At 39.5% G+C, this 72,089-nt stretch overlaps 3 protein-coding genes and 1 pseudogene across 3 annotated transcripts; 2 read left to right on the top strand and 2 right to left on the bottom strand.

The window, feature by feature from the left end:
• Positions 1 to 30,062: 30,062 nt before the first annotated feature.
• On the top strand, positions 30,063 to 30,874 carry LOC137712305 (uncharacterized). The gene has a single exon (XM_068451408.2). The coding sequence runs from the start codon at positions 30,119 to 30,121 to the stop codon at positions 30,689 to 30,691; it is 573 nt and encodes a 190-aa protein (XP_068307509.2). The 5' UTR covers positions 30,063 to 30,118; the 3' UTR covers positions 30,692 to 30,874.
• A 1,191-nt stretch (positions 30,875 to 32,065) lies between these two features.
• LOC137714006 (WAT1-related protein At3g30340) lies at positions 32,066 to 34,197 on the bottom strand. Its single transcript, XM_068453364.2, has 6 exons — positions 33,858 to 34,197; positions 33,674 to 33,736; positions 33,474 to 33,590; positions 32,965 to 33,379; positions 32,587 to 32,738; positions 32,066 to 32,488 (listed from the first exon to the last, which is right to left on the bottom strand). Exons 1-6 carry the CDS (start codon positions 34,046 to 34,048, stop codon positions 32,320 to 32,322), a joined length of 1,107 nt encoding a protein of 368 aa, XP_068309465.2. The 5' UTR covers positions 34,049 to 34,197; the 3' UTR covers positions 32,066 to 32,319.
• A 16,918-nt stretch (positions 34,198 to 51,115) lies between these two features.
• LOC137712462 (uncharacterized) lies at positions 51,116 to 52,478 on the bottom strand. The gene has a single exon (XM_068451532.2). It carries the CDS (start codon positions 52,253 to 52,255, stop codon positions 51,392 to 51,394), a length of 864 nt encoding a protein of 287 aa, XP_068307633.2. The 5' UTR covers positions 52,256 to 52,478; the 3' UTR covers positions 51,116 to 51,391.
• Positions 52,479 to 65,489: 13,011 nt separating this feature from the next.
• Positions 65,490 to 69,608, top strand: LOC148691157 (uncharacterized; annotated as a pseudogene).
• Positions 69,609 to 72,089: the final 2,481 nt, after the last annotated feature.

The following is a 72,089-nucleotide window of genomic DNA, read 5'->3' as shown; positions in this document are numbered from 1 at the left end:
AGCTTACTCCTTTGGTCTGTTTCTTTGTTCAATCTTTCCAATTCGTATTGAAAAGGGTTGGAGGATAACTCAGCCTACGTTTGTCTCCACATGCTTCAATGTATCATTTTCCCTTGCCTTACTTGCTCCCCTTTGCAGAAGTGGTCCCTTCTCTGGAAGTGTATCAACCGTTGAAGATGACTACTCGAGAGCAACGCTAGGTAAGCAATCAGGAATGGATTCCAGGCAGTCGGTTCCAGAACAGAAGACTGACTCCAAGTGCCGGCTGATTGCTTCTTTCACTTTGCTATGCGAGTAATAACAAAGACAAAGGAAAAGACAGGGAAAGAGCATGATATGAGATACTTTTGCTTTTGACCTTGATGATATGAGATACCTTTGCTTTAAAGAAGCGGTGAATGAATCAGCACATGCTTCAATCTGCCGTTTCCTCCTGGGTCATATGTACTCCAGGCATCTGGTATCATCTTTGGGGAAGAAGAAAGAATTGAGTATTTTGAAAGGCTTTGCTGGGAGTGCGCCCTCAGAGGTGAGGGAGAGTTGGGCATTTTCTTCAGGTTTGCCCTGCCATAAAAGACGAAGGTCGACATATATAGAGATAATATCAAGTGGTGGTACTTTTTACCCTTGTCGACAAACGTTTTGATCTCGCAAATCCGGCTTTTTGAAATAGTGGCGCCTCTTCGATCTTTGAATACGCCTCTTCGATTTCTGAGCAGGCGCCCCTTCGATTTCTGAACGACGCCCCTTCGCTTTCTGAACGACACGTGGTAGTGCAGATGCGGCTCCTTTTGACAAAGCTGCACACGTCTTCTGAAAAGCAGAGAAAGCGTCGCCGAACTTTGCGCTTGTCGGCTAAAGATGTGTAGTTGCGATGATGGCCTCCACGTGTATTCAGCTTTGTCAGAAATCTTTTGACAAAGTTGAACGCGTCTTCTGAAAAGCCGAGAACGCGTCGCCTAAATTACGCCGGAAATTCCGGCTTCTTGAATCGGTGGACGCGTCGCCTTGGCTTTTATAGAGCTATCTATCACCACAACAAACACACTCTGAAGAATTCCCATTCTTGAAAATCGACTCCGGCCCTTTGAGAATTAACTCCATCCGCCCCTCTCTTTGAACACTTTTGAAAAATGGCAAACCCATCGAACCTTAGCTTGGAATTGAGCCTTAGCAGTGATACGGGCGCGCCGCGTCAAGGTAACGTATGGCGCCCTTCTTTCTTATCTTCTAACGGTCTTCTTACAGGTGAAGACTCCGTGATGCAGGACGCCACAACAGCTACAATAGTAGCTAGGAACCTCCTTACTCCAAAAGATAGTAGGCTGCTGTCAGGACGGTCCGATGAGTTGGCCGTTCAAGAATCCCTCGCACTTAGTGTTCAGTGTGCGAGTTCTGTGTCCAACATGGGCCAACGCCTGCTTGCCCGCTCCCGTCAGGTGGAATCTTTGATGGCAGAGGTGGAAAGTCTCAAGCAGGAGATCAAACTGCTTAAGTACGAGAATAGAAGTTTGCACGTGCTTGCCAACAACTATTCGACGGGTATGAAGAGGAAGCTTGATGAGCTACAAGAATCCAATGGTCGGATGCAAAGTGACCGTCAAACTGACCGTCAAAGGCTTGCGGCTTACTTCCAGAGGCACATTTTTCCGGGCTCATCCAGCGTTTGGCCAAGTATTGAGACCTCTTCTTTGATGCCTCCCGCTCCGATACCTTCCGCCCCGATGCCTTCCGCCTCGATGCCTTCTGCTCCGATGCCTTCCGCATCTATGCCTCCTGCTTCTAGAGTTTTGCCCAGTAGTGGGGCTTCAAGTAAACGCCCTTTGTGAAGCTCCATCATTCTGCCATGTTTTTTTTTTTTTTTTTTTTTTTTTTTTTCATAAATTTAGTATCTTTTTTTTTTTTTTTTTTTTTTTTTTTTTTTCATAAATAAAATCAAACAGCATGGAATTTATCTTTGAATGGGCGGTGATACTTGAAATGATCCGGTAATAGTTTAAATTCCAGATTGGGTGCCTGAATCATTAACCACATGTTAGTATAAAAGAAAATTGAAATTCGGGGAGGCGGCTTACCTGTGTGCTCCAAAATGAACTCCAGAATAAACACCCCTTCGAAAGTTATGACTTGTCCCGTGTCATAAAATCCAACTTCCTTGGGAATTGTGGTTTCAAATATGTCCTCTTTGATGCATTCTACATCTTCTCCAGCCACTACCTTCTCTTGAATCATTCTTCTTGGTGTACAAAGTCCTTTGAAGAATTCAACACCATCTAAAACTTGCTGTGTTGCACCAAGAATTTGAATAGCATTTTGCTCCTTTGGGAAGGCTTCCACGATGTCCTTTTTACTCTCTTCTTGGTTGGGAATCAAAAACCTGCTAGGAAAAGGGACATTGGGTGGAATAACATCAGAATAACATGGAATTGGGACGTCCTTACTGGTGGTGGGTGGTTTAGAGGGCTTAGGGATCTGCGGCAAGGGTTGTTCTACCCTTGCCGTGTGCATGTCTTCTTCCTCCTCCTCAATTAGCAGCTCTTCATCCACTTCTAGGCTATGTTTGGACATTTTTAGGTCAGCTCCAACCTCCATAGCACTTCCCAAAGTGATAGCATTATGGATTTCAAAATCTTCCTTCGAGTTTTCAATAGTTGAGTTGGAGAGTTCACTTTGCTCTTGAATTTGTTTCATGAACTCCATAATCTGCCCAAATTGCTCGTCCAATTTACCCAACTCCTTGGCTTGATTTTGTGACCCCTGCGCCAAAGAGGTTAGTAATTGAAAATTTTTATCATTATCCATGGACATACTTGAACTTGATTGGAATTGTTGTGGGGGAGGTTGTGGTGGCTGCATAGGTGTTGTATTGAACTCATCATATGGTTGCCAATATGCTTCTTGTTGAGCCTCCTTGGCTTGATTTTGTGACCCCTGCGCCAAAGAATTTATTTCATTAAGAATTTGATTATAATCTATTGGCAAACTTGAATTTAATTGAGCATATTGCATATGAAGTTGTGGTGGCTGCATAGGTCTTGAATAGAACTCCTCATATGGTTGCCAATATGCTTCACGTTGAACTTGTTGATCTTCCCACCATATAGAGTTTGAATGATCCCTCCAATCTCTTTGTGGACATTGATTGGCTTGAAATCCTTGCCTATATGAAGCACCAAATGTAGGGACACTCTGCACTGTGGTCCTTTCGGCATACGGCGACAATTTAGAAGTAAGATTTGCCAATTGAGCTTGAATGCTAGCAAAATCCATATCTTACTTCTCTAGTACCTAAAATCAAAGAAAGAGAACTAAATCAAATATCAAAAGTAACAACAAACAAAGAAAACAACATTAAGTTAGAAACTAAAACGAAAACAACTAAACCAAAAAAAAGAAAAGAACCAAGGGATTAGCAAAGTTGCTAATCCCCGGCAACGGCGCCAAAATTTGATGCGAGAATTATACGCGCATAAATTAAACCCTCTTTTTGACAATTGTAGTATAAGTATAAGTAGGGATCGTTCTGGACCGGGGATTAGGAGGGATTGTTAATCACTTGGATTTGACTAAAAAAACGTAAAATAAAGTTTAAAACACTATACTAGACTCAAAGAATGCAAAACTAAACTTTAAATCACTAAGACAAACCAAAGACTCAAAATGCTTTAAAACATAAACTAAATTGAACAATAAGGAAAAAGGGGGGAAGAGTTTTGATTTGACGAAAATTGAAATAACAAAACAAGTTAATAAACTAAGCAGAATGTAAATGTGAATATGGATGATGGAATAAATGGAATGAAGGCTAGCTAAGGGGTTCTTCTCCACACATGTTATACTTGCATACAAGATTGATTCTCAGTTGGTCTTTCGATAAATTATGAAACTCAATGCTCCAAGTTAATTAGGTCCGCTTAAATTGACTTTCAGATTTCCCTAAATTCATTGGATTGAATGGAATACGCATTACAACCAAATTATTCTTAATCAAAGTCCCTAACTATGGAATAGGAATAATAGAGACATTCAATAAAGATCATTAAGTTCAATGAAAATTAGAAGTGTTGACGAGGCATTCGTTACTATGGAATACGCATGAAACTTATGCCAAGAATTCGTTTAACGCGATTGTTTATAAGCAACCTCCACTACTTGTGAATATAAGTTCATAACGATTAGGTGAAACTCACTTATATTCTAGCGTCATATTCATGCATGAAAATTAAGCTTGCAATCTCAATGAACATACATAAATAAGTTATCAATCAAACAGTTAAACGAATTGAATCCACAACTTATGAAATTCCAACCAAAAGTAATCAATTCATATTGCAAATATAAACATAGTTTCGAATCACCCCCTAGCTAAAGGGGGATTAGTTCCTCATTACTTTGAAATCAAAGAAACACCTAAACATTCCAACAACTCAAACTTGAATTGTATGAACGTTTAGGCACTCTTCTCTTCCATTCCTCATACGTACAAAACAAAGAGAATTGAATTTAAACTTTGAAATCAAAGAAACACCTAAACATTCCAACAACTCAAACTTGAATTGTATGAACGTTTAGGCCCTCTTATCTTCCTCGTTGTTGTAGCACAAGGTCTAAGGTGAGGTTTGGGGAATTATGGAAATGGATGAGGAATGGTGGAAATGGAAAGATGGTTTGGATTCTAAGGAAGTGTTTGAGGGGTGTTGTGTTGTGAAATGGAATGAGATGTGAATTGAATGAATGAATGCAAGGATATTTATAGGAGTAGTGGAGGGAACATATGGCTATGTCATTTGTAGGTGAAGTAGGTGGATGTTGTAGGTGAAGTAGGTGGATGTTGTAGGTGAAGTGGGTGGATGTTGTAGGTGAAGTAGGTGGATGTTGTAGGTGAAGTGGATGTTGTAGGTGAAGTAGGTGGATGTTATGTTAAGTGATAAGTGATAAGTGATATGATATGTGGTTATGATATGATAAGTGGTTAAGTGGTGATGATAAGTGATAAGTGATTAAGTGATATGATATGTGGTGATGATAAGTGATAAGTGCATGTGGGTTAACTAATGAAGGAAATGCATGTGCAATGACAATGTGTTAGAATGGATGTGTGTTATGCATGGCATGATTGGGATTAGGAAAGGTTTAAATGTCCTAAAACTAAAGAGAACAAGGTTCCAACACTTTGGCTCCAATTAGGTCTTCAATTTCGTCCAACACTTTGGCTTCAAGCATAAGCTATCCGTCCTTAGCCCAAAAGTGCTCCAAAAGTCTCCAAAATGCATCTTTTTGCTCCTTTAGCCCTTTGGACCTACAAACACACGAAAATAGCTTAAAGTACTAAAATAACTAAAGAAACATAACGTAAATGTACGAGAACAAGCCATTTAAGTCGCATAAATATGCTCCTATCAGGTTCGAGCAAAGTAAGAATCTGGAAACACCAAGTTCGATCTATAGAGTTTTGGTTTAGTTTGAGGGTGAATGCTTTCGATTGTACGGACGAGGAAGAAAATTCGAGAAAGAGAGAGATGATGTAGGTTGCACATGTGTGTGTGTGTGTGTGTGGCCACGGGTTGGCCATATTAAAATGGCCTCAAGCCCTAATTGGGTTGTACGCTTTGGATTCATGCAATTAAACCCAACCCAATTCCTTTATTCATTTACAACATCTCCACTACGTACCTGACTTGGCCCTAATTTGCATCCACGTTCTCGTAACGTCGAATACCACTTACTCACGTCGATGGAAAAATGATTGAAGACTATATACATACATCCACGTCACAAGGCCCACAGGGTCAAAATAGTCATTTCAGCGCACTCGAGGATAAAATATATTATAATTCAGGATGGGTTGTCACAAATTACATGCACATAAAGTTTGTTATTTTTTACAGTAACCTCACAACTAGGTTAGTATAACATGCCCTATTTAAAAACTAAAAATAAAATAAAGTAAAAAAATAAAAAGTATTCCCACGTTAGAAGAATTGCTCATCATTATCCCAATTTTCATAACTGATATTTTTTTTTTTAAGAATTTTAAAAACTAATCCCACTTCATAATAAATAAAAAAACAAAATGAAATAAAATTATTCACACATAGTGTAGGTGGGCACCTGCGAGTAAACATATGAAGGAATTAGATTCTCATCCCTCATTTTTCTCTTTAATTGATTTAAACTTCATTTCCTTTTAATGTTAGAAACCTTTACCTTTGCATGTTTATGTTTGTGGCTAATTTTGTATCATATATTTTTATTTTTAATTTCTACATTTTTTTTTATTTTCAACCATTTTTTTTATTTCTTTTGTGCCAATATTTTACTCTTTTAAGTTTTAACTTATACCCATATTTTTCATTTTAATGTACGTATTATAATAAAATGCATCCTTTTTAATTTAAAAATAAAATAAAAATTTATTTTGAAAAAATAAATAAATAAAGTTTATTTTGAAAAAGAAATAAAAAAAATCTTATAAGATTTCACATAATTCAAATTTGAATACAAAAATTGAAAATTTTGAAAATCCTTATTTGATATTAATCTTTGCATGGTTTTAGGGAGGAATTATTAATTTTTGTTGTTAAATTTCTTAATTGGTAATGAATTTCACATTTTGTCCTTCAACAAAAGTATTCAAATTTTTAAGGTTTCAATCTAAAATTTTGATCAATCAGAAACCGGAACAAAAGTTTCTCTTCAAATGTACGAAGGAAAAACGTAAACAAACCAATACAAATAGGGAGAATCAGATGCTTACATTAAATTATGAGCAAACTTTGGCAGATTACATTTTACAACAATACATAAAGCAACAATGTCTATGCACTCTGGTATGTGTTCAATGTCCACCGATTACTCTTCCCTAACACTTAACATTTTAACCTTCTGACGATATCGTTTAAAAAAAAAAAAAAATTAATGAGTAAATTGTGTGCCCATTAGTCGTGGAGTGTAAAGCAGGTGTGAAAAATTCACTCAAGTTTTGACTCAATTCTATTATGACTCATGACACTAAAAAAAGGAAATTGCTTACGTGGAGTGCTGGTCAAAGTGTTCAATTTGAAAATAGACAATTTTTGGGTTTTATCTATAGTACACCATCATGTTTGGGCCAGAATCAACTTTTCTAGTTTAGTATGAACTATAGAAGACAAACCCCATTTAACCACTTACATATATAGCTAAACTTCATTCACTGAAATTGAATTTATGTAATGAACTGGCAGGCCTGAAACAGAGTTTATCAAGAACATCGTTGAAGATGTATCAGCACGAAGAGTAAATCTTTAGTGATCGTGGGTTTTGGGCTGGGTTTAGAGGGAGAGGGGGTAGAGAGAAAGTGAGGGTGAGGATGGTGGTGACAAGTGTAAAGGAGTTTCGATGATGATGATGCCCTGATCACAAAAGTCATAAATTACAAATGAGGATCTTCTCTGAATCCTTTGTGACGACTTCAATCGTGTCTGTTAATCGTACATTGTGCAATCAGTTTTCGTCAGGTACTGTTTATGTCACATCCCAGTCTCGACTCCGCTGTAGCACACCCAGGCCACGCCCTCACAGTTTTGTTTATGTAGCACGATATTGTCCGATTTGAACCCAGGCCACGCCCTCACGGTTTTGTTTATGGGAACTCACATGAGAACTTCCCAGTGGGTCACCCATCCTGGTATTGCTTTCGCCCGAACTCGCTTAACTTTGGAGTTCCGATGGAATCTGAAGCCAGTAAGTTCCCAAAAGGTCTCGTGCTATAGGGAGGTGGGCATGTACATATAAGGCACATCACCTCCTTTTCGTTAGTCGATATGGGATATCACAATTTATATTTAATATTAAATAAAAAATTTAAAATGATTTATGACCACATGATGTACGATGAACGGACATGATTCAAGGATCACTGGGGATCTAGAAAGGATCCTCATTCATAAGTTATAGGCAGATACGCGGTGGCAAGGATGATCGAAATAAAGAGTGGAGGCAACGAAGAAAAGAGGGTTTGAAGCGATAGAATGGAACATTTGTTATCAATGGTTTAGAATTAGGGTCCAAATCGATGGCTATGGTCAACAATTTCGGAAACAAGTTACATATATATTATAATCTACGACACCACGGAGAAAGCATAAGAAATAGCTCACAAAGCATGAGAAATACCTCGGATTACTGACGTTTGTTGGAAGAAATAGGGGCCAATGTTTTAACTACAGAAATGGCCGACTTTAGAAAGAGGCTCCAAAGCTGGAAAGGAAAACTTTTATGCGTTGCAGGCTGAGAGATTCTTGTTAAAGTCGTTGCTCAGGCTATCCCACTTTATGCCATGAGTTGTCTCCTTCTGTTGAAGTATTTCTAATATGAGTTGAATTCCTTAGTGGCCCGGTTTTGGTGGAATGGCTCTGATGATGAGTGCAAGATCCATTGGCTGGCCTAGGACAAACTTTGTCTACCCAAGTGCGACGAGGGTCTGGGATTCAGGAACCTTTTCTCGGAATGCTTGCCAAGCAAGGGCGGAAACTTCTGAATGATCCTGAATCTTTGGTGGCTCGGGTCTTCTATGCTAAATATTTCCCAGCGTCTTCCTTCATTAATTATGTGGTCAAACCTAATGCCTCGTATGTTTGGAGGAGCATTTGTGCTGACCGTGAGGTACTTTCCAGGGGAGCTCGATGGCAGGTTAGGTCCGATGCAAACATTAAAACATGGGAAGACAAGTGGATTCCCTTGCCGACATCATTTCGTATTTTCTCCCCTAAACCCCCTTACTACCTGGAAGTGGACATTATCCTTGTTATCCAGATTAACCATCGTATTCCTAAGGATAGACTTATGTGGCCCTTCGACAATAAGGGTCTCTTCTCGATGAAAAATGCTTATCATGTGGCATTTAACCTTGTCTTGAGTTCTTCGAGTAGAGCTTCTGCTTATGATCCATCTGACACATTTGCCACTATTTGGAAGAGGATTTGGGCCGCTAAGGTCCCACCTAAAGTACGCATGATGGCTTGGAGGCTCTGTAAGGATATCGTCCTGTCTAGGATGAACCTTACTAACCATCATATTACAACCGATATCGTGTGTTTGCTCTGTGGTGCAGACAGGAATCGGGGGGTCCTATTTTTCGCAACTGCCCTTATGTTTCCTGTGTGTGGATTTTTCCTCTATTGGAAGTCTGCTCCGCAGGCCCACTCTTGACAAGCATAATTTCGACTTGATTTTGATGCTCTCATGGGCTATTTGGAACTCTCGGAATGCCATACTTTGGTCTGGCAAGTGCGTTCACCTCAACGCTTTTGTTCCCTACACTATCTCATAGTGGTATAATTTCTTGCTTGTCTCAAGCGTTCCGTCTGTTGGGATTCAATTAACGCTTTCATCTCCGGCAAAGTGATCCAAGCCTGGGGTGGGGTTCTTTAAGCTTAATGAGGATGAGGCCTGGGACGCGAACCGTCTGGTGGAGTTGGTGCAGTTCTTCGCAACTCGAATGGTAAGTTTGTGATGGAACTTCAAGGGGTTTTCATAATGTAAGAGAGGGTCATATTCCTTCTCCTCTTTTCGTTAAGGCTTTAGCAATAAGAGAGGATCTAGCTTTGGTGTCTTCAAGGGATCTTCATAGTGTTCTAGCTAAGAGTGATTCCCTCCAGATCTCCCAAGTTCTTCGTTCTTCCTCGATGGACCTATCCTCAATTGGCCTTATCGTTGAAGACTCTAGAGCGAAGATCACTGGAGTTTGTTTTACCCATATCAAACGCCAAGCTAACGAGGCTGCACACCGTTTTGCTCATTTCAATTTTTCCTCTACCTTCCCCTGTTTGTGGTTTAAATAACCACTGAACTTGGTTGTAGATGTTTTGTTGGAAAACCTGTCTTTGAAGCAGTAATTTCTCTTTCTTTGTATTTATTTCCCTATCAACGAAATCTATCGCCTTGTTTTAAATTAAATTAAATTAAAAAAAAAAAACCATGATAAAATCAGGTAGAGTCAACCTAGATATACATTGCTCGAGTCCACTCATCAACTCATCTCAATCTAAAGACACGTTTGAGACGACTTCTAAAACGATGAAAAATACATTTTGACAACTACAAGCTATTAATTACGTTTGACATAAGAAATTTGAAAGTGTTTTGAGTCACATAAGCGGATTTTGGATAAGTTTGTTTCTTCAAGAAACACTTCCAAGTGCTTTTCCCATGAAGATTTATAGTTTTAATAAAGATTTTGACATTTCCACTTCAAGCAAAAGTGCTTCCTTAAAAAGTCAGCTGCAATTGCAGTTCTGGTGAAAAAACTTACACAAAATTGCTGAAAACCGTAGACTCCTTTTCTCAGGCTTAGGCCAGTTTGGTGCAGATTTTGGAGGGAGATTTTTTATTCAACTTGAAGTAACGTGAGTATAATGATGTTGCTTTCACCATGATCTCTTCCTCTAACTGTTAGACAAATAAGGAATATGGTTGGAGTCCTTGTGTAATTGTATATAATATTATTATTGGAAGAATAAGCTGTCCTACAGCCGTCAAGCCGTCCTATAGCCGTCCTACCTTGTCCTACCTACACACTAGCCGTCCTACAGCCGTCAAGCCGTCCTACAGCCGTCCTACCTTGTCCTACCTACACACTAGGACGGCTACCTTGTCCTCTACAGCCGTCCTACCTTGTCCTACCTACACACTAGGACGGCTACCTTGTCCTACCTACACATTTGTATCATGTATATATATCCTAGTAATCTTGTAGAGAAACATAATGAGAAAAAAAGTATTCTCTTCCATTTTTCCACATTCACGTATCAATAACAAATATATTTTTTAGCCTACATACCTTTTTCTACATGGTATACAGAGCAGGTTTATAACCCTAGCCCTAATTTTTTTTTTTCGGCAGCTTTCTCTGCCGTTCCCATGGCTGACTCTTCTTCTTCCGATGGTGTTTTTTCCCTTCATCATTCCGACCACCCGAATCTTGTCCTTGTATCCAAGAAGTTGAATGGTGATAACTACACATCCTGGGCCCGTGGCATGCAGCTTTCCTTGAGTGCCAAGAATAAACTTGGTTTCATCACTGGCGATATCCAAGAACCTTCTTCCTCCGACGACCCTGATGCTCACGCGGCTTGGCGTCGTTGCAATGACATGATTCTCTCTTGGCTTCTGCATTCCTTGGAACCTGACCTTCAAGAATCTGTGCTTTTTTCCACCTCTGTCCAAGCTGTATGGGATGATCTTCGCGAACGCTTTTCTCAGAGTAATGCTCCACGCATCTTCCAACTCAACCGGGAACTTGCTACAATTTCTCAAGGTTCTTCTTCTATCTCCGCCTATTTTACTCGCCTGAAAGCTCTCTGGGATGAGCTTGCTTCTTATAATGATGGCTGCACGTGCTCTTGCAACGCCAAGCATGACCGTCAACAACTCATGCAATTTTTAATGGGCCTCAACGAATCCTTTGCTGCTGTTCGTGACCAGATTCTTTTAATGAATCCCCTTCCCACTGTTCGTCAGGCCTGTTCCTCGGTGTCTCAAGCTGAAAAACAACGCTCCCTGGGCGTCCTCCGCTCTGTCAATCAACCTACTGCCATAGCTGCTCTACGTGACACCACCACCCCTCCTCAAGCCAATGCCGTGCTCACTACTGATTTTGCCCAAGGTTTGTTACCTGTCACCTCTCGTCATGGTCAATGGATTCTTGACAGTGGTGCTACGGATCATGTTACTTCTTCCGCTTCATGTTTGGTTAATCATTCTCCTTCACATTTGCCGCCTGTTTCTTTGCCTAGTGGTGCTTCCGCTCCCATTACTTTTACCGGCACTCTTCCTTTAAATTCATCAGTTACTTTGAATGATGTTTTATGTGTCCCTAATTTTCGAGTGGACCTTTTATCGGTTGGTAAACTTACAGATGGATTATCGTGTTCCATAACCTTCTTTCCTTCTTGGTGTGTTTTGCAGGACTTGGTTTCGAAGGCGATGATTGGTGTGGGTAAGCGACGTGACGATCTGTATTACCTTGTGGCCCTTACCTCTTCTCTCCCCACCCGTCAACCTCTCTGCAACATCATTACCATCCCCTCCTCCCTCTGGAATAGGCGTCTTGGTCACCCATCCTCCACTCGTTTGCAAGCTTTAGCATCTAGCTCTCTTAATTGCATTTTTGATTCTAGTCATATTTGTGATGTTTGTCCGTTGGCAAAACAAACTCGTCAACCTTTTCTTTTGAGTTCAATTTCATCAACTTTCCCTTTTGCTTTAATTCATTGTGATATTTGGGGCCCGAATCGTCAATCTTCTCTTTCTGGTGCTCATTATTTCTTAACCATTGTGGATGATTTTTCTCGCTTTACGTGGGTCTTCCTCATGAAACATAAATCCGACACTCAACAATTAATTAAGGATTTTTTTGCTTATGTCACTACCCAATTCCGCACTACCATCCAATGCATTCGTACTGACAATGGTGGTGAATTTTTATCTCTTCGTAGTTTTTTCTCTGATCATGGTGTGCTTTTACAAACTTCTTGTGTTTATACCCCCCAACAAAATGGCGTTGTTGAAAGAAAACATCATCATCTTCTTGAAACCGCTCGCGCCCTTCGTTTTTAATCCCATCTTCCTATCAAGTTTTGGGGGAATGTGTTCTTACCGCTACTTATCTCATCAATCGTCTCCCTACCCGTCTTCTCCATCATAAATCCCCATTTGAGGTTCTCTTTTCGAAAACCCCATCTTATGACCACTTCCGCGTCTTTGGTTGTCTGGCATATGCCACCTCTGTCACTCCTACCACCAAATTTTCCCCTCGGGCTCATCGTTGCATTTTTCTCGGTTATCCTCATGGACAAAAGGCCTATACCCTTTACGATCTCGACAATCACCGCATTTTCACTAGTCGAGACGTCATCTTTCACGAAACTACTTTCCCTTATGCCTTTTCTCACCCTCCTATCCCATCCTCTTCGCCTACCCTACTCATCCCACCCCCTCTGGACTTTACATATAACCCACCCCTTCCTACCCCGACGCCTCACCCTCCTCCACCTTCCTCCCCTTCCACGCCTCCCACAGATTCCCTTGCTGCCCCATTACCCGTTCCTCCCCATGCCCCTACCCTCTCGGCATCCCCTCCTTCCCCCCCCCCCCGGCTACTTCCTTACCTTTCACCCTTTTACCCACGGACATCCCTACCCTCCCACTACCTACCAATCCTCCCCTTCCCCGCACCTCTTCCCGTGCCTATAAACCTCCATCCTATTTAAAAGACTACGTTTACTCGCAGGTGATTCTGCCATCCCACCCATCTTCGACTTCGCAACCCGGTTCTACATAAGGTACGCGATATCCACTTTGTAATTTTCTCTCTTATCACCGTTACTCTCCCAGGCATTTTTCTTACATTAACTCTGTCAGTCGGACTGTGGAGCCTTTTTCCTTTGCCGAGGCTGCCACTGACCCCAATTGGCAACGTGCTATGACTGAGGAGCTTCAAGCTTTACATGCTAATGGTACTTGGACTTTAACTTCCTTGCCCCCTGGCAAAATTCCCATTGGTTGTAAGTGGGTGTACAAACTCAAGCACAATTTCGACGGCTCTATTGACCGCTACAAAGCTCGTTTGGTTGCTAAAGGCTTCACTCAGGCTGAAGGTATTAATTATCATGACACTTTTTCTCCTATTGCTAAGATGATTACGGTGCGTTGTCTTCTTGCTCTTGCTGCTAGTCAGTCTTGGTCTTTTCATCAGCTTGATGTTAATAATGCTTTCTTACATGGTGACTTACATGAAGAAATCTATATGTCTCCTCCTCCTGGTCTTCGGCGAAAGGGGGAGAATCTTGTGTGTCGCCTTCACAAGTCACTTTATGGTCTTAAGCAGGCTTCTCGCCAATGGTTTGCCAAATTCACTAGTGCCATCATTTCTGCCGGTTTTCAACAATCCAAAACTGACTATTCATTGTTCACTAAAAAGTCTGGTATTTCTTTCACAGCTTTGCTCATTTATGTGGATGATATTGTGATTACAGGCAATGATGCTAGTGCCATTAATTCTCTGAAGTCTTTTCTCCGTGATCATTTTCGGATAAAAGACCTTGGTGATTTAAAATATTTTTTGGGTATTGAGGTTTCTCGTTCCAAACAAGGACTATGGTTTTTTGGGAGCACGACCCATTGCTTTTCCTATGGATGACACAAAATTATATGATAAAGGAGAACTTCTCAAGGATCCTGAAAAGTATCGACGATTAGTAGGTCGGTTAATATATCTCACTATCACTCGGCCGGATATCACCTATTCTGTGCATGTTCTAAGCCGTTTTATGCACGAGCCAAGGATATCTCATATGGATGCTGCGCTTCGTATTGTTCGTTATTTGAAGGCTACTCCAGGTCAAGGTTTATTATTTCGTTCTGACAACCAGACCAAGTTAACTGCGTTTTGTGATTCTGATTGGGCAGGTTGCCCCATCACTCGCCGTTCGACTACTGGGTATTGTGTATTCTTGGGCGGTTCTTTGATTTCTTGGCGGACGAAACGACAGAAAACCGTTTCGCTCTCTTCAGCAGAGGCGGAATATAGGGCCATGGCAGGTGCTTGTTGCGAGATAGTTTGGCTTCATTTTTTGTTGAAGGATTTGAACATTCCTTTGGATGGTCCTTCCATTTTATTTTGTGATAATCAAGCAGCGTTACATATAGCTGCCAATCCTGTTTTTCATGAACGAACTCGTCACATTGAGATGGATTGTCACTTTATACGAGATGAGATTGTAGATGGCACAATAGAGACCAAGCATGTGGGTACGGCACAACAGTTGGCAGACTTGTTTACCAAACCTCTTGGGAAAGAAAAGTTTTCGGGTATGTTACGCAAGTTGGGAGTTCTTGACATCCACTCTCCAACTTGAGGGGGAGTGTTAGACAAATAAGGAATATGGTTGGAGTCCTTGTGTAATTGTATATAATATTATTATTGGAAGAATAAGCCGTCCTACAGCCGTCAAGCCGTCCTACAGCCGTCCTACAGCCGTCAAGCCGTCCTACAGCCGTTCTACCTTGTCCTACCTACACACTAGGACGGCTACCTTGTCCTCTACAGCCGTCTTACCTTGTCCTACCTACACACTAGGACGGCTACCTTGTCCTACCTACACATTTGTATCATGTATATATATCCTTGTAATCTTGTAGAGAAACATAATGAGAAAAAAAGTATTCTCTTCCATTTTTCCACATTCACGTATCAATAACAAATATATTTTTTAGCCTACATACCTTTTTCTACACTAACACCCTGCTAACCTCATGCATTATTATAGCAGGCGGTTGGAGGACGAGATCAGATAAAGGTACCTAGGATCGGACTTGATTAGACTATTATACTGCACCAAAATATGATCAAGTTATATGGTTCCCTCGGTTCAAAATTGGTCTAAATCAGTTAGAATTTGTAAATAAAAGATAAATGTAACTCGAAGGGTTTACATATCAATTGCGTGCAAAAACGGGTGAAGGTGAATATAAGTTGTAATTTATTCATCTCATTTCGTAACAAGAAGATAGGCAAGGCCTTTCAGATACTCTACAATTTTAGATCTTCCAAGCTTTGAAATTCCATATACTCTTGTCAACAAAACTGATTGGAACCTGGGACAAGAGGTAAAAAGTCTTACGATCAGACAATAATGCAGTTATTTAAACCCAAAATGAAGAGAATGGTGAGACTGATTATTTTAGAATCCTAAGTACACCAATTACTCTGTACTTTAGAAGGGGATTTACATTTGTTGCATTTCTCATATAGAATGCAGTCAAAATTTCACAGTTTCACAAGCCCTATTCCGTTTGTTATTAAAAGATAGAAACATAGGATGGAAGGGTGTATGTACCAATCAGATCTAGAAACAAAAACAAGGCATGGGCACCAATATATAAGAAAATTGATACTTTCGATGATGTCAACAAAAGCAAAAGTCACAGATGCAAAACTTGTTTCATGATTGTGGATACAAATTTCTGCCTTCTTTTACTTGGACGAAAATGCACTTGCAAAACAATTAATACCTTAGGTCAAGGACAAGAGCCTCATGCGCCCAAGATGAATGGGCGGGGGGCTTTGGCTGAAGAACTTCTGATGCCAAAGTTAGAGTTTGAGGGAGAAGTGTTTGTAGAAATTTGGAAAATTTTGCAAGAGAGTTGGAATTAGGTTTTTGGAGAAATGAGGTGGTATTTATAGGGGTGTGGCCGACCCCTTTTGGAGAGATGGGAACTGGCGACATATGGTTGTTTTTGGGTGTAATTGCAAGATATTATGTCAAAATAATATCTTGCAATCAATTAATTAATTAGGAAATTAATCAATTAATTTAAGTAGTTAATTGTATTTTGAATGAATAATTGAAGGTTACCTTGTGGGGAAGATTTGATGAGGATGGATGAAATAGGTTTTGAATAAATACCTATTTGGATCACTTTTGACCTTGATTGTGCCATGATTGTCCACTACCTGCCTGTATTATTTTTGGTGTGCCTCGAGGGTAATATTATCCCTTTTCACCCAAAAGTACAGTTGTCGCCTCATTCGCAGGAAAGGGCAGCAGGTGTAGAGATCTCCAGCTTTGATGCAGATTCTCACTTGGACTTGGAATTAGATTCTTCTAGGAAAGGGAAATAAATCGCCTCTAAAGCCTATTTAAGCCTACCTTAAGTAAGGGATTAAATCAACTTCAGAGGGAAATTATTTGTCCTTACATAAAAAAAAAAGAGAAAACTAGAGAGAAAAGTAACCTTCAATCAGCTTTGATGCGTCCACAATGATTTTTTTTTTTTGGGGGGAGGGGGGCGTTGGCTGAAGAACCTCTGATACCAACGTTAAAATTTTGAGAGAAAAGTATTTGGAGAATTTAGAGAATTTTGCATGGGTGTTGCACTTAGATTTTTGGAGAAAATGGGGTGGTATTTATAGGGGTGTGGCCGACCTCTTTGGGAAAGATGGGAATCGGCCACTTTAGTGGTTTTTTGGGTGTTAATCACCATCAATTAGCTAATTAATGAATTAATTGAGTAATAAATCAATTAATTAGCTAATCAATATAATTGAAAGAAATAATTTTGGAGTTACCTTGTGCGGAAGCTTTGATGAAGGTTGATGAAATAGGTTTTGAATTAATATCTATTTTGATCACTTTTGACCTTAATTGAGGGATGAATGTCTGTTGCTTGTGTGTAGAAATCTCGGTGTGCCTTTAGGGTAATCTTGTCTTGTTAACCCAAGAGTCCATGTGTCGCCTCAATATTTTTCTTGATTATTTTTGGCTCCACAAATGCCCCCACACTTGTTAGGCTGCTCGTAGGAAAATGCAAAAGATGTAGAGTCCTCTTGCTTTAGGAAACATAGGATTGTTTCTTATTTTGATGTAGATTCCATTTTTAATTGGAAATTAGATCCTTCTAGGAAATGGAAATAAGTCACTTCTAAAGTCTATTTAAGCATACCTTAAGTAGATAATTAAATCAACTTTAGAGAGCAATTTATTCTACCCTACAAGAGAAAGAAAGTTAGAGAATATTTGTTCCCCCTCCCCTAGCAATCTTCTACACTTGCTCGTGCAAATGACCGTTTTTCATTGTTTTCTTCGTCTTTTTCGCGCCATATTGAGGTAAGAAAAATTTAGTTTTCCTTATCTTCTTCTTGGATAATGTTGTCGCTGGGCAGCCATCGGGGTGGTGCAGCACGTCTGCTCGGCATGGGCCAAAAAGGTGTTGTGGCAGGGACCACTGCTTGGGCTGCTCGGCTTAGCTAGAGCAAAGCGTAGCTTATGAAGCTGGGGCAGCGGATTGAGGCGCTGGGGCGCAGTGCTAGGTAAGCTACATGGCTCATGTTCTTTGGGATTTTGGACCTGATGCGGGCCAGGCCGGTGATTGAGAGAATTGTGGAGGTCACGGGCCTTATAGGCTGTTGAAATGCTGAGCATGCATGCCTTTTGCTTGCTGGTCTGAGAGAAAAAAATGAGGGAAAACATAGTATGGGTTGAACTCCTCCACTAAGTATAGTGAATGTCATTGGCTACTTAGTCATCTTTGTCGAGAGAAAAGTAGGCTGCTTCCAAGAAAAAAGGTAAAGAGGATCAAGACGGATGCATTGGCTCATCTGATCACTGTCATGGAGCCTACTATGAATAAAGGTGGAAAGAAGAGATCTTCCCTACCCGCTCAAAAGATGCCAATTGAGAAAGAACTAAAGACTTCATTTGCTGCTCGTGAGGGTCCGCCTGCTGCCAAAAGGCATGTGATTAACATGACTTCTTCCAATAGGAAGAAAAATGAGGCTGCTGGATTTGAGCCTGTGGCGCCTGCCATGTCGAGAATGGCTAGTACGATTGCTGATAGGATTGCTCAACGTAGAGTCATGTCTTTCCCTCAATGCCGAAGTCTATACCAAGACGTCCGTTGGGAGCTAAGTCCAGTTTATCTTTGGAGAGACTTGCTATTATGAAGAGCGATAAGGTGGACTCTGCCACTAAAGTGGCGCCAAGGCCCACTCCCCTTACTGCTGATACTGGTTCACATGATGGGAAGGATGAGACTGCTCGCGTGGGCAGATGTGAGAAATCCACTAAGCCTGCTTCTGGGGAGGCTACTGAGATCTGGGCACTTTTTAAACCAGATCTGCTTGAAGACATGGACGTTTGTGCCAAGTTTGTCGATGGTGTTAGAAAGGTTGTTTGCAGAAGTTCCTTTGTGAAGCATGCAACTAAGTATAGGAAGACTGCCTTGTTGTGATGCAAAAGATGGTTATTCTGGTAGCCGAGTCTATGCTCATTGACTAAAAGGATACCAAGGCTGCCAAGGAGGCGGTAAAGGTTGTGGCAGCCAAAGATTGTTCTTCTCAGATTCAAGATCTTGAGCGTGCCGTTTCTGAGCTTCATTCCGCTGCTTATGCAAAAGATGAAGAGTTGATTACTGCTTATAACCAAGTGATCCACTTCAAAAAGGTCGTTGATAGGCTTGAACCCTAAGCATTGGAACTCCAAGGTACGCTGAAGATCAACGAAAGTTTGAAGAACTAAGTGGAATGAGCTGTAGTGCATTCATGTTGGTCTACTTGAGGATGACGATCAGCTGAAAGGTGAAAAGGCTAGGCTCGAGGTTTCGCTTGTTTAGAGTTATGCTGATTTTTACAAGTTAGGTTATGTAGATCATCTCTTTGGTAGGCTGTCTGACTTCGAGTTTGCTGGGAAAGACTTCGAAACCTTCTCTATTTCCTTGGAAAACTTGCTTGCCTTTACTTTTAAGGTTTCCATTAGTGAAGTAGTTGAAGAAGTTGGTGCCCAAGTTGGGGCAACCGGGGATGAAACACTAGATGGTGCCGCTGTTGCTGAAGGTGTGGTGACCGAGTAGTCGTGGAACGTCCAAGTTGCTGAAGACTAGCTTTCTATGTAGTCTTTAGGATTTTCTTTGTTTTCCTTATTACTTTTGCTTTGCTTGAACTCATTCGGTCTTTGCTAGTTGTTTATCAATTTTGCTAGAAAATTTAATAAACTTGCTTCGTTCACTTTTCTCTCTCTTCGCTCATTTTGTTCATGCCCTAAACTTTAGACTTTATAGACCAGTGGTAGGCGTGTTACTTTTCTATAAGCAGACAGACCGTGTAGCCCATGCAGCTGTATGTGTTGGTGTAGAACTTTGTAAAGTTGTTAGCCATATGGTCAATAGCCGGACTTCTTACTTACAGAAGTAAACAAGTCCGCATGACCACTAAAATGTTAACCTTGGCTTTCTCCAATTCCGTAGGTTGCGTAACAAGTATCACAACAGTTTAGGACTTGGTGTAGGTCGTTCCACACTTGGAAGAGGTGAAGCTTATCAACTACATAGCATGTCGACAGTGGATAAAGCTTCGTATACACACTTTAGCTTGTTTAACCTGTCATAAGAATGTGTGGTTGTATAAGTCTAGCACGACTTTATTGCTCGAAAGGTAAGCTGTAAGTAGTCTTCCGAAAATCGTAAGCTACCTTAATGCACTCGGTAGCAGCTTTAGGGTTCTAAGGCAGTCATTTATAGGGCGTACTGCGTAATGTGCCTATTTTGTTTCTGAGGCTTGGTTCCCCACGGATTAAGCCGAGAGACCCAGAATCCTTCAGTTAGCTAAGCCTTGAAAAAGACCATTGTGGCTACTTCTAGGAATCCCGACACAAGTCATCGTGCACCTAGTTATACCAGGGCAACCAGGCTCATCCACGTCTGGATATTCGGAGTGTAAGTTCATCTTCCCTCCTTGGAGAGCAGACCCATATGGATGTCAATTACCCTATATCACTAGAGAGTATGGTTGGTCTCTCCGAGAGGGGGGCAATTCCTGCGATAAGTCCCTAAGAAAGGCACGGTTTTCTTTTGAAGTGCATAAGTGATCAGTTGTTATAAGTATGCAACCAAGCCAAGTTGTAGATTACTTCTGAATTCCTAATTAAAAAACGAGTAAAACGAACAAGAACTTAGTTGTAAGGTAGGAACTGCATAAGAACTGGATAGTGCTCACCTTGCGAGATAGTGCCCGCCAAACTGCTTGAGTCTTCAGGATTTGATGTGGTAGAAGGTCACACATGGTACTTCTTCATATTGTAGGCGTTCCACTGCTTTTTGATCTCTTTGTCATTTATGGTGGTGAGGGTGTAACTACCCTTGCCGCCTATTTTGCTGATCTTGTACAGACCTTTCATTATGGGATCCATCTTTTTGGAGCCTTTTTTGCAGACAGTGATGAAAGCTTTTCTTAAGACTAAATCTTTAGGTTGGAAATGCAGGATCTTGGCCTTTTTGTTCTAGCTGAAGATGAGCTGCTACTGGTAGGCAGCGATGCAAGTGATGGCCTGATCACGCTTCTCCTGTACAAAATCTAAGTTTGTGGCCATCTCCTTACTATTATGCTCAATGTTTGGCAGTAGAGTGCTAATACTTGGAACGATGACATTTGAGAGGAATGATTGTTTCTAAACGAATTGCCAAAGAGAAATGAGTCTCACTGGTGGCTTGTCATTTGGTCGCATGATATGCCTATAGATATCCGGCGAGTTAGTCTGGCCACTTTCCCTTCTTGTCGGATAAGGATGTTTTGAGGCAGTCGAGAATCGTCTTGTTGGATGCTTTAGCCTGCCCATTGCCTTGAGAATATCTCGGTGTGGACATGTGCTGCTTGATGCCATACTTTTGGACGAACTTCACCAAATCTTTGGCCACGAATTACGGGCATCGGTGATGATGGATTGGGGATGCCAAATCGAAAAATAATGTTCTTCCATATGAAACACTTTATATCCACCTGAGTCATGATTGTCATGGGCTCTGCTTCGTGATTGTCATGGGCTCTGCTTCTACCCATTTAGTGAAGTAATTGGTTGCCACGATCATTATGCCTCTACCCCCAGTAGTAGCGACATTGGCCCTACCAAGTCAATTACCCACTGCATGAACGACCAATGACTCATTTGTGGGTGTAGCTCACTGGCAAGCAGTGCTGGTACCGGCTTGTAACGTAGGCAGCGGTCGAACTTTTGCACTAACTCCTTAGTGTATTAATGCATGGTAGGCCAGTAGTAGCCTGCATTAAAAACCCTATACACTAAGGATCGGCCTTCGGAGTGATTTCCATAAATGCCTTCGTGGATTGAGCTTAGAACCTTTAGGTCATTAGGAGACGCTAGGCATCGGAGATGTGGTCTAGTGTAAGATCTTTCGACGAGAATGCCGTTCCACATATAGTAGCGTGCTGCCTTTATTTGGAGCTTTCTAGACTCCAACCTTTCTGTGGGGAGTGTGTCATTGACTAGGTAGTCTATAATAGAACTTTGCCAGTATAAAGTTGTACTAATTTGTAACACTTCGGTTTCTGACTTCGCCTCTATGCTTGGCTTGTCTACATATTCCACCGGGATAAAGCGTTTGAGTTGGTGGTCGAGGACGGAGCCTAGGCTGGCTAGTGTGTCCGTGTAGGTGTTGTTTGCCCACGAAACTTAAGTGAGGGTGTAATTCTAAAATGCCTCAAGTTGCTTGCGTACTTTCTTTAAGTATTGTGCCATCCTTAGATGTTTTGTCGTGTACTCCCTAGTAGTCTAGCTGGTGATTAGCTAGGAATCGGAATGAATTGCAAGCTTTTTCACCACCAAGTCTTTTGCCATTCGGTGTCCTGCTAGCAGATATTTGTACTCTGCTTCGTTGTTAGATGCCTTGAGTTAGAGTAATCATCTATTCAAGCATCGAACCGTCTGGGGTGACAAGGACTAAGCCTGCTTTCGAGCCTTTGTAGTTGGATGCGCCGTCGACGTGTAAATACCAGAAGTCTCCATCGGGTGAAGCAAGCGTGGCTAGGGAATGCTCTGCTGCCTCTGGAGTGTCTTTGGGTCACTCTGTTGCGTCGCTTAGGTTAGGTGTGAAAGCGCGGTAAGGAGCTGTAGAGCTGGGGCCATGTTACACGTAGCAGAAGATGTTCAACTGCTGGTATCGGGCCACTTTAGAGCTAAATTATGGAGCAAGGGGCGGCTGGGCCATGTGACGCACATCAAGAGGTGGTGATCAACTTGCCGGTACATGTTGCTCCTATGTAGAATCTTTTGGGACAACGAGGACAAAACTTGCTTTCGAGTGTCATTTTAGTGTTCGTCTGCCATTGGCGTGCCTTTTGAGCTGAGTTGTTGCATTCGTAAAAAACTTTGCACCACCATTGTCTACACCTTTATTGTCGCACGTCTGGATTAGGCGGAATAGTGCGTCATGAGGATGACTACGTACGTCGAAAGGTATAACTTGAGCTTCCGGGTTACAACAACTGTCGCCAAAGTTAGCTTTTGAATTTCTAGTAGTTGGTTTCCGTATCAATGAGAGCTTTTGAACTGTGGAATACAGGTAATTGGGCCCCCAGCTCTTCTCGTATGAGGGTAGAGCTTATTGTATCCTTTAGCTATCAAGTCGTTGCATTTGACTATCTTTGCCTTCTCTGCTTTGAATCTCTTCACATAGTTGCGAAGAGACTCCTTTAGGTTCTTCTTGACATTGAACAAGTGGTAAGACTTTTCCTTGATCAAGCGATAGGATGAATATTCTTTGGTGAAACTAATGAAAATTCGTTGAAACTCCAGATGGATTGAGGCGGCTAAGGATGGCAATGGGGTGAAATGGGTTCGGATATGCGATCCCCATAACTGAACCTATTTGTTTTCCCCATACCCAAAACCATAAAAAACCCGAACGGGTATCCCTGTAACCAAACCTATTGGGTAACGGATTCTCCATCGGGTAACGATTTTTCCATTATGCATTTATAATATTTCTTTCTTATGAAAAATTAAGCAAGTGGATTGATCAGATTGATCAGTTCTTCTGGGAAACTCTTGACATCAACTTGCGGCTGCAAATCAAAAATCCCAAAATTCAATAAAAATGCAAGCTTTATTAGTTAAGGCAGCTCATCAAACAAGTTATGTGCATAAGAAATGAGGTGATCTTACCTTAGACCAGGACCAATACTGGACAGAGCCAAAGGAGGCCAACGGCTTGCAGAGCTAAGAGGAGGCGATGAACCGTTCGCCGACGCAAATAAAGCCAATTGAAGGCTTGATGTAATATTTGCTGCTGTTAATTTGTAAGAGAAAACAAATAGGTTTTTCTTCCCAAAATTCAAGTATTGAACCATCTTTTCTGACCTTTTAGTTCTTCCAAATTCCATGATTCATTGAAACTTGGAAGCATTAAAATTTTTGGAATAAAGATATAACCTTTGAAGTCTACAGACATTTGGAGTCTCCCAAGGAGTATTATGGTTGTTAGAGAAAAAAAAAATAGGGATTTCATTCTTCTATGAAAAAATATAAATAATAAATATATATACTTTTTATTAAAGAATGAAAAAAGGGGGGGTTCAGGTAAGGGTTTGGAGCGGATACCCTTATAATCATAACTGAACCCGAAATCGAACAATTTACCCAATGGTTACCCATAACCGTAAAAAAACCTAAAATTTAATCCCCGAAACCGAATTGTTTGGGCCTGTTACCTACGGGTATCGAGTTTGACGGATTAAATTGGCATCCCTAGTGGTGGCAGGGTGTAGAAACAATCTTGCGCCTCGCCTTGTAAGGTGATGGCGAATATCTTGCACATGAGATCGTCGTTATTTCGATAGAAGATCATTGCACTTTGGTAATGTTTTAAATGTCTTTCTGGGTCTCCATCCACTTTGAAGGATGTGAAATGTGGCATGATGAACTTGCATGGAGGCTCTGCTTGCTCGATTTCTTCGATGAAGGGTGACCTGCTTATGTTGATCATGTCCTATCATAATGCCTCGTTAATGACATTTGATCGTTGGAAATTGCGCAATCACTCGGTCAGGAGCCTTTCCACTTTTTCCTGAATTTGCCTTTGTTGGAAGTAACGGAGCTCTCGACTGCCCCCGGTCATGACTAGTTAGAAGTGTCGGATGAGCAAACTTTTGAGTGCAAAGTGGATGTTGCCCCCTGACCATTTGCTGCCTAGTTGGTCTTCAAGCATTCGATCTTCTAAGCTATGTGGCCTTCTCGCACTGGAGAGCTTACCCAAATGGGTGTCAGGGAATTAATTTACCCTTTCACATTGGAGAGTACTTAGTTTACCCTATCGTACTGGAAAGCTTACCCATATGGGTGTCGGAGAATTGGTTTACCATCTCGCACTAGAGAACAATTAGTTTAACCTCTCGCACTAGAAAGTAGACTAATATGAGTGTCAAGGAATGCTTTGAAGTTTTGAGTGTCATGGGTTCGCACTAGAAAGTAGACTCATTAGATGTTTCATCGTGTGCCATTTTAAGGCTTGGTTAGTAATCAGCTGAGAATCTGAATAGATTGCAAACTTATTCGCCGCTAAGTCTTTCACTAGTAGGGGGCTGCTAATAAAGCCTTGTCTTCCGCTCCATCGTTGAATGCTTTGAAGTTTTGAGTGTCATGGGTTTAGACGGCACGAGCCACAGGGCAAGATTAGCAAGGCTAAGAGCCATGGTGCAAGATTGACACAGTTATGAGCCATAATGATAGATCAATGGTTACCGAGAGCGGTGGAGCAGGTATGCACGGCTATGAAAGCAAAGCTAGGGCTGGCTTAGGGCTGGCTTGGGCTAGGTTGTGCGCAGTAGGAGGTTAGTTACTGGTGATATGCTGCTTCAATATTGAAACATCTAGAGTGTTGAGAACAAGACTTGCCCCCAAGTTCTTAGTAATTGGGCTGGTGTGTCCTTATGGTACTCATTTCCCTTTGGTGTGCCATTAGGCTGAGCTGCTGCTTTTGTCGGAACAGAGGTAATCTTTGTATTCGACAATTTATGTGGGATAGTCTTGTCTACTTGATCTTGTCAATGAAAGGTGACCTGCTTATGTTGGTCAAGTCTCGTTAGAGCACCTCGTTAGTAGCTTCGTTAGGCTGGAAATCGCGCAATCATTCAGTCATGAGCCTCTCAACTTCTTCTTTAATTGTCCCTTAATGGGGCAGCGGAGCTTCTGGCTGCCCTCGGTCATGACTTGTTGGTCTAGGCTTCTCTTTAATGTGTTCGGCTCGTCTATGTCGCGACTACGGTTCATGTGGTATGTTCGTAGCAAGCGAGTGAATTTCTCGCAGGCTACAAGTTGAACTTGAGCTAGATTAAATGATTACTCATTTCTGTCCATTGTGCTACCTACTTCGATGTGAGGTGGAGGATGCTCCTTGCGAGCCTAGCCGCGAATGAACACTTTGCCTGGAAAGTTACTCATGTTGATTATCAGAGTGTGGTCCTAATCATGAATGTACGCTCGTTTATGGGCCTAATCGAGAGTGCATGCTCCTCTGCGCACCAAGACAAGAGTATACGCTATCTCGAGGGCCCAATTAGAAGTGTACATTGCCGGAATGCTTGGTTCGTGGCTGGTCGAGTGGCTGTTTACTGGGACACTGCTGGAAAAGTTCTTTATCTACCCTTGTCCTAATTTGGGACACCTCGTCCAGGGCAAGTTGCATCTCGATGCGCTGCAAGAGCTCATTCACCAAGGTCGTTTACTGTGCGAGGGCGCTCGTCAACTTTATGATTTGTTAGGACAAGTGTTGTTCTTCATTTGGGTTGGAAAAGCTTGGACGGAATGTGTCTCCTTGAGTAGTGCAGTTGGGACGATTGAACAGGTCTTTGACCAGTTTAAGCTACTTAGGACACCACGGAAGTGGGTTGGGCCACCGAAGTAGGCTGGAATATGTGTAACACACATGGGTGCGAGGCTTGGGATCGGCTCGGGTGCGCATTAGTCTAGCGCCTGGTCATGGCTTGGGCCCATGTGGTTCGATGTGGTGCGAGACGTTCGGCAGCCTTAGGCACAATTTAGGCTTACTCGCCTTGGGATTGTCTGCTTTGGATCGTGTGCTAAGTGGAGGTGTGCATGGTTTGTGCATGCGCTGTTGGGGCAGGGGCTTGGGCTGGCTCGTGACGGGCTTGGCTCAGCTGCCTTACGGCGTGGGCTACCTCCTAGGCTATTAACACAATTACTCCCTACTCACAGTGGGCTGGCTACCATGAAGCTAGCCCACTCCTCACTGCCATTGTGGTGGTGCTTCGTGGTAGCAAAGGTGTTCCACTTGCCATTGCATTAAACCTCATGGATCTTGGTGGTGGGGCTACATCTCGTCCTCCATTATTTGATCCGGATCCTTGAACGTAGAAAGTTTCATTTGTTATGGTTTCCGAATTTCTAGTCATTGTACTTTTCTTTTACTGTATAAAAAAATTGAGGAATAAGATTGTATGAAAAATCTACAAATCAACGAGAAATAAGAAACTTTGAATGCGAGAATTTTCTTCGAGCGTGTGAATCAAACTTTCAATGAAAGCACCAATTTATGGATGCAAACTTCCATCTTCTTCTTCTTGGACGAAAATGTACTACAAAACAATTAACACCTTAGATCAAGGCCAAGAGCCTTACACGCCCATGATGATTGAAGGGCTTTGGCCGAAGAACCTCCAATGCCAAAGTTAGAATTTGAGGGAAAAGTGTTAAGAGAAATTTGGAAAATTTTGCAAGAGAGTTGGAATTAGGTTTTTGGAGAAATGAGGTGATATTTAAAGGGGTGTGGCCGGCCCCTTTTGGAGAGATGGGAACCGGCCACGTATGGTGGTTTTTGGGTGTAATTGCAAGATATTATGTCAAAATAAATCTTGCAATCAATTAGGAAATTAATTAGAAAATTAATTAATTAATTAATTAGAAAATTAATCAATTAATTTAGGTAATTAATCCTATTTTGAATTAATAATTGAAGTTTACCTTGTGGGGTGGATTTGATGAGGATGGATGAAATAGGTTTTGAATAAATACCTATTTTGATCACTTTTGACCTTGATTGTGCCATGATTGTCTGCTGCTTGCGCGTAAAAGTTCTCGTGTGCCTCGAGGGTAATATTGTCCTTTTACACCCAAAAGTACACGTGTCGCCTCCATAATTTTCTTGATTATTTTATACTCCACAATGATCATTGAGCTATCAATTTATACCATAAGCTTAAGGCAAACATGCATGATATAATTGGATCTACCCCTTCAATATTGTATCCTTTTCTAAAAGCACGAACTATCATCTCCATCTGAAAGACGTAGCCATTGCTGACACAAGAACTATGGCATCTCTAACTGAAGGGTCCAGAGGGCCGAAAATAGCCCGAAAACCATCTTCAACTGAGGGCTAGGCCAGAGGGCTCGTGGGCCCCACGGAATTTGAAAGGGTTAAAGAGCCAACTGGCTGGCCCGCCAGCCCTGAGTTGGGCTAAAAATTTGAGTATTCCTGTCGGATATAACCAACGGCAATATAATATATTCCTGTTATTGCTAGGCCAAATTTTCAATGCAACGGCGAACTGACGTCAGCTAGCCGTTATTTTTTAATTTTCTTTTCTTTATACAATTTTTTTTTTTTTTTTTTTTTTTTTTTTTTTTTGCAAAATTTTTTTCCTATAACTTCTATTTTACAAAATTTGTTTCATATTTTTTAAAATTCTATTTTTTTTTTCCTATAACTTCTATTTTACAAAATTTGTTTTATATTTTTTTTTAAATTCTATTTTTTTTCCTATAACTTCTATTTTATAAAATTTGTTTCATATTTTTTTTTAAATTCCATTTTTTTCCTATAACTTCCTAAGCCATTATACAACATTAAATTAAATTATGTTTGGCCCTCGGTTGGAGACGGTTTTTTGTGACAAGGTTAAAACGAGTCTTATGGTCCTTTGGCCATCGGTTGGAGATAGAGACAAATATGACCATGTACTGTTCATTAAAATATTAATATGTTAAAGGGCAAGCGGGCTAAAACGAGTCTTCAAGCACTGTTTTCCTGTAAAGCCGACCAACGAAGAACAAAAATGTTCAGTCCTATAATAATGTTAAGCATGATATACTACAGTTGACTAGTTGTTTTTTGTTTGCACCATCTCTTGTTTAGTGTTGTGCTACAAATTTATGGATTTTATTTAGTGTTGGTACATGATTGTTTAACTTGTTTTATAAGCATGGGTGGAAAAAAAAGGGGCTCTATGTTTGGTAGCCACAACAAAACTTGCTTTTTTTCCAATCAGAGTCATTCAAAGCAGAAAAGCAAGAGCAGTTCAGAGCTGCTATGAAAAACCAACTTCTTTTTCACAAAATACAGGTGAACAATGTCTTTAATGAAAATTTCTATATGATAATTCTACCTTCTCTCTCTATCGTCCATTTATGCGCATCAAACATAAAGGAGTTGAACAAATCAGATGACCAAACGAGAAAAATAGGTTGGAGCACAGATTCCCTTAAATTTTCGGTGTTCATGGTGGCGGCAAGGAAGGTAGAGGAAATGAGGGGTGGGCTATTTGGTTTGGGGAATAGGGTTTTAGTGGTCGTGGGTTTTGGGCTGGGTTTAGAGAGAGAGGGGTGGGTAAAGAAAAAAAGTGAAGGTGAGTATGGCGGTGACAAGTGTAAAGGAGCTTCGATGATGATGAAGCTTTGATCGTAGAAGTCACAAATTACAGGCTGAGAAGCAGTGACAAGGATGATCAAAGTAAAGAGCGGAGGCAACGAAGAAATGAGGGTTTGAAGAGGAGAGTTTTGGAGTAGATGACATTTCACCACAGTAGTGGAAAATAATCATGTTTATATATGTATTTTGGTGTAGGTTCAATATCCACCAATCCTCATTTTTCTTAATAGCTAAAAATTTAACACACTATCGATATCGTTTGTTTAAAAAGTAGAGGAGAGCTTTAGGATCAAGGTACTACCCACTTGTTTAACATTGATAAGTAGATAGTTAACTAATTATTAGCTGTTTTATGTTATTGATCACTACTTTTTTTTTTATCAACTTCTATTAAATTATTTGATCGTTAAGTGAAGATGGAGAAGACAAAGATTATAAAAAATAAAAAAATAAAATAAAAAAATAAATAAAATAAAGATAAACATGATAATATTTCATCTACCAAAATACCTATTTTGGTCATTTTATGTTGTTGTAACAGTTTTACATAAAAGAATGGTAGCATTTTTGCTCACCACTATTTAGTGTGGTGTATGTTTACTATCCTATTTATCACCGTTAGATGAGTTTGAATTTCGAGATTTATATAGTGAATAAGCACAAATCTCAAAATTTAAACTTATCTAACGATGATAAATTGAGTGGTGAGCATATACCATACTAAATGATGGTGAACAAAAATGCACTCTTTTACAAATATCGAACAACTTTGTAGTCGCCTTTTATCTTACCATATATTACCAATAAAGTTCAAGAAATTTTATATGCTCTAGGATTTGACATTTGTCGATCATTTCATATTATTCGTAACGGTATGTTGTTTTCAATTTCTTTCCGTTTTAAACTTCACAAATCTAGAGTGTGATCAGTAAGAATCACAAAAGCATAAAGTCTAGGAGTAGAATGAACCAAATGCCAAGTAATCCCCTCCCCTTCCTGTTGTTGTTGTCATATGAAATGATTAATATCCTTGCATTGCAAAGTAAGCCATTCCTATATTCCAAATTTCCAACCCAAATCACAAGTACTCCTCTCTATATATCCACCTCAATCCTCACCCCAAATGGCAAAACCTCACCTACAAATCAAGCTCACAAACCCAGCAACAATGACAAACGAGTCAATCAAACCCAGCAGCCACTCCTCAGCCGATCACGGAGGCAGCAGGCACAACAAGCAACTGGACAAAGAAATCCGAGACATGGTCTCCGCCATCACCAACCGAGTCACGGACATCCAAAAGTCTGGCTCCATCCACCACGAGGACGAGGACGAAGACGGTGTCAGGATCATCACCCTTGCAGGATCCAACACCGGAGCTACCTTGAGGGGTGAGGTGGATCATGAGAACGTTAACAAACTTGCAGGGCTTCATGGTGGTGGTCCGGCTTTGGGAGAGGCTGATGGGCTGAGCACTTACGTGAACAGCAACTTCCAGGCCGTGAACAACTCCCTCATGATGGGCGGCAGCTACGCCACGAATGACCCCGGCGTTTGCATGGACATCACAGATATTGTGGAGCCGCATGGCGGGCATCATGGGAAGCCGGAGAAGCGGGGATGGAAGGGGAAGAAGAAGGAGAAGGAGAAGGAGAGGGATAGCTTACATAGCGACCAGCATCATGATACGGACTGATGAGCTTATTATGTTTCTTTATTTTTATGGAGTGGCTTAATTAATTACTAATGAATAAGAAGCCTTTGTATGGCTTTCTGGTTTGTTAAGTTATGATCAGTTACTTTCACTTCCCAATTTATGTCTTTATTCTCTGGACCTTATCTCTGGACTAAAGAACGCAAAAATCATGATGAGTTTTAATTTTCTTTGTAATTTTCTTTGTGGTATTTATTTGTTGATTCTGTATATGTAGTTGGCACAACGCTAGTTTCTTATCATTATGCAGTTTTCGAGGAATGTTTTTGGTAAAACTGTCACATCTTTACGTAGTGTTATAAAATATTATTTATCATTTACTTATATTAGAGCACGTAACGAGAGAGTGGCCATCAGGTCCATCATTCCTAAATTTTGTTCATAATTGTCACCTCAAAAGCCTATTTTGGAAGTGAATAATATTTGTTTTCTTACAAGTAAGAAATCATTTTTCCGTGCATGATCACATGTCATCATTTCACCATACAAAAATAGTAACAAAACCGTTAAATATCTTTATAATCATCATCTTAAAATCATTTCTATAAAAAATTATTTAATTTTGATACTATTTTAGTAACATATCATCATAATTAACTATCAACTTACTTGATTCATATGGATGACTTTAGACATGGCCTTTAGATGATAAAGAAAGGAGTAATGCCATACTTATCACATATTTATATTATTTTTCTAATAGAGGTAACCAATACATGTGGGTCTCATCTCTGTAGAGATGGTACAAATATATGGTAAAAGTATCATTTTTGTAAAGAAATGAAAAAGTTATAATGTTTGCAAGATGATATAAATGACTCCACACATGCAAGAAGCTAAATAATGTTCTTTTGTGTTGCCTCTAATGACCATGCATGATGCTCTTTGTTATCATCAAGCAATTTCAAATGCTAGAAGCTAGATTCCTGCAAAGCACACTTTTAAATGGTGTGTGTTAAAAGTTTCATGGAGTAATAGGCCAAATTTGTTAGGAGTGTACCACAAAAATTAAAAATATAGTGTTTTTGTACGGAATTTTAAACAATTAAGTGTAAAATTTCTTGATGCTTTAAAGTCTCTCGTTCAAACTTAAATTAAAATAATTTGTTATATATCTAAGTTCAAAGATACATAGATTTTGAAAGTTTACCGTAAAACAAACACAATGTTACATATTTGAGTTGAGATTGAGTTCTTAAAATATATATTGAATATTTTAAGGTAGTATCAGAGTTGGTACGTCTTTCTTATCTTAACAAGAATTACGCATAATTTTGATCATTTTAAGTACGCGATTATGATGATGATACCTCATCGTCTAATTTGTCAATTTTCCACACCAGAAACAACAACATCAAATGGTAAAGATCTCAGCTATTAAACTGGTAAGTTCTTCAACTATGTCTAACATATTTCATTACCAGAAGTCTCACGAGGAACCATGGAGGAAATTTGCAATCATCAGATAAAGAGGTGAAAAGTTTAATCTACTTTTATTCCGGTTATGCTAGCTGACTTTTCTTTAGAATCCTGCTAGAAGACCATAACAATCAATTGGGAGAAGAAAAAAAATGAACGCTTGTGAACTTGAAAGCATATGCAGTTCGGCTTCAAGGACGCCGCGAATCAACGGAGACTGTGACGGCGGGTAAATGTGATTCCTGCTCCTTGATTGCTTCAGATTCCTGGACTAGTTTTGTCGCACATTTCTGCATCTCTTTTTTCTTACCCCATAGAAGAATGTACAAGCCGGCGATTACAATTACAGATCCTAACAAGCTGCTCAGTGTCAATTCAACACAAATAAGGAAAGTTAGTACCACAAGTTGTAATCATATATAGATATTGGCAACTGTAAAATAGATAGGAAAGTTCACCTTCCGAGGTGGAGTCGTTCATGGAAGATGGGGATACTAATTAGGGCCGCCATTATCTGCACTAGCGGGCTAAATGCTGCAGTAAACACTGGTCCCCGTTTCCTCACACACCATGACATCCCCACGAAACCTAAGCCCGACGCTATCATTCCCTGTGCATATATGCACCAATAGTAAGGCATAGAGCTAAAGCATGTAACATTTTTTCTTTTGGACAAAGAGATATTCTAAGCTACTCCAATTTCCTGGAAACGGGTATATTGCATTGGCCAACTGGCATAACCTAGATTCGCGAAGTTATATAGCTTTTGGAACAAAGATACCAAAACCCCTTATTTATTTTTCTGTACTTTTAATTAGAAGAAGGGTAATACTTACAGAAAACAGGACAGTTATGATTTGTGTCCTTCCCCTCAGAACCCACATGGAAAGGTTCCTTCCTGTGCACACACCTAAGATTGCAGACTGAATGGCACCAAAGAAATTCATTATTGTTGTGCTAGAATACTGGCAAGGATACATCTTGCTAATGTTTGTTTGAACAAGAAACCATGAAGACCACAATAGGGTTCCGCCAACCAAAGCTATTGAACCAACCATCCACCGCTCATGGTTTCGCGTTGAGCTCAGGTGGATGCCATGGTCTTTGGCTTGAGTACTAGTTGTGGATTTTGAGTAATCAAATAGAGGAACTCCTTTGAAAAGAGTTAGTATCAAAGCACCACCAATGCACACCACTGCACCGAATACTTTCGCTCTCCCGCTGTTGCATTTTAAGTTCACCGTCTCTAACCTGCAGGATTAAACGCTTGATTTCATACAACAGCTCGTAAACAAGATTCACAAAACATGTAAATGAAAATGAGGTATTTGTGACCTTTTCGTACCTGAATGGTAACGCCACTATGAAAGTGATCACAGGCACCATGTTGACGAAGGCACAGGCAAAAGTCGCAGATGTATATTGGATTCCGAGGAGAAAGAGGTATTGTGTTAGGGACGTCCTGCAACAACATAAAAAATGTAACAATATTTTGGGCACATGAAAAAATGGAAGATTCGTAAAGTCTGTTTTGAGTTTACCAACCCAAGAATTGCACTTAAGAAGAGAAAACATGCGATGCGAAGTGTGAGCTTCGGCCTAGTATTCCTGCAAGCAAACCAGAAAATTCTTCACCAAGTTAAGGCAGAGAAATATCAAAATGAATTTCCATAAACAAAAAAAAAAAAAAAACAAAAACAAAAGCGAGGGATGATATATGCTTGCCTACCTTTCCCCAAAGTAGCTAATTGGAGCTAAGAAGATCGTAGAAATTGTCAACCGGTACGTGATAAGAACCAAATGGTTCATTCCCTCATCAAGCACTTTCTTGAGCAGAATATTCACTATAGCAAATGAGAAATCGATTGCAATCATGACAATAAAAGGTTTCCATTCATCAAACCTCTTCGCGTCCGCCATTTCCGAGAGTCACACTAGGGGGCAGAGCTGAGCTAGCTGGGCCTCTCAATAAGTCTGAGTTTTTCACCAAATGGTTCTTATGCTTAAAAACACACCAGAGGGCAGACCAATCTGTTGAGATAAATAGACAGGCTTCAGAATAAGTGGGCACAAAGCAAGATTAAAATTCTCCAAATCACATCACTGCTTTAAGCAACCAACTTTGACATAATTTAATCTTTGATTTCCTTTATTTTTTTACTTCCCTTTTTTCATTGACTAATACTTTCCAATGCGTACAGATTAACCGGGGAATCGTTTCATACAGTTCTTCGGGCATCGAATTCACGATCTCTCTCTCATACAACCCTATCCTAGAAGTTGTAGAGTCTTCATAGGCCATGGGGTTTCCCATTTGCAATTGTTTTTACTCTGTTAGGTTATGTTATTTCCATCAGGGAATCTTCTTTAAGTCAACAGTTTTACTAAATATATAGCTCAACATGGGCATCTATTTTTAGTGGTGGTGCTGGAAATAAATACTCTTATACCTCCTCCTGTGCTTGGCATTGGCATCAAATACTTCGTCGAACCAGAACGAACAGCGGCCGTATATCATCAACCCATTTTTTTAGAACATGTAAGTCAACAGTTTTACTAAATATATAGCTCAACATGGGCATCTATTTTTAGTGGTGGTGCTGGAAATAAATACTCTTATACCTCCTCCTGTGCTTGGCATTGGCATCTAATACTTCGTCGAACCAGAACGAACAGCGGCCGTATATCATCAACACATTTTTTTAGAACAACATGTCAAATCTTCCCACCAAGAAATTTAAAGAAACGTAATGTTTAAAACAAAGGATTGTGATCAATTAAACCATGTTGACAACTAACCTGGGTGAGGTGAGCGAGGTAAGGTAGGGTTAGATTAGACGGAGGTATAAATGACGTCTTTCCTATAAAGTGCCACTAATCATTTCTTTTCTAGACATAATGTCCGTTGTTTGTGGTAGCGTCGATGATATTGACAGATAAAATGATAATAACAAAATGTATTACTTATTATATATACGTTACAGCCATTATTAAATGTTTCCACCCTAAAACTTAAAAAGCAAAAAGAAACATAATGTTTAAAAATATGAGATTATTCTCAATTTACTTAATTTGATTTTTGAACACGACATGTATTCCTCGTTAAAGGGCATACTGTGATTTGATAATATTAACATATAACATGTCAATAACAAAACCTGTCAATATCATTATTATTGATACGAAATCCAACCTCTAACAAAGAACATCATTCACACTGAATTTCTAACTAAATAACTACAGCAACTGAGCACTTAAAACATTGATGGCACTGTAGCTGATAGCTGAAAAGACCAAAGGTTATGGAATTAAAGTGCAACACTTTCATAGAGGGAGATAATGATCAAAACTCAAGCTTTCTGTTCATTTTTCACAATTATATATAGGCATGAATGAAAAGCAATGTCACAATGATTAGGCTAACATTATTGAATCACTTAATCACCATGTGTAGTCAGTATCTTTAAACTTAGCTTAGTTTTTTTCTATTTGAAGCTCCTCTCCTTTTTCTTCAATTTTATAGTTGGAAGTGATTTTTCACACACATTTTTCTCATTAAATGTTTTTAACTATTTTTTACCGTTAAATTAACTAGATCAAAGAGATACAACCGTGATGAAGCATATAGATCATTCCCGAATCTCTTTCATCAAAATCACCGAATCAAATAATCTAAATTTTTTAAGTTTCATCCAAAAGTTCATCTATTGTGATCCCTTAAAAGATGATCTCTTTCCCGAGATAAAAAAGCAAAAGTGTGCAAAACGGACGTGCCCCTTTGTTACAGCTAGGATAACAATAAAAAATCTATACGTCAAATTAGCTATTTTCTGGCAGTGACCGGGCCATCAAACAGTTACTTTTGTGGGATTACCATGGCCACTCTTTGTTGGGGACCCAAATTTGCATGTCCATATATACAACCTTTTTCTTCAGTTGCAGTTAATCATTTTCCACTTAGCCTTTAATTTGTCTCATGCATTGCATATATAAAGGTTTTAACTTTGAGTAGTGATCTGTCAAATTATTAGTACACAGATTAGTCGGTTGTTTTTGTTGAGCGGAGTCACGTCTCTATATCCCATTGGAAAAGGATCCTCGCGGATCCTTTTTTTTGGAGATTCTAGGATTATATGATCGTGACTGTTTATCATACATCGTGCGGTTAAATTTCGGTAGATACTATTTATATTTAATTTTAAATTCTAAATTTTAAAATAATTTCGATCATACGATATACGATAAACAATCACGATTATGAAATTCCTACAATCTTCATAAAACAAAAATATCCTGGGAGATTCATTTTCCTTTCCCATCATCTCAACTTTTTCAATCAATTAGTGGATATCTACCAACCCGAGGAAGAAAATATCTGCCGATATGCCCCCGCGAAAGCAACAAGGATGAAAGAGATTATCAAACGATAAACCCTAGAATTACAATAATTAAAGAAAGATGTTCAACATACTAGCATGACTTTTACATAAATGGATACCAAGTCCTAAACACAAACGATCACTTCTCCTTCACCAAGAAAACAATTATAATTCAAGGAAAATGATTCTAGGAATTTTGTGATCGTGACCATTTATCGTACATCGTGCTATCAGTTTTCGTTAAATACTATTTATATTTAATTTTAAATTTTAAATTTTGAAATGATTTCTGACCGCACGATGTACAATAAACTGTCACGATCATTAGATTTTTAGGATCCTCAAGAAAAGGATCCTTGCTGGATCCTTTTCCATAATCCAAATATGAAATAAATTTTAACATTTTAAATATTCCTAAACTCTAAGAACCTGATTATGTTAAAGCGGATCATTCTGCCAAAATTCCAACTAAGGAACAATAATATGTTTCAAAAATTAACTAGAACATATAGACATACTGTTGCGATGATTGCAAGTGTACAATATCGCTCAATTAATATTTGAATATCATTCCAACAAGGATCATATTAATCTAAATTTATTATCCTGTAAGGTTCTAAAAGACGTTAAACATTAGTTGGATGGCGAAAATAGGTTTGGAGGGTTTTTTTTTTAATTTTAATTAAATTTATTATATACATATTGTATTGGATGCATAATGCAAAATAAAATGACATATAAATTATAAAGTATTAGAATATATTGAAAACATGGAGAACAAGCAAATATTGATTGTTCATCTAAGTAAATTTTTTTCACAATTTATAAGAAAAATAAAATGTCAATGAAAGTTCTCTATTTTTTATCTAAGTGAGAATCGCGACCTAGGTGAGGTGCCTAAACGAGTCTAGCCGAGTTAAGCTGAAATTTTAGAACACTGATATCATGATTAACTTCAAATTAAAATTAAGTTTTACATAAATTAAAATGATGATTTAAATAACTTAAAAATAATGAATAAAAACCATTAATAATAAAAAATATAAAAAAAATAAAAAACAACCATGGAGAAATTTAAACAATTAAACGATAAAGCATCCGACTTCACCTAACCAATTTCATCCAAATATTATAGCATAGTAATCCTAATTATTACTCATTGTGGAACCGTATTTTTCACCTCTCTAGAACAATGACTCGCATGGCAGTCCGGGTCCCTATCCACTCCGACGACCATTCAATAATGAGTAAGTCGATTGGACGTGCAACGACAAATCGCTCCGACTTAGGATGGTTACCAAAAGGGGTCTTAAACGGGCCTCTTAACCGGAGTTCTGCGGACGGATCCCTTCAAGAGTCGTAAGTGTGGAGTAAAAAATAATCAAGAGACGACACGTGAATTTTTGGACAGAAATGACAAAATTACCCTTGAGGAGCACCAGAATTCTCACACACGAGCAATGGACAATCATCTCACAATCAAGTCAACAGTGCCCAAAATAGGTATTTATTCAAAACCTATTTCATCCATCTTCTCCACAAGGTGACCCCCAAAACATTCCTTTTAAATTATGTTAATTAGCTAATTAATAGATTTATTACCTAATTAATCTATTAATGGCTACTTAAACTACCAATTAACTACAAAATACACTCAAAAACACCACAAAGGGCTAGCCGCCACCTCCCCCCATGCCCTATATATACTACCCCATTTTCTCAAAAAACCTAGGTCTATACTCTTGCTAAATACTCAAAATTCTCCAAACACTTTTCTTTGAAAATTCTAACTTTGGCATCGGAGGTTCTTCGACCAAAGCACCCCCCCCCCACCCAAATTCATCGTGGGCATGTGAGGCTATTGGCCTTGACCTAAGAAGTTATTTGTTTTGTAGGTGCAATTTTTTTTAAGGACAAGGAGGAAGAAATTTGCATCCACAAATTGGTGCTTTCATTGAGAATTGAGTCCCACACTCGTAGAAGACTCTTGCATCCAAGGGTTTTTATTTTCTTGTCCATTTGTAGATTTTTCGTACGTTCTTATTATTAGAATTTTTTATTTGCAAAAATTCTTTGATAAAACGTAAAAGAGAAGTACAATGGCTAGAAATTTAGAAATTTCAACAAATGAAAATTTCAACATTCAAGAGATGGGACCCTGGCAATCCACGAGGCTAAATGTGACAATAGGTGGAGTGGCACCACCACCACGAGTTTCTACCACGGGAACCACCGCGGTGGCTACCACAGTAGCCACCGGTGGCGAGGTCCATGTTGTCACCACCACGCCCCGAGCCATGCCATCCAAGGCAGCTCATAACACTAAGGCCACAACCCAAGTCATGTCACTCCATGCCCAACGCGAGCCCAAAGCGTTGCTAGGTTGAGCCCAAGCCTCGCACCCGCGTGCATCATACGCCGAGTAGCCTATTCCGGTGGCCTAGCCTGCTTCCGCTGAGCAGCCCACTTTAGTGGCCTAGCCTGCTCTCGCGGCCCAGCCCATTCCCGTGGCCCAACATGGTCTCGCCAAGCAGCCCACTCTCGTAGCCTAGCCTGCTTCCGCGGCATTCCAAGCAGCCCAAATTGGCCTAAGACTATCTCAACCATCCGGACCAACCATCGAGCTGAGGGCATTTTCATCATGTTTCTCCGTGGATTTGACATTTCCCAATTCAAATCTCATGCCTGAAGCCTACCACACTTTCCTTTGCTCAATGAGGCATATTCCTTCCAAGCTCTTCCAATCCAAATAGAGAACAACACTTGTCTCGACAGGTCATAAAGTTGACAAGGGCCCTTGCACAACAAACAACCTTGGTGAATCAACTTTTGCAATGCATCGAGATCCAACGTGGCCCAGAGGTATCCCAAAGAAGGACAAGGGTAGATGATGCGAGATTTATACGACACACAAATTAAACCCTATTTGTGACAATTGTAGTAATGATGTAAGTAGGGATCGTTCTAACCGGGGATTAACTAGGGGTGCTAATCTACTTTGAAATGACTCAAAAACACAAAAACTAAATGTAAAGACTCTTAACAAGACTACTATGACTCAGAATAGCTTTGAAACACTCAAACTGCCTAAAACAATCAAATTGACTCAAACAGAAACTAGAACTTGATTTGGACGAATTTGAAAGTGTTTATGACTCCAAATGCTTAAAGACACAAAATAAAACAGATTTGGATGACTAAGACTCAACAAAATATGGGGGGAATGTGTTTGGACGAGATTAAATTAAATGGACAGATTATAATTAAAACAGATTGCAAAACAAATTGTGATGAATTAATGGATGATGGAATAGCCAATGGGTTCTTCTCCACACATGTTACACTTGCATACAAGATGATTTTCAGTTGGTCTTTCGATAAATTATGAAACTCAACACCCCGGGTTAATTAGGTTTGCTTAAATTAACCGTCAAGTTCTCCTTAAGTTAATGAATTGGATGGGTTTGCGCAACGCAATTCACAACATTCTCCAAAAGTCCTTTACGTGAAAAGCACAATAAAGATACAATCAAAGATCATTAAGCATCATGAAAACTATAAGTGTTGACGAGGCCTTCGTTACTATGATGAGCATGAAACTATTGCCAAGAATTCATTTAACGCGATTGTTTATAAGCAACCTCCACTACTTGTGAATATAAGTTCATAACTATTAGGTGAAACTCACTTATATTCTAGCGTCATATTCATGCATGAAAATTAAGCGTGCACTCTCAATAAACATACATAAATAAGTTATCAATCAAACAGTTAAACAAATTGAATCCACAACTTATGAAATTCCAACCAAAGGTAATCAATTCATATTGCAAGCATAAACATGGTTTCGAATCACCCCCTAGCTAAATGGGGTTTAGTTCCTCATACGTACAAGACAAAGAGAATTGAAATTAAACATTGAAATCAAAGAAACACCTAAACATTCCAACAACTCAAACTTGAATTGTATGAACGTTTAGGCCCTCTTCTCTTCCTCTTCGTTGCGGCACAAGGTCTAAGGATAGTGTTTTGGAGGGATGGGAAGTGGTTGGAGGGCTGCAATGGAGGAGAAAAGGTGCAGAAAATGGAATGAATATGCACGGCACAAAGGGGATTTTGTGTTTGTGTGTTGTGTGTTTGTTTTGTGGTGAATGGGAATGGTTTGTATGAATGCATTGCATGGTTTTATAGGGAGAGAATGGATGGGAGAGCATGTGAATGGCAGCTAGGAATGATTAAAGAAGGGAATGCATGTGGAATGACAACTAGATTGGTTGGTGGAAAGCTGAAAATGCAAATGGGAATGCTGGAAATGCAAGGGATATGCACGGCAAGGGTGTGTTTGGTGTAATTATGGGTGCATGTGGCTGAAATATAGAATGGGAATGCATGTGAGTGACAACTAGGGTGAATGGTGGCTGCAATTGTGAAGTGTGATGGCTGGAATTGCAAGGGAATGCACGGCAAGAATGGGTTTTGTGTGCATGTCGCTGAAATTGGTAGGTTATGCATGGGTTAGGATGGTTTTTGGGAAGAGAATGGGCTAGGCCCTTTGTTTTATGTCCTAAAGTGCATACAAGGCCTTCAATTTCATCCAACACTTTGGCTCCAAGCATAAGCTATCCATCCTTAGCCCAATAGTGCTCCAAAAGGCCCAAAATGCACTTCTTTGCTCCTTTAGCCCTTAGAACTTGAAAACATACGAAAATAACTTAAAAGACTTAAAGAACTAAGAAATAACAACGTAAATGCACAAGAACAAGCCAACTAAGTTGCCTAAATATGCTCCTATCAGTAGACGAACCTCTCCACCAACGTCCCTGTAAGTAACCACTTGACCAGTCACGAACCGAGCGTTCTAACAGAGTGCCCTCCCAACTGGACCCCCGAGATAGCATATACTCCCGTCTTAAAACGTGAAGGAACGTGCACTCTTAGTTAAGCCCACAGACAAATGTGCACTCACAGTTGAGGCCACACTCCGATAATCAACATGAGCAACCTTCCAGACGAAGTGTTCATTCACAGCAAGGCCCACAAGGAGCATCATCCATCTTACATTGGAGTAGGCAGCACAACGGACGGTGAGAAGCAGTCACTCAATCCAGCTCAAGTTCAACCAGCAGTCTGCCAGTTACCTGCTCGCCTGCTAGAGATATATCATACCAATTGTAGCCGCAGCATAGACGAGCCGAACATATGGAAAAATAACCAAAACCAGTAGGTCACAACCGAAGGCAGCTGAAAGCTCTGCCACCCCAACAAAGGAAAATTCAGGATGAAGTAGAAAGGCTCCTGACCTAGCGATTACATAATTTCCCACGCAATGAAGCTATTGACAAGGCGTTCCGATGACACATGACCAACATAAGCGAGTCATCTTTCAATGACAAGATCGAGCAGATGGGACTACCCTATATAGATTGCTGCATATAAAGTTTACTTATGTTCCGACAAATGTAGCAGCTCAGCCTAATGGCACGCCGAGGGCAGATGAGTACCAAAATGATACACTAGCCCAACTACCAAGAATCGGGGGTAGGCCTTGTTCTGAACACTCCAGACAATTCCTCCTGCTACGCATAACCTGGCCTAAGCTAGCCCCAGCTCTGCTTTCACAGCTATGCATGCCTGCTCCACGGCTCTCAGCAAGCATTGATCTATCACCATGGCTCATAACTATGCCAATCTTGCATCATAGCTTTTAGTCATGCCGATCTTGCTCTATGGCTTGTGCCAACCAAGCCTCAAAATGGCACACGACGAAACACATAATGATGGCAGAATAATTCTGGGAGCAACTCACTGAACTTACACCCTTACGTAGGGTCCACAAGTAGTTCAAAGTCTCAAGCAGATTGCCAAACATAACCTCGCAGGCTAAGGATTATTTCGATTGTCCCAACAGTCCAGTTTTCCTCAACTGCACTTATGACAATGACTTCCATGCTATCTAATGCGAGAGAATAAACTAATTACTCTTCAGTGCGAGAGGGTAAACCAATTCCTCGACACCCATATGGGTTTGCTCTCCAGTGCGAGAGGATAAACTAATCGTTCTCCAATGCGAGAGGGTAAACCAATTCCCCGACACCTATATGATTCTGCTATCTAGTGCGAGATGATAAACTAATTGCTCTCCATTGCGAGAAGGTATACGAATTCCCCAACACCCATATGGGTTTGCTCTCCAATGCAAGAGGATAAACTAATTGCTCTCCAGTGCGAGAGGGTAAACTAATTCCCCTACACCCATCTGGGTAAGCTCTCCAGTGCGAGAAGGCCACATAGCTCAAAAGATCAAATGCTTGAAGATCAACTCGGCAACAAATGGTCAGGGGGTAGCAGCCACTTTTGCACTTAACAGTTCGTTCATCCGACATTTTATCTTCAACCGATCTTGGTAGCTCCATCCTTGATTGCTCCATCTACGACAGCTGAGAAATCAAACTCAAGCAGTTTCCTCATTTTTGGCAAGCAACCTAAACATGGCAACCCAAACCGTTGCCTATGCCACGACACTTCCTCAGCCTTTGCCGAGCCAATCCTTAGCTTCAATTAAGCCGAGCAGCACAAGCAATAGCCCCTGCCAAGCCAACTTATGGGCCCATACCAAGCCAACTTTTGGCCCTTGCCAGCCAACATACGTGCCGTATCACCCAATGGTTGCCCCGTGGCAGCATTTTCTAAGAAGAAGACAAGGAGAATTAAGTTTTTCTTACATCGATGTGGCGCAAAGAAGACAAAGAAATCAACGAAAGACAGTTCTTTGCACGGGCAAGCAAAGAAGAGTGATAGGGAAGGAGGAACAAATATACTCTAACTTTCTCTCTTTCTTGTAGGGATAAATAATTGTCCTCCAAAGTTGATTTAATCCCCTACTTAAGGTAAGCTCAAATAGGCTTTGGAGGTGATTTATTTCCTTTTCCTAGAATAATCTAATTCTAAGTCCAAGAAAGAATCTACATCAAAGTTGGAGATCTCTACACTTGCTGCATTTTCCAGTAAGTAGCCCAGCAGATGTGGGGGCATTTGTTGAGCCAAAAATAATCAAGAGACGACACGTGGATTTTTGGGTAGAAAGGACAAAATTCCTATGAGGAGCACCAAAATTCCCACACGCGAGCAATGGACAATCTTCTCATAATCAAGTCAAAAGTGCCCAAAATAAGTATTTATTCAAAACCTATTTCATCCATCTTCTCCACAAGGTAACCCCCAAAACATTCCTTTTAAATTATGTCAATTAGCTAATTAATAGATTTATTACCTAATTAATCTATTAATGGTAACTACAAAATATACTCAAAAACAGCACAAAGGACCGGCCACCTTCTCCCCCCATACCCTATATGTCACGCCCCAATCCTGACATACGTCCAGAATTGACACGTGACGTCACCAAAAATCTGTATCTATCATATCCCACATCCTGGATATGGGCAAGCATAACTCAATAATCGAATCGCATAGTTATTTTTCGTATGCATTATGGCTGCATCTAACCTCCCTGTTAAACTGCCTACGTACCCTAGACAGGGATCAAGCCATTCGTAGTTCGTCATGCACAATCATTGACATATAACACAGTCCGATTAAGTCGAAAGACATAACATTTCTCAATCAATCAATAGAACTTGACAAGCATGAAAATACTAGACTTAGGGTTACATAACAAACCCATCTGAAAAACATGATTTCCCCTCCAACTATATATAAATCATTATGTCGCAACATGATACCGCAATTCATAATATATATTAATTTAAGGAACCAACGAAGCACAAAACCATTCTCTAGTCACATTTATCAACAAGTCTAATCATAACAATAACCATGATATCCAACATAACAATCCCACATGACGATTAACATTTCCACTTCATCCATCACGTAATTTATCACGTTTTCCACATAAAATCGCGTTTCATAGTGTGTAACATAGTTAAGAATTAACAAAGTACACATGATTCTCTAGAAATATTAATCAACTAAAATACTCATTATAACCACACTCATATCCAACGTCCTTCCATAATCACATCAATCAATAATGTCAACCATCACATCATCAATAACACATACAACAAGTCGAAATGCAAGGCTAGAGCAACACAATTCAGTTGAAGACTACATCATTCGAAAAAGGGGATTTTGGACCATCCAACAGACCAAGGCTCCAAAGGGGATTCCGGACCATCACTCAACGAAATCCAAACAGAACTCAGTTCCAAACTAGCCAACCGAATTGAACGGAAGTCTAAGAAGCATAACAATGGCTCGAAGGAACAAGACATGATTCAAGTTACCCAATTCACGAAACTCAACGAAACGAAGCAATATTAAGCAAAATCCACATCACAATGGGTCATCGGTCATTTACTAGACCTCACATCTCCCAAGCAATTCAATATGCATTTCAATCACATGTCACAACCATTTCCAATACACAAGTCAAATCACATTTCACTTCATCATACCAATCACTATACTTCCAACATTATATCTCAATACATAGCTTGTAACATATCAAGGAATCACGAAGCACAATATTAATATTTACTTACGTTAATCAGTCAGTGAGATAACATATCATTTCACGAATTTAATTAAAGAACTCTACATAATTCCCAATTTGGGTTAAGAATAATAACATGGTAATTCTAATTTATTTTCGCAATATCTATTGTGGGTAATTCCCATCTACTCGAATTTAAGATTCTGAGATCACCTTACGGAATGAACAAGAGCAAGGATTCCGGACCACTTAACGGAATCCAACAACATTGGGTTCCGGACCACTCAACGGAACCAAAATATCAAGCGGTTTCTCATAATCTACCCAGACCTGTCATATGTAAAGTCAATGCCAATATTATGGAATTGGTGCACTGGCAAATCAGGCACTCAGATAAGCTGAGAGGCTCGGGTGAGGGACAATAAAATAAGCATGTGATACAATAATAAAACCAGCCATCAATCATAATTTATAAACCTTGAATATAAATCCTTCATAGGAAATCAATACCAAACTTTTGAAAACTCCGAGGGAGTCACCCAGACATCCAAAAGTTCATTTCAAACAACCATAACATCTCACACCCATATTCACTTACATACAATGAAAGTAGAATTAGGGTGACACTGTTCATCCAAAGCCTACACCTTTGCAACCATCTCAAACTAAACTCAATAAACTAAGGTGGATACAATCCCAGACCATCACTCAACGGGATCGCGGAGTAAGAGGGATTTCAAACCATCACTCAACGGAACCCAAACCAAGATACGATTCCGGACCATCACTCAACGGAATCGCAGAGTGAAGTAGGAAGGATTTCGGACCATCACTCAACGGAATCCAAACCAGGATACGATTCCGGACCATCACTCAACGGAATCGCGGAGTACATTGCATAACCACCAATCAATGAAACAACACATGAATCAACTTGCTTAAGTTATAAAGGCTCAACGGACAAGAAATGAAATAATGAAACGAGCATTAACACATGTTTCAAAGCAACAAACCTCATGACAATGGGTTAACAGTCCACCACTAGCCCTCACCTCATCAAATCAAGCTAATTATACAAAACAAACCATATTTTCAATATGCACGTCAAATCCCACTTCATATAACTATGTCGTTGGCTCATTATGAAAATTAACAATTTATAGGAAAAAATGATTATAAAACCATTTCATATTCATATATATTAAGTCGCTCACATTTCATCATATCATACCATCTATGTAAATCAACCACCTTTCGAATATACATGTCAAATCACATATCACGATCATCATTAGTACACAAGCCAAATCATGTTTGATAACATAGGTCTATGGCTAAATATATATAAATATATATATAATCACATTTCAATAGAATCACATTATAAGACTAAGTCAAATTCACGGATGATACCAATACAAGAAATCAAGGTAATAATCATATCACATATGTTCAAGTCACTCTCTAACCAATGTATGCCCATTAGACTTCACTTAAGTCTCCCATAGTACTAATTTTATTATTTAGAACATTCCGAGACATGTTGACCATAAATTAATTCTTGGTCAACGATGGGGTCCACAACAATTCGCAAATCAGATTTGCGATCCATAACTTCCTAAAGTCCACATTATGCTTCAAGGATAACATACTAAAGTTTCATTTTGATCCAATGGTCGAATTGTCGACAATCACACAAACAAGTGGCGGTCCAAATTGATCACCACACCCAACAATTGAATCTTTGGAAACCAAGCTAGACATAGGTTCACATGGTCACTAGAAGGTATTTGAAACCTAGACAACACTCGTGAACGATCCCTCGCACAGCCACACGCGGTGGAAGTCAAGATGGAGGGTTTAGAAACCCCGAATTTCAACATTAACTAGATGAGCTCAAATTTACGTGGTAGCTAGAGCTCAACAAGGGAAACACTTTTCACAACTAGGCCGACGATAAATTCTAACCGGAAACCGCCCAATTTCACCGTAGAAAACCGGATTTCTAGGGTTCTAAACACCCAACTCTAAAATGAATACGAAAGCACAAAATAAGCATACCCACTTGAAGATTATGAAGAGTAGATGAAGTTTCATACCTCACTCGAAGGAAATCGTTGTCGGAATCGCCGGAAAAATGATAAAATCGCCGGAAAAGTCGTGGACTTTGCGACCTCGAACTGCAAAGATGGAAAAGAAATGGGAAAAATCTAACATCACAGAGATGTAGGGCTCGTCAAGAGCTTTCCATGGACACCAAGATCATCCAAAACGGAGCTCGGATGAAAAAGATACAAGCGGGTCAAGTTTAATGGGTTTATGGGTCAAAATCTCCCTAAAACGGGTTAGTGCAGTTTCCCCCCTTCCATTTTCAGAAACCTCCCTCTTTTCTGGAGGTTTCCCTCCCATTTATAGCATTTTGGCAATATTACCAAAATGCCACCAACTTTAAATGACTCTAACTTCTCCGTTCAGACTCTTAAATAAGATCTGTTTACGCCTACGCGCTCATGAAATCGAACTCTACCTAACCAATTCAAGAGTTGACTGAAAAGGTCGAGAAAATTGGAAATGACTAAAGTAACCCTCACTTCGTTTTTCTCAAATTTGGAGAAATAAAGAACTAGTTCCAATCAAATCTTCGAAATACGTCAAGAATAAAATAAAATAATAATTTTAGGGACGGGATATCACACTATATATACTACCCCATTTTCTCTAAAAACCTAGTTCTACACTCTTACTAAATACTTAAAATTCTCCAAACACTTTTCTCTGAAAATTCTAACTTTGGCATCGGAGGTTCTTCAGACAAAGCCCCCCCTAATTCATCGTGGGCGCGTGAGGCTATTGGCCTTGACCTAAGAAGTTATTTGTTTTGTAGGTGCAATTTTGTCTAAGAACAAGGAGGAAGAACTTTGCATCCACAACAAGTAACTTGACTTCTAAGGACCTTTAAGCAATTCAGGTCCAGGGCACCATTGGTCCAAGTGAAACTAACATTCAAAAGAGGAAAGCAACGTATTCCGAATAGGATAACGTCCCCAGCATAACCCACTCCAGGCATGACATTTTAAGGCATAGTGGATAATGTGAAATTCTCACTAGGGTATTCAAGACATAACGTCATTGAAATGACTCACCCCACGCTTGATATTTAGGGCGAAGTGAAATTTTTTCAGGGTATCCTAGATAGGATAACCTCCCCGAAATGACACACTTCGTGCTTGATATTTCAGGGCAAAATGAAATTTTTTTTATCGTTCATCATGGTATTCCGGACAGAATAACGTCCTCAAAATGATCCATTGAATATCTCAAGATGCCTCCAAGGGGCAAGCATGCTCCTCGAATCACCAAGTGATTTGCACTCCTTGCCTGATATTTCAGGGTTAAGTAAACCTTTTTCAACATTCTCCAGGGAAATCTGGACAAGACCTCATCTCCGGAATGACCCACTAAAGAGACCAAGATATCTCCAAGTCATTGGAATGAGGAAGGAATTCCTCTCTAACTCAACGACCTGGATGTCACTCCGATCGAGGTAGAGTATGGTCATGTGTAACTATGCCCTCCAACGTAGTCTGTTGCATAGAAGACATAGTTAGGGGCATTTGTGGGACCATATTTCTCACATCTCTAGAACAATGGCTCACTTGCCAGGCCCAACTAAAGTGACCGACGTGCACCATGAAGAGTCTTAACAGGAGTATGTGGTTCACAACCCCATAGAGTCTGACCAGATTGCATATGCGGAGTCCTCATGGAAGTTGTGGTCTGCCACCCCATAGGGTCTGAGTGCATACGTACAGGTTCTCTACATCATCTTCAACTACTTTCCATTCAGGTCTTATTGTACCTATATTGCACATGGTATGACTGTTCTAGACCACTCATTTGACTGACTGGCCTGACTATGCATTGAAATTCATGTTGTACATACTTTTGACTGCTCTGAGCCATGCCTTTGACTGACTTGTCAAACTATGGAATTCAGACTATATTGCCCATACTCCTGATTGCACAAAGCCATGCTTCTAACTCTAAATGCTCTGACTTTTTAGACAGCCAGCATAGTAGTAGAATGCACACGAGATAGACTTTGGACGCCTATAAATAGGCGCATCGATTCCTCACAAAGGGTTAGTCACTTTTTCTCCACTTAGAGCATTTTGCTCATCTTCTCTATCTAATACTGACTTTGATCATCGAAGAACCTATGCCACCTATTCCTGGTTTCACGATCCTTTGCTTGTCTTTGTTCTGGCAGACTCGTCTTTGTTCTGGCAGACTCACTTCGACTTCTAAAATTGTCCACTCTGACTAGAAGTGCAACTTGCACAAAATTTGTTCCAACACCCATGTTGACAATTGATTTTCCCTTATTTATTTGATATCCCTTTTCAAGCTTAACCAAAAGTATTCCTGACTAACAACTCATTCTTTTTCCAAGCAATGAATTTAGAAACCAAAAACCCATTATGCACTTTCAAAATTCCACAAAAAAATTGCATGAGTCAATGTTAGTCCATTCCCACTCATTCAAGACATGGTATTCGTTACTAGAAACTATATATTAGATATCTCATTTTGATCTCAACCTAATTTTTCTAATCAAATTATTGGTGGCCAATTAACTGCAAGCATTAAAAACAGTAACGAACACTCAATATGGAATTATAGTAAGAAATTAATATAATTATAAACTTCGAGTATCTATAGGTAGGCTACATCTTAATCCTAGTAAAAGAAAATTAGTTCATAATAAAATTGAAATAAAAATATGATATAATCCGAAACATGGAAAGTATACACCTAAATTCCAACTCAGTCGCTTGACTCACTTCCGCGGCAAAGCTATGAATTCGAACTCCAGTTTATTCCTCCTTGTTCTCAGCCTCTCTTCCTCTCTGTATGTGTACCTGTAGGTGCTGGGAGAGTCCCTCAATATTTGTGCGTTCGCCTGTTTAATGTGGATAATAATTTAATTCATTGAATTTTTTTTAACAGCTAATGGACAATCTTCTATTTCTAAGTCTGTTTTAAACGCGGAGCGTTATAGAAATGGACCAGCATTTTGGAGAATAAGAGTTTGTGGTTTTAGCTGCAAAGTTTGATTATTTACTGTGTATTGCTCTCTTTATATTTACAAAAGTGGGCTTTTAGAGTCCTAATTTCTTCACCTTCGTCATCTGGAAAAATTTCATCTCCGCTCTGTTTGCATTTCCAGCTTCAACATCTTCGACATGTAAACCTGCCTCATTTGGTTGCATGTCTCCTATATCACAAACAGGTACTACTACCGCTGAACAAACCACCACTTCCTCTGGTGGGTCTACAAATCACTTTTCACAAAAGCTTATGCTACTATTGCATACATACAGCTGTATCTATCTTTTCTTTAAATTGTTTTTTTATTTCACCGCTCTTAGGATTCTTGGAGGCCTTATACTTTTGAGTAGTTAAAGTCGTGCCCATAACCTTGCTTTGATAGGGTTTTGATCCCGCCCTTCTCATGATCTTGCCGTTGATCAAATCTAGTTTCGTGTGTTAATTCTGTTGAGTGCTAGTTTAGTGTGTTAAACCTCACATCAAGGACAATAAGATTTTTCAGTATCTGGCATTCACTTTGTTCTTTTTCTTCCAGGTAAAAGGGGGTGGCTGACTTAATGCGAAAATGACCAAAAGATGAGGATGATATTTCTAATGAACAGTTAATCTCTATTCGTTTTTTCCAGCACGATCTAAAACGAATTCTGTGCTCACATTTTACTGCAATCTTTTTGTTTTGCAGGTCACTTCTTGTTTTTCGTTGTTACAGGTGCGCAGGCAAAACAAGCAGACGAGGACTGCATTTGAAGAAGGAAGCATTGCGTTATGATGCCTCCTACAAGTAGCATTACTTAGGTGTTTCTTGTTTGCTGAAATTGATGTAACAAGTTTGAAAATGTGACCAAATGGTAAATTTGCAGTTCTGTTCTTTCAGTACACTTTCTTTCATGTTGGTAATTGAGTTTGACAACTACAAATATCATGGGAATGAAAATAACTTGCTAGAATCCGATTACTACATGTCAAATATCATGGGAATGTACAAATATCGATCGATTACATCTTCTTTTAATATGATCACATATTACTGCTACACACAAACGATAAGTGAAATTTTGGTATGGCTATGTATTAAGAGTAGTTCTTTCACTGAATAACCTATGAATGACGGTCGGAAATGCCTATAACCTAGTAGGGTACATAATTTTATTGGGGGCACATACTTGAAAGAATTGATTTGCCTGCAAAGACTAGCTTGTAGGTTAAAAATGGTAAAACGCAAAGAATTGCATTGATTATATGGATATGATCTCATCACCCCAGCACAGATGAGGCATAAAAAAGAGGATCCCAATTGCCATTAGCTCCTCCCCAATTGCTACTGTCACAGTGCAAAAACTGCTGCTGATCTGAACACCAAGCACCACCACCACCACTACCACCATTACCATCAATCTGTGACAGATGCTGCGTACCCGCCGCCATCACTTTAGCATCGCCAATGCTTGCAATAGGGAACGGAGGCTCCATAACGCATTGTTCTGGTACATACGGCATGTTGTTTTTCGACCACGTGGACCAATTAGGCACTTGCTCATATGCTGCTTGACTCTCATTGGTCCACACCATGTTTGGGTTTGATGGTTTTGTACAAGGGTGAACCTGATGCTGCCACTGATTTTCTAACACAATTGGGTCCTCCTTGTGCGGGTTCACGAATCCCGCCGCCGCACCACGTAGACTAACTGACTCCGGTTTCGTCCCACTAGTTCCCTGTGGTGGTTGTGGGAGTACGCCAGTTATCCCCTTACCATCCTGCAACTTAGCTCTAAGTGCACCCAGCAACCCATCAGCTTCCACCACATTCCCACACACCGCCTCAAACGAGAACGGCTCCACAATTTCCTCCACGCCCCCGGCCCCAGCACTCTGTGGCAGCTCAAAATTGGTTCGGGCGTTGGCACCGCGGAGCGCTCGAGCAGCATCATCATATGCCCGAGCGGCATCCTCTGCAGTGTCGAATGTCCCGAGCCAGAGCCTCACTTTCTGTAGAGAGTCCTTGATCTCCGCGACCCATCTCCCGGACGGCCTCTGCCGGACTCCCACGAACCGGTGGTGGCCTCTCGTCGACTTCTTCTTCCTCCCCCGAACGCCGTCGTTTTGTTCCCGCAAAGCCATTTATAAAACCGTCGTCGTTTTTCTTCAGTCTCTGATTGAAACCGTCCGAGAACGGATTGCTCGTGGATTTATAATCATGGGTAAGCTGAAGAATCCGGGAGTCGAAGAAGCCGACAGAGAACAAGGTGACAAAAACGTCGCCGTCCCAGTCCTGCAGGCTTCAATTGTTTTTAACGACGGAGGATTGAAATGACTGGAGAAATGGTCAGCAATAATTTTTCTACCATTTTTATTGTAATTTTGGTTGCATCATTGCATACGATATGTCGGTCCGAAGAGAGGATGAAAGGGCAGGAAATACCCAGAATACCAGACGGTAACACTTCGATTTTGTAACCCAGCGCTGTAATTTTCGATAATTGTTTGTTTGGTTTAAACGCTGTAAAAAATGTTGAAATCATTGAATTTACCGTTTAAATTGTAACATGTTTATGTTTTTCACTAGTCGGGATTTGAACTTAAACACAAAGACAACATTTGCAAAGAAATATTCTAATCATCGAGACAATCCACTACTAGTACGATTAGTATATTTTGAATGTCTTAATAATTAGGGTGATTACGATTAGGGTGATTGCGAATTTACCAAAAGCTCATGGAAAGCACTCTGGAGAGAATTTAGTAGGGGTATTTGGGAAATTTCGACTCGTATTTTTTATGATTGAGTGCGACGCTAATGATATTTAGTCTTACTACTCCAAATTTCATAACACTAGAAATTCATTGTATTTGATTGCTCATACAATGTCATGGTGTCATTGTCGTGATAAGTTTTGTTTTGTTGGCTATGGCCAGCTCTAATATAAGAAATATGAAATTATCCTAGTTGTTGTAAACATTGGTGGATTAATGAATGCCCACACAGTAATATGGATTTGGGAAAAGAATGATAATTGTATTTGTGTGATACGTTTAACAAGTGTGTGTTGTGTTTTTCAAGATGTAATTATTATGTTAGTTTGGAGTTACTCTATAAATAGAGCGCTCCGTGTACTATCAAAACACAGTGTGAAAAGAAAAGATCAATAACATTAGTAACTCTCCGTCCCTCTTTTATCTGTTATTCTCTTGTGTTATAGTTACAGTGTGATATTTTAGGCATGTTTCACTCCTGTCACTAGCAAAGGTTATCTCTGTAACTTTTGCCTATTTATAACACTAGTAAGGATAAATGAGTTTCTTCGTAGGTTTCAATTTCAATGAATGAATTTGTCAAGATAGGAATTTTTATTTTTTTATTTTTTTTTATTTTTATTTTTTTTTAATTTGATGGTAGCGTGTGACAATATGTGGCAATATTTATGGAAACAAAAGTAAATGAATTCAATCAAGAAAATAATACAAAATTGTGGAAAAATCCAACTTAAGTTTGGTTATAATCTTCAAAGATGGAAATCAAGAATAAATCTTGGAGGAGAGTCCATCCAAATGCAAGGAGACACGACTGTGAGAGTGTAACGGGCAAGGCGTGGGCTAACTCGTGAGCTTGGTGGTGAACATGGGTATAATTGACCTCAATGATCAAAGGAAGCAATGATTTCATGTCCTTCACAATTTATTCAATGAGGGACGAATTGGTAAGAAGATCGTTCACAGCTCCAATAATTTGAAGCGAATCACTCTCGACCTGAGTTTTTTGAAAATCCCCATCTACCGCCCAAACTAAGCTTGCACGAAACGCCAAAGCTTCCACTTGCAAAGGGGAGAAAACATTCTTGAAACTCATGTAGGCAGCTGCAACAAAATTAAGCAGTATTTCTTACAATCAACTCGCCCCACCAATTTTTTGGTCTAAATTCCATGAATTATCAATATTCAGTTTCAGGCTATCTGTGGGTGGCATTGATCACCGTAGACAGCCAGAAGAATGAATTGGGGAGTGGTGGAGTTGTAAATTATGTCACGCCCCAATCCGAGATTAAGTTTGAATTGGGGATTAAGACGTGATTTACACTTTAACTAAATTAGCTAATCAAAAGTAATTAAAATGTGTAGACAGACATAAACTTTATTCAAGTACCTTTACATTTGAAATTACAACTTTTGGACTACTGATCAAAAGATCACACAAGTAGTTCCATATTTCAACAAACAGGAAACAAAGAAAGAAAATAAAATTTAAGAAAACATCCAGGCTTCTTCCACTACTAAGAATAACAGGTTGCGCAACGAAGACATAGCCATCGCAAAATACCGAATTCAGTCGTCGGAAAGCTTGAGCAGCAAAGACGACGTCACACAAAGCTCATGATATCAGACGTTGTGCGATGGAGGAAAGTCCTTCGTCGCGTGAAATGACCCAACGAAATTGATGTTTGTTGCGCGAAATATGAACAACGCGACGAACCTAGTGTTCGAGGCAGTAATATTTGCACGACGAAAACCTTTTGTCGCACAGATGATTGAGTGGCAAAGGTTTTTCCTTAGTCTTTATTTAATGGGACAAAGAACCTTCGTCTCGCAATCGTTTTTTCAAATTTTTATTTTTTTATCAAATTTTTATTTTTGTAGTTTTTATATTTTTCCTTTTAAATGTTGATAATATTGTTTTATTTAATTTAAATAAATTTACTGAAATTAAAAACATAAAATGAAAAGAAGAATACTGAATTAAAAAAAATTGAAGTGTACATACAATGGGAGGGAACATTATAAAAATCGAAAATAATAATAAATAAATAAAACTACAATATATAGTTGTCCACATCACATTCGCTTGTTGGTGGTGTTATTGCTATGTCAGGGGGTTGGGAGGTCGGAGCTGCTATGGTGGGGGGCTGGGAGGTCATTGCTGGATCATGTTCTGCGTTTGGGAACCAATTGCCAAAGAACTGAAGGGCGAGACGAATTTAGAACGCATACGTTTTCCGGAATGTTCGCCCTCAATTGTCTTTGACGAACAAGCACCAGAGTTAGCCATCGTACTAAAATTCAAAAAACAACTGGAATTATAATCTAGAAAAAGGTAAAATGTTTCCAAAACAAATTGAAAGAATAGGGAGAGCGAGACTGCAAATTTTATAGGAAGCATGGGAACCTTGCACGACGGAGCCTTCGTCGGGTTGACATCTTGTGCAACAAAGCCTTTGTCATGCAAGTGTTTTGCGAGAATCATTTCATCGCGCACTTGTTTCACGCCAAAAAAGAACTTACCCATGGTTTTCTGACATGCTTTGCACAATGAGGTAGTTTTTTTCGTTGTGCAATCCCTTTTGCGCGACGAAGGGTTGCGTCGCACAAAGCAACACTGCTCTTGCATGACGTACAAGTATATTCGTTGTGCAAAACCCACATACGCGTTCGTCGTCCAAACATCTGTCAATCAAATGGTTTTTCCTACTATTGTCCGTTTGTTCATATATACATGCTTCACACCTCACACAAAGTATATAGTTCTCCCGTCTGTGACCTGCACAAATTTGATTAAGGTGAACCTACAAGCTCATTAGGGACTTATACCTTAAATATATAAATAATGGAGTTTAATTAATAATTAAAAAAAATGTAATGCAAAACGTTTAATCTATTCCTATTAATTCGAATAATTAAATATTTAGAATTCACACGTTCCATACCGTGCCATCCCAAGTGAATAACTATTCGAACTGACCCAAACCATTCCTAAATTTCCCTTTTTTGCTAGTCATCTTGTCAATCTCTTTGGTTCCAATTCCAAATTACCCTAAAAGAACCTTGTGCACTTAAGCTGACCTGAGAATCTAGTACCAACCAAAAATCAGCTCAACTATGCAAAAATCCGAACCATTACCCAAAATTCTTTTTTTCTCATTAAACTGATTCGATATCACAACATAGCAAGCATATTTCTGTTTCCTTTTTTCATTCGGCAGACAGAAAATAAACAAATTTCAATTCACGTTCTGACAGATAATAAATCAATTTAATATGCTGAGCTGTAATAGCAAAAGTTTCATTCGCAAACTGACTAATAGTATATATAAGAAATAACTGAAACTAGATCACATCCCAAATCACTTCAATCTCAGGCATATTTACATATTTATATATACGCATATATATAGCAACAACAAATTCACTGCATATGTATTTATATAATGGGTAATTGTAGGGAGACAAAATTTCTAAGCCAAATAATGTACAAGTTGATCTAGATTATGGATAATTCTAGGGAGACCAAATTTCTAAATTAAAATTTGTAAATTTGATCTCCCTAGCATTATCCTATATATATAGTCATGCCCCGACCTGCGAATAAGGACTATTCATGAGTTAGGGTGTGAGCCACATCTTAACTATAAAAATAAATTCTACAACTAAGATAAAGTGAAAAATATAATAAAATAATTTGTAACGATTACACAATACATCGGATAACAAAATTTTACACAATAAAAGCTCGAGTTTACTACGTAAAATATATTAATAATACGAAATAGAATAAAAATTTGTAATGATCCCTGGTTCATATATTAGTTTCCAAAATGATATAAGCATCTACCAAACAATAATTAAAATGAATAATTCTTGCAAATACATAAAGTATATGTAAATGAGATGGATAAATGTGACACCCAAGCATGCACGTCTCACACCATGCTTTATACCACTTGGCTCTGAATACCTTATAATATGAGTTAACTCCCATTCATCCCAATTTTTATAATTAAATTCTCAGTTTCCACTTTATTATATAGCCACTTCTTCGGAAGTCCAGTTGTATAATCAAGTCCTTCCCCCAACACCTGACATATACAAGATTTCATTATTTTATAATTAACCAATTTAAATACCCAAACCCTTCCCCCGATGCCTGACATATACAAGGTTCATTATTTTATATTCAAGGCATTCTTCATCCCTCGAATATCCTCACAACTCAAACACTTTACACAACTCAACCAAGGTCAGCCTTGAGGGTAGCCGAAGTAGGCGCCCGCCTAGGACTCCCACCTTGGAAGGCCCCATAATTGTTTTAAAAACACACACACACACATATATATATATATAAGTTTTTAATGAAAATAGCAAAAGATATATAAGTTTTTAATGAAAATATAAAAAAAATAAAACCTTAGGGAATAATATAATTTCCACAAAATAGAATCTTGAGAGAAACGTTACCGAAGCAAATACTTATTTCTAGAGTTAAGAATCTAGAGAGAAACTTTAGCGAAGGAAATAAATCGGGCAATGGAAGTGTTGAAATATCTAAGACAGATGGATGGTTGTTTGCTAAATGCATGGGTTGTTTATAAAATTTTGTTAACTATATCAATTACAGTTGCCTCTACAAAAAGAAGTGTTTTAAAAGTAAAGATCAAATCTTATCTTCAATCAGTTATGTCATAAGAAAAATTGAATGGATTAGCTATTTTGCCAATTGAAAAAAAAAGTTGGTTGAAAAATTAGGTTATGTAAACTTAATTAGTACATTTGTGTGTAAAAAAAAATGCGAGACATGTAATGTTTGTATATCTTCCTTCTTTTCATATTAAATTTTAATAATATTTGATATGTATTTTAGCAAATTTTTTTATTTTTTGTATACATATCAATATACAAAGAGTCGGACATTAGAGAACTCTAGGGCCCCAATTAGGTGGGTCGTCTAGGGCTCCAAATTCTTAGGGCCAACCCTGAACTCAACACAACTAAACTCTCTTTCTTACTTTGCAATGCATATGTATATGTATGTTCACCACATATATCAATATTGACATTTTCTCTAACAAGCCTACAAGTTTCAACATAAATCAAATTAATTAGTAACAAGAATAATATAATCATAAATCAACAACAAGGGAACATAAAGGATAAACAATACGTTATCATTTCCTCCCTTTTATTGTTTTCCATTTCATTTCCTCCCTCTTGTTCTCTTTCTTCCTTCGCCACTTCTCCTTTCTCTTCTTTAAAGTAGCTGAAATTCTACATATGTAATAGGAGTCGAATTGCTGAAAACTTACATGAAAGTGAGCAACGGAAACTGGAGATGTTGGCCATGCAAAGAGGTTGGTCGAGAAGGCTAGCTCAACCGTACATCAGCTGCTCAAACTGACCTACAAGTCAGTATATAGATTAGACTGTCATGAATTTTAGATATGTTATACAAAGGATGACAAGGAAAAACTTTCGTGAGGGAAGTGTTTCAATTGGAGCTACGAAAAATGGGGTTTTGGTACTCATAACATAGCTGTCCAATTTTTTGCGGAATTGGAGATTGGGTTGGTATTTCAAACATATGGGCCGATCTCACCATTTGAATTTTCTGAAATTTGGATGTGTAATGATAAAGAGACATGCGAACAACTTCCATGAAGGAAGTACTTTGATATAAGCTACGGATGATGGTGTTTTGGTCTATTAAATAGGCGGGACGAATTTCTAGTTTTTGGATATCTTTCTTTTGATAGGTGAAAATGATGGTGAGTTCGGTGGAGAGATTTGTTGGGTAAGGTCTCATGTAATTTCTAGGATTTGCCTTTGACTTCTTTTGCAGGTTCTTAGAGAAATGTAGACAGAAATTTGATGGTGCTTCACGAAGTTGGATAATGGTGTTTTATAGGAACTTGATAACACACTCATTCACATAAACACATAGTATTTAAGTGGTTCGTCAAAGTGACTACATCTACTTGAGTTTGCTTTCATTGAATTTCACTATATATGAGAGATTTACAAATACAATGAAAGATAGCTTAAAGCCCTAACAACATGTAAAAGAAAGATAAGAAGGTAATATGAAAGGGAGAACGACTTTCTTGTTGGAGTTGTTCTTTCTTTTGTTTTCTTCTTCCTCTCTCTTTTCTTCATGTCCCTTCCGTTGGTTCTTGCTCCTTTTTTTGACATCTTCCATCCCATCTAGTTTGAGGAGAAAGCCCCCAAGTGTGCCAATAGAAATAAACCAAGTGTTGTGCCAATCATTAGCCATTACATGTGTTCCAATAACAAGGCAACAAGTGTTGTCCTAATCATTAACAATGATAAGTGTACAAGTGGCAAAGCAACATGTGTTGTTCTAATAATTAACAATGATATCAATGGCTAGGCAACAAGTGTCAAGTTAATCATGAACAAATGAATATCATGCACACCGGGGGAGCCAAGTACAAGGCTTCGGTGGGCTATAATAGGGAGAGTTTTAGTTTTTAAGCTTAAGAATACTAATTAGTTGGGCTATTTTATAATTTTTATTTGACGTATCTTACCTAGAAAATGAAAGGTATGAATCTTAGATAAATAATTATAAAAAAAAAAAAAAAAAGTTAATAGATTCTAAATAAACACTCATCACTTTAATCAACACTATAATTTAATCGTAATAATTAAAACTAGTATACCACACGCGGTTCCTTATTTTATGCATTTGAAAGTTTGAAGGCTAGAAGCCTAGAAGCCTTAGAGAACAAAATATAAATTTCTTACTTCAAATTATTACTTTCACATTTATTATTATATAGTTTTATGTAGGCAACAACAAAAAAAATAAAAAATAAGCATTTGATTTCGTAGTAATAATTTTAGCTTAATCCACCAACCGAATAATTTCTGCCTCCGCCATTGATCATATAAGATGGATGCAAGCATCAAGGGCCACATAAATATTTATCTCAAGGTAAGCTTGTTGGATCAAAACACATTGGTAAGTCTAGAAAGGAATAGGCTGGACAAATGGTAGTGAAATAAAAGCTCCAATCAATGAAAAGCCTAACAAAACAATCTAATCTACGTGAAGCTACCAACTTAATGCATATTGTTTTACAATTTATAATGAGATGTTAAGTATAAAAGTACTAGCTAGACAAAAATATATTTTTGCAGTGAAAGAGTCCTTACTAACTTACATGTCAAAATACGAGTTCTTGTACATATAGTATATAAAAGAAATCCAATAAAATCATTACGTTTGAAATAAAAATAAGGGTTAATCTTTGTTTATTACCTTAGAATTTCTTGATTTTCAACATTTGGTATATGAACTTTTTTTTGTCCCAGTCTGATACATAAAGTCATAATTTTGGAAAAATTTTGGAAAACTTTTATACATCTATTAAGTTTTTCGTCAGAACCTCTATTAACAGATGACGTGGCGCCCACGTGGGCAATGACTGGGCGCTAGTGTTAGTATGGGCCTACGTGAATATTACATTAAAAAAAATTAAAACACTAAAAAATTATTATTATTATTATTTTTGGAACCAACCTTTCTCTTACCTCACTCACCCCCCAACCTCTCCCTCATTTCTCTCCTCTGCAAACCACACACCTACCTTTCCTACCTCACCTCACCCCCGCTCCCTCCCTTATTTCCTTTGCACCAACCTAATATAACCGACCCACCTTCACCTTCTTCACCTCCCCTCCCTTCTCTCTCCTCCACCCTCTTCACATCCACCCTTTGCAAAAATCCTATTCTGACACACCCCGACCTAGATCAGGGCATGTTAGCCGTCACGTGGAAGTGACGTAGCCATGTGCACAGTGCGGAAGCTAATAAAATAATAATGGAAATAGTAATACGAATAAATAAAAACTGATTTTACATAAAGAAATGATAAGTGCAACGCTAGTTCAGAGCATAAGCCTAAAACAGTCCAAATGAAAATGATGCGACAACAGTACACCCGAAGGTGGCCCTATGCTGGTGATCGTCTGTCAGAAATGCCGGGAAAGTCCTCTGGGAAACCACCAAACCTGCTAGTCAACTAGAACCTGGAGGGGCGCAAAACAAAAGCGTGAGTGGGCAAAAACAAAGCTTTTCGAAAACCATTTAATAAATACGTTCTAACCCCTCGCCGTAAAACTTGTATACTTCCCAGAAAATAGATATACGTATATATATATACCAATCATGCTCAAGAATATGCCATGCCAAAACCTCAAAATGAAATGCAAGTGCTCAGGTATAATCATATCACTATCACATAATCTGGCAACCGGAGTCACCTAACGTGACCTGTACGGCTGCATCTAGAGCTCAAATCTCAATCTCACTAACTGAACCTGCACACGAGTCAGAACCACCTAAAGTGGTCTGTACGACAGGCCTGGGTGTAACATCTATATACGCTCAAGTGCTACGATCACGTGAAGGCTAGGCGAATAATCGCGGGTCATCTACGAGTCGGAACCACCTAAAGTGGTCTGTACGACAGGACTGTGCACCTAACTTGGATCCAAACTGAGCGTGTGGTGCGGGAGGTGAACATCACGTGAAGGACTGTGCCCTACTCTGGGCGGGAGCACTAACACCGGGGGTGCAGGTTATGAGCTCTCTAAGCATCTCAAGTCACTACTGAATGTAAACATGAATAACACTTACCTGACACTTACCTGTGCGTCCGCAGCACCAAATATACATATATATATATATAAACGATTAATAATGCAACTAACGATGCATAAACAACGGTAATATAATGCATGGCATATGACAAATAACAATTCAAATCAATTTCTAGGAAAATATAAGTATATAGGTATATACGGAAAATCAAAAGCCCACTCACTGGTATGTGGAAGGGTCGTAGCCCCCCTGCCTCGAGTGACCACGCTCGTCCTCGGGATAGGTATCACCTATATGCGAAACAACTACAAAAACGTCAATTTTAAACCACATAACCAATCTTTAGAAATAACTTCTCATACAATGCTCAAATGGGGTGATGAATACACCAACGTGATCTACTCAACCTCAGAAACATCCCCATATTTTTAAAATAATTTTTCACCGCCGCACGTGCCTCCACGCGCCGGCCAAGGCACGGCCACACGTGCCGGCCACACGTAGGCACGTGCCTGGCACTCTGACAGCGTCAGTTGACGCCGTTAGGAATATTTCGTTATTCCTAACGGATTCCGTTAACGGCGTCAGGAATATTTCGTCAGACTTGACGAAATATTCCGTCGTCTTCTCCGGCGAGCCTCCGGCGCCGTCGCCGGCGCCGAAAAATCGAGAAAAATTCAAACTTTGATATCTTCTTCGTTTTTCAACAAATTTCACAAAATTGGTACCAAAATGAAGCTTACAACGAGAGGAACACAATCATACTACTTTCAAGGGCTAAAATCCATGAAATCTCACTTGCAAAATCACCCAAACTCTGGCCAACCTTGAAACTCGTGATCCCGACGTCCAAAACCTTCAAACGAACCACCCCGAGCCTCCTAGGGACCTCACCAAGCTTCTTACAAGCTTGAAATTCCCTAAAATGTGAGAAATCACGTGTGCATGAACAGTACCCAAAATCGGGCATCGTGAGTTCGACTTGAAAACGAAGGTATTCTTACCTGAAATGGGTATGGTTGGACTCCTACAAGCCTCACGAGGCTGAATATGTGCTTGGATTCTTCGATCTGTGAAGGTTTGATGGGTTTGGGTGTGTGTCCGTACGTGTATGGAGAGTGGGATGGGAAATGGGACTTGGGACAGGTGCAGGGAAAGGAGGAAACAGTGAGGGTGAGTATGGGGAGGAGTGTGTGGTGCAAAACCAGCCACACTAAGCAAAAAAAGAATAGCTACACAACGAAAAATCACGCTAGGGGCAAAATCATCTTTTCACGCTACGTTTTTAGAATTTCTCGGGACGGGCTGTCACATATTCCCCAAAATTTGAGCAACACGAATCTTGAATCCAATTCGGAGCAGCTCCGGTTTACGAGCCACCAAGGAGAGAGAATAAATGAATCACCGAAGCATGGGAGCCACCACATGCCCGTGCTGGTGCCTCCGAGAATTCTTCTAACCTTCTCACCCTGACTCCTAATTTTTCAAAGCCCTCCCTCTCTCATGTGGTGCCTAGTCATTATCCATGTGGGAGCCACGTCATCAGTTAGAAGAGGTTTTAATAGAAAATTTAACGAATGTATGAAAGTGTCCCAAAATTATGACTTTTGGTACCAGACTAGGACGGAAAAAAACTTCATGTACAAAATGTTGAAAACAAAAAAAAACTTCATAATAATGAACTGAGATTAACCCTAAAAATAATTATCCACACACATATATGTATATACTCTTTCTTTCTTTTTTAAATAGAGGGTATTTGTGACAGCTCGTCCCGAATTATTTGTACCGTAGGTGTGAAATGATGATTTTGCCCTTGGTAGTTATTTGTCATTTTGGGGTGGTTATTTTATTGTTTGGCTAGTTGCATCTGGACCACACACACACACCCTCATCACCATCATCCTCTCCCGTGTACCACCCTCTGTCTCAAGCACTCTCTCTCTTTCTCTATCTCTCTCTTTTTCTCTCTCTTTCTCTCTTTCCTTCTCAAGTGTACGGACGAACTTCAAAACCCACCTTTCACGCACAGATCGACGTCTAGAAGTTTTTAGGAGTTTTTAAGGTCATAGGGAGCTTTAGAACACTCTCACGAAGCTCGGGGAAGAAAGTTGAAGTGTTTTGGACGTCAGGAAGCCCAGTATCAGTGAGTGGGCTTTTGGTTTTCCATATATACCTATATACTTGTGGTTTTTCCCAGAAAATGAAATAGAGTGTTTATATGTTTTAAATGCCATGCATTGCGTTTGCCTATTTATTTATGTTTTAGTAGTTGCATATATTTATGATTGGTGCTGCGGATGCACAGGTAAGTGCGAGGTAAGTTTATAGATTATGATTGTGAATTAGTGGTTATGTGAGATGAATAGAGAGCTCATAACTTGCACCCCCGATGTTAGTGCTCCCGCCTAGAGTAGGGCACAGTCCTTCACGTGATGTTCACCTCCCGTACCACACGCTCATCTTGGATCCAAGTTAGGTGCACAGTCCTGTTGTACAAACCACTATAGGTGGTTCCGACTCGTAGGTGACCCGCGATTATTCGTCCAGTCTTCACATGATCGTAGCACTTTAGCATATTTATTTACACCCAGTCTTATCGTACAGACCACTTTAGGTGGTTCGACTCGTGTGTAGTATAGTTAGTGAGTTTGGGATTTGAGCTCTAGATTTCGGCTGACATGTTACTTGCATCGAGTGACATTACCTGGGTTACTTACATTTTATGTGGAGGCATTCAACATGGCATATTTCTGAGCATGTTTTCGATATATGTGTATATTCTATTTTCTGGGAAACTATACAAGTTTTACGGCGAGAGGTTAGAACTTTTGATAATGAAATGATTTTGAAAAGCTTTGTTTTTGCCCATTCACACGTTCTGTTTTGTGCCCCTCCATGTTCTAGTTAGAAGCAGCTTTGGTTGTTCACGAGGACTTGACGGTGGTTCTGACATAACATCACAAATGTAGGATCACCTTTGGGTGTTGTGTAATTAGTATTCTTCTTTTGGACTGCACTTAGGTTTTCTATGCTCTGATTATGTTTATCACACTTAGTCTTACATTAGTGTGTTACCTTAACTAGTTTATTTAGTAGTTTGATTTTTATTTATTCGTACTTTTATTATTATCTTTTGCTTCCGCACTGTGCAAATGGCTACGTCACCCTTACGTGACGGCCAACATGCCTTGATTTTGGTCGGGGTGTGTCAGTTTGGTATCAGAGCATAGGTTTGGCAATCCTGCATATTTTGTGAGTGTTCTAATTGTTTTGGTGTCTTCTGTCAGAACTATGCCGCCTCGTAGGGAACCACGTCGCTCTGCTGAGTCTAGTTTCCCCGATGTAGCTCAATTGGATGAAGCTATTACTACAGTTATTCAATTGGCACTCCGCCTTCCCCAGATGACTCATATGGAGACAATGTATAATTTAAAGCTGGATAAGTTTAAGGGCCACGAGGGTTTTGAGGGAGTTGAGCGGTGGCTTAACCATATTGAAAAGACTTTTCGAATGTTGCATAATCAGGGAAATCTTCCTATTGAAAAGTGGGTAAAGATGACTTCTTGGTTCTTGGGTAAGGAATCGTCATTCTAGTGGGAACAGGAGGTCCGTCGTTTGACCCAGAGGAAAAGGCTGATTGGGAAGTGTTTAAGTAGTTGTTTAGGAAAAGGTTTGTGCCTCATGAGTACATTGATCGTAAGAATCAAGAATTTACTGAATTGAGGCAAAGGAAGTTAATGGCGAATGAGTACTATCAAAGGTTCACTAATTTATCTCATTATTATCCGAAGGTTGCTACCAATCCGGGTAAGATGCTTTGTCGTTTTCGATTGGGTACTAAGAAGAAGTGGCGTTCTATGGCGACCACTACTCCTTGCGATTCTTATCAGGAGTTCTATGAGATTCTGTTGAGGATTGAGGATTCTGAGAATATGCCTAGCGAGAGTGAAGAAGAAGAAAAAAATGGTAATCAAAGCAAAGGCGATAAAGACAAAGGTCAAGCATCTCAAGGACCTCGCAAGACCCAGAGTTTTAAGCGGAGTGAAGCCAATTCCAGTTCTTCCAGTGGAGGTTTTAGTGCCACTGGTCAAGGAAGATGTGGTAGATTTTCTGGGGCTCCTAGAGGCCAGAGACAGGGCGATACTGGTAGATAAAGAGCTCCGTTATGCTGTAGGTGTAACAATCGGCATTTTGGAGAGTGCAGGAAAGGCAGTAGTGGTTGTTTTACTTGTGGGAAAATGGGACATTAATTTGCAAATTGTCCCCAGAGTCAGCAGAGGCTCCAGCAGCCTTTCTTATCACCACCTACGCCGATCCAGCAGGTTCCAAGGCCCAGTAGTTATGGTCAGATGGGTCATGGTGGTGCCTACTATTATCAGGGTGATGCTGTTCCTTATGCTCCAAGGCAATATCTGTATCCTCAAGATACTTATTCGCAGAGTGGGTATCTTCAGTACTCCGGAGGTTATATACCGTATCCTCCCGCTCCAACAGATGGATCTCAATGGTACCAGGGAGGACAACCTCAGCAGGGAAAGATTGCTACTAGTAGTGCGGGATCTTCAAGGCAGTCTGGTCAGCCTAGTCAGGGGCGTAATGTACAGGGTCGAGGTGGTCAGACTAATAAAGGTCGTGGTGGACGACAGCAGACCCAAGGGCGCATCCATAATATTTCTCTGCAAGATGCTCAGAATAATCCTGACTTGATAATGGGTACGTTAAATATCCTTGGTCATTTTACTAGAGTATTAATTGATTGTGGTGCTACACATTCTGTTATTTTTCATACATTTGCTTAAGTGACGCAACCTCACCCTACACCTCTAGGGTATGATTTAGAGTTTATTATGCCTAGAGGGGAGATATGTTATGTTGATTGTGTGTATCCAGGATGTCCAGTGATGGTGGAGGATGTTGTTATGCCAGCTGACTTTATCCCGTTAGATATTGTTGATTTTGATGTGATATTGGGCACAGATTGGTTGCACTATAATCGTGCCAATATTGATTGCTACAGGAAAACGATTACCTTCCATCGTCCTGGATTATCTGTGGTTACTTTTGTGGGTGAGTAAAGTGGGATGAGACATGGCGTTATTTCTGCTGTGTGAGCAAAAAAGTTGTTATCAAAAGGGTGTTAGGGATACTTAGCTCATGTAGTGTTAAAAAATGTTGCTTCTAGTAACGTGGAGAACGTAAGGGTAGTCAAGCATTTCCCTGATGTTTTCCCTGATGATTTACCTAGATTACCTCCAGACCGAGATGTGGAGTTCACTATTGATTTGTTTCCAGGTACTAATCATATATCCTTGACTCCTTATCGAATGGCTCCTGCTGAGTTAAGGGAATTGAAAATCCAGTTACAGGAATTAGTGGATAAAGGTTTTATTCAGCCTAGTACTTCACCCTGGGGAGCTCCAGTGTTGTTTGTGAGGAAGAAAGACGGGACTTTGAGGCTATTCATTGATTACCGGCAATTGAATCGAGTAACAATTAAAAATCGTTATCCATTGCTGCGTATAGATGATTTGTTTGATCAGCTTCGAGGTGCTTGTGTATTTTCCAAAATTGATTTGAGGTCTGGTTATTATCAGTTGAAGATCAGTAGTGAGGATGTCCCTAAGACAACTTTCAGGACTCTGGTAATGCTATTTGGATTGACGAATGCACCAACAACTTTTATGGATTTGATGAACCAAGAATTCCAGCCGTATTTGGATATGTTTGTCATTATCTTTATTGACGATATCCTGGTATAGTCTAAGTCTAATCTGAGCATGTTCGACATCTTACTTTGATGTTGAAAAGGTTGAGGGAACACCAACTGTATGCTAAGTTTAGCAAGTGCCAATTTTGGTTAGATCAAGTGGCATTTTTGGGACACGTCATATCTGCTCAAGGTATTTTGGTGGATCATCAAAAGGTAGCAGCAGTGGAGAATTGGGAGTAGCCACGAACCGTCACTGAGGTGAAAAGTTTTCTTGGCTTAGCAGGATAATATCGACGGTTTGTAAAGGATTTTTCTATGATTGCTTTACCACTGACGAGGTTAACTAAGAAGGATGTTAAATTTGAGTAGGATGATAATTGTGAGTAGAGTTTCCAGCAATTGAATTATTGTCTCACTCATGCATCGGTTTTGGCACTCCCGGATGATAGTGGTAATTTCGAAGTCTACAATGATGCTTCCTCAAATGATCTGGGATGTGTGCTGATGCAACATGGTAGGGTGATTACTTATGCTTCATGACAACTAAAGCCTCATGAGTTGAATTACCCTACGCATGATTTAGAGTTAGCAGCCATTATCTTTGCTTTGAAGATATGGATACATTATCTTTATGGAGAAAAATGTAAGATCTTTACGGATCATAAGAGTCTTCAATATCATTTCACTTAGAGGGATTTTAATCTTCGTCAGCGAAGATGGTTGGAACTGCTTAATGATTATGATTGCACTATTGATTATCATCCTGGCCGTGCGAATGTGGTAGCTGATGCACTTAGCAGGAAATCTCAAGGCCGTATTAATGCGTTGTACGCTAGTCATGTTCCTCTTCTAGCAGACTTGAGATCAATTAGAGTGAGGTTAGAGGTAGAAGATCAGGAGGTAGCCTTACTTGCTAATTTTCAAGTTAGGCTGATTTAATTGATCGTGTACTTGAAGCCCAGATGGTTGATGAAGAGACCCAAGAAATAATTCAAGCAAGGAATCAAGGGAAAAAGAAAGACTTCAGAGTTTGAGAATCGGATGGCATGCTTATGCAAGAGAGTAGAATGTTTGTGCCGAATAATTTGGAATTAAAGAAAGTAATTCTTGATGAAGCGCATATCTCAGCTTGTGCAATGCATCCAGGAGGTACTAAAATGTATCATATCATTCGACCATTTTATTATTGGCCGGCTATGAAAAGAGAGATAGTTGAGTATGTGAGTAGGTGTGCCATTTGCCAACAAGTTAAAGCTGAAAGGAAGAAGTTGTTTAGGTTGTTATAGCCGCTTCCCGTTCCAGAGTGAAAATGGGAAAATATTACCATAGATTTTGTGTACAAGCTTCTACGTACACATACTGGTTTTGACGGCATTTGGGTTATAGTTGATCGGCTTACTAAGTCAGCGCATTTTATTCCAATGAGGGAAAAGTATTCTTTGGGTCGATTAACTGAATTATTCATATCGAAGACTGTGAAGTATCATGGTGTTCCAGTGAGTATTGTCTCGGGTCGTGACCCAAGATTTACTTCTAAATTTTGGGTGGCTTTTTAGGAAGTTTTGGGTATGAGATTACTCTACAGTACGTCATATCATCCTCAGACAGACGAACAATCAAAGAAGACCATTCAGACGTTGGAGGATATGTTGAGATCTTCGGTGTTGCAGTTTGGTGATGCTTGGCACAAGTGGTTGGATTTAATGGAATTTGCCTACAACAACAGCTTTCATTCGAGTATCGGCATGTCACCATTTAAGGCATTGTATGGTAAATCTTATCGTACACCTTTGTGTTGGTCAGAGGTTGAAGAAAGAGTTTTGGTGGGCCCCGAGATTGTAGATGAGACTACTCAGAATGTTTAGGTAATTAAGTCTAACCTAAAAGCGACCCAAGATCGACAAAAGAGCTTAGCAGACAGGCATGCCACTGACAAAGTGTATAAAGTTGGTGATTGGGTGTTTTTGAAGCTTTCATCGTGGAGAGGTGTAGTACAGTTCAGAAAGAAAGGTAAGTTAAGTCTCAGGTATATCAGACCATATTTGATCATCGAGCGAGTTGGGGAGGTGGCTTACAGGCTTGAGTTGCCTTCTGAACTGGCTAAAATGCATAATGTTTTTCATGTGTCCATGCTTCGTCCTTACGTTGCGGATCCGTCGCATATGATACCTTTTCAACGATTGGAAATGAGTTCGGATTTGACATATGACGAGGAACCAGTAACGATTCTGGATTGGAAGGAAAAGGTTATGAGGAACAAGATGATGAGATTAGTGAAAGTTTTGTGGAGAAATCACTCAGTGAAAGAGGCTACTTGGGAAACAAAAGACAGGATGAGAGATTTGTATCCTCGGTTGTTCTATGGTTACTAATGGTTAGTTTGAGTTGTTATGAATTTGGGGATGAAATTTTCTTAAAAGGGTAGGTTGTGACAGCTCGTCCCGAATTATTTGTACCGTAGGTGTGAAATGACGATTTTGCTCTTGGTAGTTATTTGTCATTTTGGGGTGGTTATTTTATTGTTTGGCTGGTTGCATCTGGACCCCACACACACACTCCCATCCCTATCATGCTCTCCCGTGTACCACCCTCTATCTCGAACACACTCTTTCTTCTTCTCAAGTGTATGGACGAACTTCAAAACCAACCTTTCACGCACGGATCGACGTCTAGAAGTTTTTAGTAGTTTTTAAGGTCATAGGGAGCTTTAGAACACTCTCACGAAGCTCGAGGAAGAAAGCTGAAGTGTTTTGGACATTAGGAAGCCCAATATTAGTGAGTGGGCTTTTGGTTTTCCGTATATACCTATATACTTGTGGTTTTTCCTAGAAAATGAAATAAAGTGTTTATATGTTTTAAATGTCATGCATTGCATTTGCCTATTTATTTATGCTTTAGTAGTTGGATATATTTATGATTGGTGCTGCAGACGCACAGGTAAGTGCCAGATAAGTTTATAGATTATGATTGTGAATTAGTGGTTATGTGAGATGAATAGAGAACTCATAACCTGCATGCCCGATGTTAGTGCTCCCACCCAGAGTAGGGCATAGTCCTTCACATGATGTTCACCTCCTGCACTACACGTTCATCTTGGATCCAAGTTAGGTGCACAGTCTTGTTGTACAAACTACTATAGGTGGTTCTGACTCGTAGGTGATCCGCGATTATTCGCCCAGTCTTCACGTGATCGTAGCACTTAAGCGTATTTATTTACACCCAATCCTATCGTACAAACCACTTTAGGTGGTTCCGACTCGTGTGCAGGTATAGTTTGTGAGTTAGAGATTTGAGCTCTAGATTCAGCCGTACATGTCAAGTTAGGTGACTCCGGCTGACATGTTACTTGCATTGATTGACATTACCTGGGTTACTTACATTTTATGTGAAGGCATTCGTCATGGCATATTTCTGAGCATGTTTTCGATATATGTGTATATTCTATTTTCTGGGAAACTATACAAGTTTTACGGCGAGGGGTTAGAACTTTTGATAATGAAATGATTTTGAAAAGCTTTGTTTTTGCCCACTCACACTTTCTGTTTTGCGCATCTTCAGGTTCTAGTTATAAGCAACTTTGGTGGTTCACGAGGACTTGACAGTGGTTCTGACAGAACATCACAAATGTAGGATCACCTTTGAGTATTGTGTAATTAGTATTCTTCTTTTGGACTGCACTTAGGTTTTCTGTGCTTTGATTATGTTTATTACACTTAGTCTTACATTAGTGTGTTACCTTAACTAGTTTATTTAGTAGTTTGATTTTTATTTATTTGTACTTTTATTATTGTCTTTTGCTTCCGCACCGTGCACATGGCTATGTCACCCTCACATGACGCCCAGCACACCTTGATTTTGGTCGGGGTGTGTCAGTATTACATATGTATAACAACACAATCAATTCATTAGAAGAATCCATACGTATAATTTCTACTAATTAATAAAACACTCATTATCAACCAAAACCCTATTAAATTACTAGTTTAACCCTCTAATTAAAACAGAACATGAATAAAAAAAAATATGGGGCATAAATGTAATTTCACACAACCAAATTTTGCTGCTTTTTTTTTAAAGCATCACCTACATATAATCCTAACATATCTATAATTAAAAAAAAATTAAAAACAAAACTTCATACTCCCACATTCTCTATCACTCCCTTCATCTCTCCTTCTATTAAAAAAAAAAAAAAATTATCTCACACACTTTGTGCGTGCCCATATACTAGTAATATTATTATAAAAACTTTATATATATATATATATATATTTCCATAGCCCCTACCTTATTTAAAAAAAGATAAACTAAATTATCATCCCTCATTTTTCTTTCTCATTAATTGAAACCTTATTCTATTTTTTTTTTCTTTTTTTTATCAAAGTCTCTTAACTTTCATTATGTGTCAATCTAAAAATGAAAAACTTATTAATCATTTCCAAATATGTCTTTTAGTATTTTTTTTTTCCCATATATTTCTATTTATAACTTGCACTAATATTCTTTTTAGTTTTAAATTGTACCCATAATTTTGAATTCTAATATGTACCCATAATTTAATTTAGTTTGTACCCATATTATTTTTGTGAATGTATCCATGCTAATTATATGTATTTATTTTATGTTCTAAAATGTCACATCCCAGACTCCAACCTCTCGGATATTGTCCGCTTTGGCATTCTGGGCCTGGACTATGTCGCAGCCACCCAGCTACCGCACGGTTTTGTTCTTGTGGACCGTAGTCCACAAAAGGCCTCTTTGAAGTTAAAGCTCTGGGCATGGATATATAAGGCCCAAAGACCACACCCTCACGGGCGATGTGGGATACTACAATCCACCCCCCTTAGGGAGCC

Source organism: Pyrus communis, chromosome 14 (genome assembly GCF_041283825.1).
Source record: "Pyrus communis isolate YQ-2024b chromosome 14, ASM4128382v1, whole genome shotgun sequence".
Lineage (NCBI taxonomy): Eukaryota > Viridiplantae > Streptophyta > Magnoliopsida > Rosales > Rosaceae > Pyrus > Pyrus communis.
Note: the sequence above shows the minus strand (reverse complement) of the source record. Positions and strands in the feature narration are given on the sequence as shown.

Coding starts and splice junctions, on each gene's coding strand:
- LOC137712305 (XM_068451408.2), top strand. CDS start 30,119: ATGGCAAAACCTCACCTACAAATCAAGCTCACAAACCCAGCAACAATG.
- LOC137714006 (XM_068453364.2), bottom strand. CDS start 34,048: ATGGCGGACGCGAAGAGGTTTGATGAATGGAAACCTTTTATTGTCATG. Junction 33,737..33,857: donor ATTAGCTACTTTGGGGAAAG/GTAGGCAAGCAT, acceptor GTTTGCTTGCAG/GAATACTAGGCCGAAGCTCA. Junction 33,591..33,673: donor TTCTTAAGTGCAATTCTTGG/GTTGGTAAACTC, acceptor ATGTTGTTGCAG/GACGTCCCTAACACAATACC.
- LOC137712462 (XM_068451532.2), bottom strand. CDS start 52,255: ATGGCTTTGCGGGAACAAAACGACGGCGTTCGGGGGAGGAAGAAGAAG.